Source organism: Cyprinus carpio, chromosome A7, assembly GCF_018340385.1.
Source record: "Cyprinus carpio isolate SPL01 chromosome A7, ASM1834038v1, whole genome shotgun sequence".
Lineage (NCBI taxonomy): Eukaryota > Metazoa > Chordata > Actinopteri > Cypriniformes > Cyprinidae > Cyprinus > Cyprinus carpio.
The window spans coordinates 17610619-17679082 of NC_056578.1; the positions used below are offsets into that span (position 1 = coordinate 17610619).

At 36.4% G+C, this 68464-nt stretch overlaps 4 protein-coding genes across 4 annotated transcripts; 2 read left to right on the plus strand and 2 right to left on the minus strand.

Moving 5' to 3' along the window:
- The first annotated feature begins 31367 nt into the window (after nt 1–31367).
- On the plus strand, nt 31368–38676 carry LOC109056588 (proline-serine-threonine phosphatase-interacting protein 1-like). Its single transcript, XM_042760033.1, has 15 exons — nt 31368–31653; nt 32227–32327; nt 32398–32472; nt 32718–32752; nt 32843–32949; nt 33205–33267; nt 33863–33967; nt 34386–34431; nt 35099–35178; nt 36659–36757; nt 36854–36950; nt 37071–37140; nt 37235–37269; nt 37421–37524; nt 37949–38676. Exons 1-15 carry the CDS (start codon nt 31624–31626, stop codon nt 38138–38140), a joined length of 1239 nt encoding a protein of 412 aa, XP_042615967.1. The 5' UTR covers nt 31368–31623; the 3' UTR covers nt 38141–38676.
- A 4564-nt stretch (nt 38677–43240) lies between these two features.
- On the plus strand, nt 43241–44573 carry LOC122145462 (C-type mannose receptor 2-like). Its single transcript, XM_042759234.1, has one exon. It carries the CDS (start codon nt 43779–43781, stop codon nt 44517–44519), a length of 741 nt encoding a protein of 246 aa, XP_042615168.1. The 5' UTR covers nt 43241–43778; the 3' UTR covers nt 44520–44573.
- Nucleotides 44574–45668: 1095 nt separating this feature from the next.
- Nucleotides 45669–51208, minus strand: LOC109077264 (tetraspanin-3-like). The gene is made up of 7 exons (XM_019092860.2): nt 51022–51208; nt 49625–49816; nt 49452–49526; nt 49255–49356; nt 49015–49167; nt 48663–48746; nt 45669–46829 (listed from the first exon to the last, which is right to left on the minus strand). The coding sequence occupies exons 1-7, from the start codon at nt 51082–51084 to the stop codon at nt 46737–46739; spliced, it is 762 nt and encodes a 253-aa protein (XP_018948405.2). The 5' UTR covers nt 51085–51208; the 3' UTR covers nt 45669–46736.
- A 1426-nt stretch (nt 51209–52634) lies between these two features.
- Nucleotides 52635–53608, minus strand: LOC109077247 (neuromedin-B-like). The gene is made up of 3 exons (XM_019092847.2): nt 53386–53608; nt 53120–53307; nt 52635–52847 (listed from the first exon to the last, which is right to left on the minus strand). The coding sequence occupies exons 1-3, from the start codon at nt 53552–53554 to the stop codon at nt 52791–52793; spliced, it is 414 nt and encodes a 137-aa protein (XP_018948392.1). The 5' UTR covers nt 53555–53608; the 3' UTR covers nt 52635–52790.
- Between the last annotated feature and the right edge of the window lie 14856 nt (nt 53609–68464).

Below are 68464 nucleotides of genomic sequence, written 5' to 3' on the forward strand. Positions count from 1 at the left end.
AGATGGGCACTCGTAAAATCCTCTGTGCTGAACTTCATCCAGGAAAGGAAAACAGAATACTAGCAGTGAGTCAATGCTCTGAAATTAAAAGAATATGTTTTACAAGAAAATAATGTTTCAGTCTTTTTACCTTAATCTAATTATTTCAAAGTAAATCCTACACAATAAAATAAAGGTCTTAGAAACAATTTTCACTCAGAAATTACTAGTAAATTTCACAAACAATTACAAACAGTAAAGTAACACATGACATGAACCATTACATTTCAAAGTAAAAAAACTGCAATATTTTCATACTCTACTGATCTACTAATTTTTTTTTATTTACAACTTTGACATAATAACACACACACACACACACACACACACACACACACACACACACACACACACACACACACACACACACACACACACACACACATATACCGGTATATATACAGTGTAAAATATATATTTAGATTTCCCCATTTGTATTTAAAGGGGTCATATGATGCGATTTCAATTTTTCCTTTCTCTTTGGAGTGTTACAAGCTCTTGGTGCTTAAAGAAGATCTGTAAAGTTGCAAAGACTAAAGTTTCAAATCCAAAGAGATATTCCTTATAAAAGTTAAGACTTGTCCACGCCCTTCTAAAAGGCCTTGTTTAAACACGCCCCCACATCTACGTCACTGTGTGGGAAGATTTGCATAACGCCGCCCAGATGTTCACGCAAAGAAAGAAGGCGTACCTTTTATTCTTGTTGTAGTATTGTTGTTGCTGCCGCCACCGCCATGTCGTATAGACGCTGTGTGTTTCACTGTGAAAGCGAAACTACTTAGTTTGGCCTTCCAAAAGAGGACGATATCTGCTTCATTGCCATGCTGGTCACTGAGGAAATACATCAACTTTGCACTGTGGATCGTCATATCAGCTTTCAACCGTGGACGAAGCGGAGTCCAGCCTGGGGTCGTCACATGTGGTTGCCGCAAGCCCGCTGGCCGCTCCTTCGTTGAATCAACCGGCCACGCCATTCTCAAACCCGCCGGCCTTCGCTCTTTCAACCCTGCTGTGTTTGGCACTGTGTGTTTCTTTGTGAGAGCAAAACTACTTTGTTTTGCCTTCCAAAAGAGGGCACAACTAGAAATCAGTGTTTATGTTGTATTTACAACACTGTTCCAAAACAGTCCAACCCAAATATTTTTCCTTTCTCTTTGGAGTGTTACAAGCTCTTGGTGCTTAAAGAAGATCTGTAAAGTTGCAAAGACTAAAGTTTCAAATCCAAAGAGATATTCTTTATAAAAGTTAAGACTTGTCCACGCCCTTCTAAAAGGCCTTGTTTAAACACGCCCTCACATCTACGTCACTGTGTGGGAAGATTTGCATGACGCCGCCCAGATGTTCACGCAAAGAAAGAAGGCGTACCTTTTATTCTCGTTGTAGTATTGTTGTTGCTGCCGCCACCGCCATGTCGTATAGATGCTGTGTGTTTCACTGTGAAAGCGAAACTACTTAGTTTGGCCTTCCAAAAGAGGACGATATCTGCTTCGTTGCCATGCTGGTCACTGAGGAAATACATCAACTTTGCACTGTGGATCGTCATATCAGCTTTCAACCGTGTAGTGGGCGGAGTGGAGTCTGGGGTGGTGTTGTGTGGTTTGGTTGCCGCAAGCCCGCCGCTCACTTTAGCCCGCTACCGGCCACGCCATTCTCAAACCCGCCGGCCTTCGCTCTTTCAACCCTGCTGTGTTTGGCACTGTGTGTTTCTTTGTGAGAGCAAGACTACTTTGTTTTGCCTTCCAAAAGAGGGCACAACTAGAAATCAGTGTTTATGTTGTATTTACAACACTGTTCCAAAACAGTCCAACCCAAATATTCAGATGTGTGCTGCACATTTTATGGAGGACTATGGGTCTGTGCTCAAAGGCTGTTTCTATAAAGTGGGGCAGTTCCCACTTTGCAAGGACAGTCTGGTGCTTCAGACTCACAGCCTGTAAGTATGTTTTTTATATTCAAAGATTTTGAGGATTTGATGATTATGACGTTAGTTTTGGGGTGTGTTTGGTAGGTGTAGTTTTGTGTTTTTTTTTCGTTTATAAGTTCAGAAATGGTTTTATTTTTTTATGTTTAGGTGTGAAGTGCAATGCATAATTTGACAGTATAGGTCATTATAATCAGTAATTATGTCCCCACTGGATGCAACAAATGCCTCGTTTGTAATGGGTTTTATTGGTTTTGTCTGGTCATGCTGGGAGACGGCCTCACAATATGGTAAGGGGCGTAACATTTCCATCACACAATTGAGGTATTCAGCCAATCACAACACACTGGATAGCTGGCCAATCAGAGCACACCTCGCTTTTCAGACCGATGAGCTTTTAAAAATCGAAGCGTTTCAGAAAGGCGGGGCATGGAGCAACAATAATGTACATTATGTGGAAAATAATGTGTTTTTTGAACCTTAAACTACATAAACACATTGCATTACACCAAATACACAACATCATGTTCTTTTTAGCAACGTTATATGACCCCTTTAATATGAAAATCAGTAAGAATGACTAATATTATATAATTAAATATTTAAATGAGTGAGAAAAGAAAGGAAAGAGCTTGAATGCCATAAGACATCCTGAGAAAACTGGATCTTTACATCCTGAGCAGAAACTGTCATAATCTTAATCAGGGCATAAAACAAAGAGCCATGGAGGTTTTTTTAACAGACCTTCTCTTAAGTCTATTAGATAAGAGACCTTCTTGTTCTCAAATGAAATCTAAACTCACTTCCCAGAGCGCAGAAAATTAGCCCTAATAAAGTCATTAAGTAATTAGTCTCAGCCATTAAAACTCTAAAACCGCCAATAGAGTTTGAGAGTTTGAGTCAGACACTCAGCATACATAAACACAGATGTGTTTATTCAGTGTTTAGAGGATCCAGTCAAGATCATGGCCAATATGCATGGCTTTAATACAAGCCTTTGATTTCAGTTGAGCAAGCTTCCACCGCTAATACCCACTTCCTTTTCTAAATGCCATAGGTATGTGTTACCTAGCCGAGTGCAGTGTCCTGAGGAAAAGACCTAAGTGTTGATACTGTGAGCGAATGGGATGCTGAGAGAGCTTGCTGGTCACACTTCATGCTTTGCTGGACTCACTGAGACTGGCATTAGATAACGTGTCACTGCCAAGTACCTGTCGGTACTGCATGGCTAACGGAGGACAGAGTGCTCTTTATGTAAAGATTAAGAACGTCAGGTTTTGCCTCCTGAAACAGAAACATAAAGATTTTACTTTTAGCAAGAACCCCAGCTTAATAAAATGAATCAGTACACCGTTGTTCAAATATTTTGGGTCAAAATAGTGCTTTTGAAAGAAACTGATAGAATATATATACTTTTATACAGCAAAGATTTAAATTGACCATAAATCACAGTAAAGACATTTACAATGATACAAAATATTTGTTTCAAATTTAAGCAGCACAATGTTTTTCAACATTGATTACAATAAAAAATGTTTCTTAAGCACCAAGTCAGCATATTAGAATTATTTCTGAAGGATCATGTGACACTGAACTAATGGCTGCTAAACATTCAGCTTTAACATCAAATAACAGCTATATTTTATATTGTAATAATAATAATACAAATTCACAATATTACTGTTTTAATGATTTTGATCAAATTAATGCAGCCTTGACGAGTATGCGAGACTTCTTTCAAAAAAGTTTTGAACAGTTGTGTATGTTGAGCATATTTACATATTTTAAAGAAAATGCAAGACAAGTAAAGGCGGTATTTCAATGTGTTTTATAAAGCATCTCAATACTGGAGTTGAAGGACTGTGAGACTTTTACTCCTCACATCAATAAAAAAATATATGTAAAACACAAATATTATGAAAGTTATTAGTAGGGTGAAATCATATTGCTTTTATCATGGTATAAAAAGGTTTGAAAAGAGATTACAACAATTTCAGTCTACTTCTCATTATTGATGGAGGACAGGCAGCCATGCAGCTGCACTACATGACATCACTACAACATGCAGCAGCTGTAGTCAATACACTCAGAAAGCACTTGCACACTTGTACAGCATATCACAAACTTGGATGGGGGAAATAATTTACATAAAAACATTATTTGAAGTGTTCACACACTTTTCATTACAGAGAAGGCAACTTGTGTACAATGAGACTTTCTAAATTCCTTTTGATCATTGTCACTCTATAAATTTGCACTACATTTGAAAGTTTAGATTCTCAGGGCAAGAAATGACCTCCAAAACCTTTACAGAGGAATCCATGGGAATTGTCACCACAATAGAGGAGTCGACATTTGATAGCTTTCTTTTCAGCATAAGCCAACTGCACTAGTGCATCATGGGAGCAACGGTTAATTTGTCTTTGAATGACAGGTCAAGAGAGCTCATTCTCTGTCCACCCACGTCGCAACAAATCACGGCTAATTGGCTTATTAGTAAGTCTTGGACTCTCCCAGGGTCCTGCAACAACTGGATGGAAGTGCTGCATCTACATATCAGAACATTAGTTCCCTCCAACTGAAAAAGGCAGAATAAAAGAGAAAGTATAAAGAGAAAGAGAAAAAAGAAGATGCTAATCTTACATCTTAAACTTAAACAGCAATGTGTTTTACTATACTATTCACTGTCACTATTCACCTTATTTTTAACATAAGAGTAAGCAAAGACATTTGAACTTGCTTTCGGTTTCAGCCACTTCCATTTATTTTAGCTCTACAAAATAGTCAGTAATGCTGCTTGATGTTGCAAATTAGTGTTTGTAATCATTACCATTGTAATCACGAACACACTGTCAAGACACTCTCATTTTTATAGTGCTTTATACAACAGAAAATGTTTCAAAAGCAGCTTCACAGGAAAGGAACAGAATCAATGATGCAAATGATGCAAACTTTAAAAATGAGGCAAATCCAAATTCTGCTATAAAGCAGCAGTAGCAAGACAATAGTGCCATTATTCAGCTCCAGTCAGTTCAATAACTGTGTAATGTTCATTCATCATGAAGCAAGTTCAAGTCAAGCTATAAACAGCTCTACTTAAGACAGTAGTGATGTTATTCAGCTCAAGTCATTACAGTATTGATTCAATTCAGAACATTATACACTATAAAAATAGTATTTCAAACAAGATGCAAACACCCCCTAAATAGACCAATTTACATGACAACATCAAGTTTTTTTCAGCATTAACAACAAAACTTTAGCTACACTTTGGCAAAAAACAGCTTTAAAAAAAGAATAATGTTTGGCACTCCCTTAAGGTCTAAAGGTACAGATTCTGACAACATGACTATAGTGCAGAAAGCTCTGAGCAGCAGAATGGCAACACAGCCTGATGACTGTAATGTAGCCAAACCCATCAAACCACAGCCTGTACCTCAACACCGTTCCTGACCTGACATGTCAGAGCTTTTGAGTAGCAATTTGGGAAAGTGACAGGCTCCTGCTTCTCCTATTACAGGTTAACTATGTGCAGTTGACTTGGTGCAGCTCCAAGACACATGTGTACATATACATACACACACATGCACAAAAACACACATACGCTCACACATTGTTACATTCCTTCAGGCTTGCTGTCAGAGTTCACATCCGATAGTGTTAGGCTGATTCAAGCGGACTTGCCTTAGACTCTCTCTCCATTGGGTGTAGTTCTGATGGCTGGCAGCCACTTACAACGGCCATATTGTTCATCTTCCAGTAATTCTGCCTTATCTTGTAGTGGCGGGATTTAGTTTCACAGTGGCTTCTCACTGAGAAGCTGGGCCTGTGTGTGTTTGTGTGTGTTTGTGTGTGTGTGTGTGTGTGTGTGTGTGTGTGTGTGTGAGAGAGAGAGAGAGAGAGGGGTAGACAGACGGAGAGGAAGCCAGCGTACATATGTATGTGTTAATGGATGAGCCTAATAAGTGTGAAAAGGGGAGTGCTGATTGGAAGCCATCAGCAAACAAGGTGCACCAGCAGCCAATGAAGAAATAAAGTTTCTTTACTCATGCACAGGTATGAGCAAGCCTTGCCTTTCATAGCAAATGGAGCCTGCCTTACCTAGAAAAAATATCAGCCAATAACACTGAGATTACATAATTGGCCTGATTAAATATGGGAGTTAAAAGCAGTGTTGCAGACATTAATTTTTTTTCGCTTATAATTATTAATAATGAAATAATAATGCAACAAATAATTCTTCTACTAATTACAACTGGGTCAATGACAAATGAGTGTAAAGGAAATCTTATAAAAATAATAAAAAAAAGATTTTCCATTTAAATTGGTTTTATATTGAAACATATTTATACCCTTTGCAACAAAAGTTAAATTTTTAAAAAATGAAATGTAAAAAAGTAATTTATTCAATGTATTAATTAATTTAAATTTAATGATTCTAAAAATGTAATGTGATGTAAAAGTACATTCTTGAACACCTTAAAGTTTACATAAAATGAAAATTCATCTGTTTTTTGAATGCACGTTTTAGCTCTTATATTGTGAACAATTTATTTGTGTATATGTTTTAATTAAAAATTTTGACCTTGTAATTTTGAATCAAAATGTCATAACTGGATCATCCAGTGAAAATGACAGACTTCTCTTGGGTAACTTCTCTAATCATTTAGTCCACTTAAACCACATTCAACTGCCTCCGTTTTTCAGTGCAACACCCACATTTTAAAATCCAAACAACCACCCTGCATTTATTATTTTTCTGCATTCCATTATGTCACAATGAAGAAGAAAAGTTATGAAAAGATTCTGTTTCATCACAACTTTAATCATCATTACAAAATATATATATTACAAAAAGCTTGCAATATATGTTTAAGGTAAAAAAGTTTTTCTTTCTACAAATTGCATGAATAAGTAAATCATAAATATTATGTTTGACAACCTCTATTAAATAATTTATACATTGATTTGGTAGACAAATGTTTTTCCAAGCATTTATAATATTTTTAAAACCACTTCACAGATTTTTCTTCTATGAAATTTCATTGGCTTAAGTGTCAATCTAATGCTTTTCTTTTTGATAGATTAAACACACACTGCTGAGGTTTGGTGCCATAAATTCTGTATCTACCTTAGACTGGACAGTTAGAAAAATACAGGCTTACTCTGCTCATCTTCACATTAAAATACATACAAAAATAAATAAAAAATAAATAAATAAAGATACAAACACTTTCAAAAATATTGTAATGTTTGAGCTCAGTTGACATCACCATTACATTTCAGATGCATAGTAATTGAGAAGTGTTCTGTCTTATTACAAGAAAGAGATTTTTGTCTAACTGTACATGTGTGTGTGGATAAGGGACTACCTGTAGACGGGGGGCCCCCTCGAATGAAAGTTAAGCTGACCTGCATTGTTCTGGGAGGGAAGAACAGGAGTTCCAGTCAAAAGCAGCCAAGCAGAGAAGAGGATCACATTGCCTCAACAGAGAGAAGAGATTTACTCCTGGCATCTTTCTTTCACTCCATCACTGGCTTTCTCTGTCTCCCTCTTACTTGTTCTCTCATTTCATCAAGTTTTCGCTTTTCCCTATTTTCAGGATTAAATGAAAAAAAAGAAAAAAAAAAACATTAAAATATTGTCCAGTAAATATGAGAAGTCACACACTGACAATTAAAATGAAAAAAGATCTGCAATCAGTATTTCAGTGAATATGCATTCTGAGATACACATTCAATTACACATCAACAACATTCGTCATAAAAGCTTAAACTGGTCATTATCAGAAAGTGTCAGTGCTATCTGTAGTGTAAATTTTATTGTATTTTAGTGTATTATTTTTTATTTTAGTTCAGTTAAATTATTATTCATTTCAGTTAGGCTATTATTAGTGTTGTTGTTGTTTTAGTTAATTATAATAATCCTGGTGTGTTGCCAAGAGTGCCCAATGAACAGTCAGGATTCTTCTAAGAAAGGAAGAAAGAATGAAAGAAAGAAAGAAAGAAAGAAAGAAAGAAAGAAAGAAAGACTTGTTGACAGCCTGATGGAGGCTTAACACACTCCAGTCATGGGCCAGTTAAACAAAATATTTCATGCGAGAACCCTGATGGTCCAACTATGAAGCACAAAAGATGCATGCAGCAGCACTGACACATGAGGAGATGAACGGTTGTTCCGAAATATTAGAATCGACCGGGTCAGCAGGGAGATGCTCATGTCTCAAAAATGCTTTTTGTTTGGTGAAGGACTCCTTGTATGTGTGTTTATCTGCCAAGATGTCTTAGAGATGGAATATATTGTTGTAGTCTGAGACCACAGAGCCATAGCTGCATGAATGAGCTGTGATGGTGTGTGTGTGTGTGCATTTCTCTCCTTCTCTTACTGTAATATGACACAAAGTAGAAAGTGAAAGTGACATTCAGCCAAGTATGGTGACCCATACTCAGAATTCGTGCTCTGCATTTAACCCATCCGAAGTGCACACACACAGAGCAGTGAACACACACACACACTGTGAACACACACCCGGAGCAGTGGGCAGCCATTTTTTTTATGCTGCGGCGCCCGGGGAGCAGTTGGGGGGTTCGATGCCTTGCTCAAGGTGCACCTAAGTCATGGTATTGAAGGTGGAGAGAGAGAACTGTACATGCACTCCCCCCACCCACAATTCCTGCCGGCCCGAGACTCGAACTCACAACCCTTCGATTGGGAGTCAGACTCTCTAACCATTAGGCCACGACTTCCCCAGGATAAAGGATAAAGGGACATCGTATTGCAGACAATGAATCAATAACATACCACAGTATACTACAATAAAAATCAAATGGCTTTTGGTTTATGGAAGCAAGAGAGCTAATTGTTACAATCACAAGAAACTTACGGAGATAAAGTGAGTAGTATTGGACAGGTCATGTGATTTCAACATGTTGACTTGCTCAATATAAAATAAAACAGCTCCTACTAGGCTACTGATATGTCTGCAGTTTTCATCTCATGTGAGGGAACATGATTTTAAACATTTTCAAAAGCACTATTCATTTATGTATGAAACATGTTGATGAGAAACAAAATGACTGAGTGAACCTTTATGGTGATTGGCTGTAAATATTTACTTTCATTTGAAACTGAATTTTCTCCAGGCTGTTCTGGCAGCTTACCTTCCTGCAATGTTGATTCTGTGAAAGCAAATTCCTGTAACAAACACTACAAAAAATCTCTCTGAACTTGTGAAGCAGTGTCTTCAGCCACTTGAGAGAATAAACAGAAGACTCACAGTGCCGCTGCCACCTAGTGGATTCCAGCTTTACGTCACTTCTTGGCAAGAATCTCTTTGACTCCAGTTCCCTATAAACACATCCTATAACAGTACTGAAGTTTCTCAACTAACAACAAGATACTGTCACACATGTGGGCAAGATTTTAACTTAAATGTGCGGGAGGTGAATAAATAATAGTTTAAACAACATACTAAAGTGAATATTTTGTTTTTTTTAAATTGTGAGGCAAATTTTGTGTTAAGATAAATAGTTCATACAAGCAAAATATCTTGAGGTGTGGGGGTGTATGATTATATTTAAACAGATCTGTAATGATTAATTGAGTTTCTAGGATGAATAATAATTTAGCACAATTTAAAATAAAATAAAAAAATTAAAATATATTAAAACAGAGAACAGTTATTTTAAATTGTAATAATATTTCACATTATTATACTGTATTGTATTTTGATCAAAACAAATTGCAGCCTTGGTGAACATAAAAGTCTTACTTACTGCAAAATCTTACCCCAAAGTTTTGATTTTGATTTTGTAGTGTATGTGCGTATGCATGTGTCCTATATGATACTTTTTACCTTTGACCCTCTCCAACTGGATGACAGCTTGCAGTGCCTCAGTATCCCCCTTTTCTCTTCTCCTATTACATGCATATCCTTCTGCCTGCTCTCGCTCCAATCCTTCCTCCTGCTCCCCCTTTTTATTTTATTCCCGTGTTCCTAAATCACTTTTGTTATCTTCATTCATTCTTATCCCTTATGCTTAGGCCTTCGTCCTTTGTTCTCTTTTCTCCTCCCTTCGTTTTTCCAGTCTCTCTCATCTCTCAGTTTTTTCTGTGTTGCATCTATCAGCACACTAATATCATGAATGTTGTCTGTTGATCACATCTGATCCGATCAATAGACTGTTTCTGCTCTTTCTACCTCTTATTACTGGATGCCAACATGCTCCTTGCTGTCCGATGGCAAGACTCCAGCCTTCTCACTGACTGCATCTGCCAAAGCCAGAGCAGTGATTGATCTGTGTATCTGCCTGTGTGTGTGAGAGAGAAGGAAAGAGAGAAAAGAAAGGAGATAGATGACTTGTCCTCCACCCTCAGTGTCAGAATAAATGGGAGATAAGAGATAAGAAAGGAGGAAGGGTCAGGAGAGGTCAGGTGGGTTATAGGAAAGGTCAAGCTGTGTTGGTCTGTTTATTTTACCCTGTCTCTGATTTCCTGCCTGCTCAGGATTCAGCCCATTCACATCTGTCTGCTAAACAACCTGAAAACATCCTTTGATGTATCTGCCAAAAACATCACAGACGCATCACTTAAAGACTGATCTATCTGAATTCAGCACAATGAAGATCATAATAACAGAGAAGCTATTTGTTTAAATCAGCTTTCCTCTTTACACAGCACACATACTTAATAGAAATAGAGAGAAAAATCTTCTAACCAGTTTTGCTGCTTGCCAGATGTTATTTGTATTATGTTTAGACACTATCTATCTATCTATCTATCTATCTATCTATCTATCTATCTATCTATCTATCTATCTATCTATCTATCTATCTATCTATCCGTCTGTCTGTCTATCCGTCTGTCTGTCTATCTGTCTGTCTAAATGTTCAATTGTAAAAGTATTTTATTGGCATGATTGTTTACAAAAGTTTTATACAGTAAACAAGTTATGGCAAGAAACAGAAATATAAAATATAATAATAACAAATAACAATACAAACAGTATTAAAATAAGGTACTAAGTGATGAATAAGATAAAAAATAACATTTATGATTTTTCTTGGTTTTATCCACCATTTTTCAGATCAGCTTTTTAATGGATTTGAAATAACTAACATAAAATATTATTGTAATAATTTAATTTAAATTAAATTAATTAAATAAATGTCCACTGAAACATAAACTGTAACTGTTTATCCATCCATTTATCTTTTTATTTTTTTAATGGATTAAAAATATACCACTATTTTGTTTTATATATTTAGTTCTGTCTATAGGATTGTGATTCATGAAGGAGAAGAGGAAGGGAAAACCAAAGAGAGGGAGACAGGAAGAGAATAGTTATAATCCAAACAGAGGCGCAGATCCAGAGAAATCTAACAAAAACATATACATCAGAGGAAACACACCGTCATACTCCCAAACATCTCAACCACACGCACAGACAGAAACACACAGCCGTGCCAAACAGCTGGGCTTCCTCTAGTCTCACTCACATATCAGCATTTCTCACACTGTCACAGTGATGTGGGAGCAGATAGTATCTGTGTGTGTGTGTGTATGTGCACGTGTTGAGTGTTTATAAAGCTTTGGCGCCAACACGCTGAACTGCTGCCCACGTAAGACGTTCTTAATCACCCAAGCTGACAACAGTGGGCTAAATTAGAATTATAACACTGCAAAACACTCTTTAAATCACAATTTCAAGAACTACACACAGGAAAATCCTTTCACAGAGAAGAGAAAAACTATGTGCAGCGCTGTGAGGAAACACACTGTATTTACAGGTTCAGTGCCATTAGTTCAATCACACATCCCTGTGTGCCCTATAGAAGAGCACTCATCTCTCTCTCTCTGTCAGCTCAGGTATGGAGCTGCTGACACTGATAAATTGCTCTCCGCTAACAGGAGGCAGACAGACGCCAGGCGACTCCACTGACCCAAGATCAGTCATTCAGCATCCTCAACAGATGAACACAGCTGAACCTGGATCACTGAAACATGACCTTACAGGGAGCAAGAGTGGCTAGAAAATTAACAACCTAGTTAGGCATCTCATGTAGTAATTCTCATCTGTATGTGCTCTCCTTTCAGAAACAAAGTACCTTAAAACCATCTAGGCAGACCTAAGGTGCAAAAAGTTGATAGTCATAGAAATAATCCAATTTTCCCTTTCAAGGCATGGTGATCTAAGCTATACTTGACTTTCTGCACCATGATACAAATATATATATATATATATATATATATATATATATATATATATATATATATATATATATATATATATATATATATATATATATATATATATATATATATATATATACATTATAAAGATTAATTGTTAATATTGATTGAAAGATTTAAGAATCAATATTTCCATGATATACTTCACAAACACCCCTCCTATGTCATAATACGCTTGTTAAAGCCACAGTTTGGGAAGGGATGTTGGCAGCCAATTAGCAGAAAAGCCTTTGAAAGGTGTGAGACAGATGGATCAAATGCAAGCTTTCTGCTTCAATCAAACAGAGTGGCTATGAATCAGACTCATCTGTGCGCGCACACACACACACACACACACGCACCCAACAACAACGGCATTTGATATCTACATAAGACAACTTTTCACTCACATTTCTGTAAATTCAAATGATCTTTTGCATTATAATAAGATGATACAAGACAGTTAAAATGAAATAAACTTGAGTAAAAATTATTTGATTCATAAAGACAACACCTCCAAATGCAGTCTATTATACAATGACTTGTTACAGGAGAGAAGGAAGTAGAAATGTAAAAAGGAAGTAGATTTTTCTCATCTCAAAGTACACAGCCAGCAGAAACAGAACCTTCTTCAAAGCCACAAATAATTCCTTTTGTTTGACCACAAGGTATTTCAATGCATTTTTAACAAGCAAAAATCTATTAGAATATGCAGAATGGGCAAAATGGGGACTTCTCTTTCACATGTTGCCAGGGATGGATTAAGACCCCTCTGGGCCCTGGGGCTATGACTTACTGCATACTTACTATTTATGACTGCATACTTACTATTTATGGGGCTATGACTTACTTACATACTATATCACAATAATTATCTGGGGCTATGAGTTTTAATTTATTGTAAATTTTTAGCCCAAGTAAAACCTCACTTCCTAAACACAAGTAAACAGATACAAATTATAATAGAACAAAGATACATACGAAATCAACCTACTTGAAAAGCTAAAAAAAAATGAATAAGAAATATTATATTGTATAAAGAAAATGTACAAATAGACTGAATAGTCTTCACTGTATAAATTCAATATACATTATTTATTACTTATTTTACAGTGAGTGATTTTCTTTCTGATGTTTGATTTACGTTATTGACACAAATGGCAACAGCATCCATATTTTAAGCTGCTTTAGAGGAATAGTTCACCCAAAAATAAAAATTCTGTTGTTGTTCTAAACCTGTATGAATTTCCCTCTGCTGTTTGCTGAACGCAAAAGAATATATTTGGATACTGGTAACCAAAAATTAAAAAAATAAAAATAAATAAAAAATACACTATTGGAGTCAATGGGGACCAGAAACTGTCTGGTTATAAGCATTCTTCAAAATATCTTCTGTTATGTTGAAGAGAACAACTTGAGGGTGAGTAAATGATGACAGTATTTTCATTTTTGGGTGAAGATCTCATAATGCCAGGATCTCATATAGCCTATACTACACATGCTTTATCTTTAACTACAAACCCAACTCCAAAGAAGTTGGGACACTGTACAAATTGTGAATAAAAACAGAATGCAATGATGTGGAAGTTTCAAATTTCAATATTTTATTCAGAATATAACATAGATGACATATCAAATGTTTAAACTGAGAAAATGTATCATTTTAAGGGAAAAATAAGACTTGATTTTAAATTTCATGGCATCAACACATCTCAAAAAAGTGGGACAAGGCCATTTTTAACCACTATGTCTGGGCATCCTCTCTTCTTTTTTATAACAGTCTGCAGATGTCTGGGGACTGAGGAGACAAGTTCCTCAAGTTTAGGAATAGGAATGTTGTCCTATTCTTGTCTAATACAGGCTTCTAGTTGCTCAACTGTCTTAGGTCTTTGTCGCATCTTCCTCTTTACGATGCGCCAAATGTTTTCTATGGGGCTGAAAGATCTGGACTGCAGGCTGGCTATTTCAGTACCCGGATCCTTCTTCTACGCAGCCATGATGTTGTAAAAGATGCAGTATGTGGTCTGGCATTGTCATGTTGGAAAATGCAAAGTCTTCCCTGAACGAGACGACATCTGGATGGGAGCATATCTTGTTCTAGAACTTGGATATACCTTTCAGTATTGATGGTGCCTTTCCAGATGTGTAAGCTGCCCATGCCACACACACACTCATGCAACCCCATACCATCAGAGATGCAGGCTTCTGAACTGAGCGCTGATAACAACTTGGGTTGTCCTTTATCCTCTTTAGTCCGGATGACATGGCGTCCCAGTTTTCCAAAAAGAACTTCAAATTTTGATTCATCTGACCACAGAACAGTTTTCCATTTTGCCACAGTCCCTTTTTAAATGAGCCCTGGCCCAGAGAAAACGCCTGCACTTCTGAATCATGATTAGATATGGCTTTTTTTTTGACAGTAGCATTCCTGTATGTGATGCAGTGCCGTCTAAGGGTCCGAAGATCACGGGCATCCAGTATGGTTTTCCGGCCTAGACCCTTATGCACAGAGATTGTTCCAGATTCTCTGAATCTTTGGATGATATTATGCACCGTAGATGATGATAACTTCAAACTTTTTGCACATTTTTCTCAGAGAAACTCCTTTCTCATATTGCTTCACTATTTTTCGCCGCAGCATTGGGGGAATTGGAGATCCTCTGCCCATCTAGACTTCTAAGAGACACTGCCACTCTGAGAGGCTCTTTTTATACCCAATCATGTTGCCAATTGACCTAATACGTTGCAAATTGGTCCTCCAGCTGTTACTTATATGTACATTTAACTTTTCCGGCCTCTTATTGCTACCTGTCCCAGCTTTTTTGGACCGTGTAGCTCTCATGAAATCCAAAATGAGCCAATATTTGGCATGACATTTCAAAATGTCTCACTTTCAACATTTGATATGCTATCTATATTCTTTTGTGAATAAAATATAAATTTATGAGATTTCTAAATTATTCCATTCCTTTTTTACTCACAATTTGTACAGTGTCCCAACTTTTTTGGAATCGGGTTTGTATTTATGTTGATATAAGACACAAATGACTGTGTTGACGAGGGCATTTTGACAAATAACTATGTATATTTGAACGTTTAAGCACAAGGCGTGAAAAAGAACTCAAGTTTAGTCAGGCGTTGTAAGAGCAGGTGCGCGCCGCGCGTATCAGGCTAAAAACTGTCTTAACGCGCGCATTTACCAACATGAATTTTGTCCTGATGCTTAATGTCCATGAATAGTTTAAAATCGTTTGTTTTTAAACCACAACGCTTAAAACGCGTTTAACTGATAAGCTTACATCATGACGAGCAAAACGATTGGCATTTTTCTACCGGGCTATTTCCCAACCCTTAAGCGAATATAGAGTTTGTTCAAACACAAAAAGCCAAATACATCCAACAAGTTAATAACTAATAATAACTAACCTAAAAGCTGTGTGGACGATGGGGCTGTGCTTTTATCTGCTCCATGTGCCCTGTCCACTTGCTATTCCACAACTTCTACTTCATCATCTTGATCAAGCTGATGGAGTAGGGAAAAAAAAGAGAGAAAGAAAAACGGAAAAGACAAACAGCAGATAAAATTGACTATGTTTTATCTGATGATTGTCTTTTCCGTTTTTCTTTCTTTCTTTCGTTCTTTTTTTTGAGCCCCCCTCTCACATTTGTTTTAGAATAGCTGACATTTTTACTTATCGAAGATTGTTCTTTGCGTGACCATTTCCAGATTATGCCAGAACGAATTGAAGAGTGGAGATGAATGTGGACATCAGGCGCAGCGATCACTTGATAGATACGCGCACAGTTTGTTCAAAAGTCAAATACAGAATAAATGCATTTTTTTGGTAAACCAAATTCAAACATGACGTTTCAATCTCTAATGGTAATACATGGAATTTACGGCAAAACAAAATATAAATAATAGCGCTAATAAGTGAGGGGAGTGGTTGGCGCTCCAGCAGGGGCGTTTCTAGGATTTTCATTTTTTTCATTTTTCATTTTTTTAATCATACCCCCAATAAGGGTATGATTAAAAAAATATATTATTTGACTATTAGGGTAGGGTTGTATACTACTAACCTTATTGTAAACCACTATTCCATTGTATTCCCTGTATTTCATATATGGGAGTAGAAGTACTGACTGAGCCATATACAACACCGTAAAAAAAAAAAAAAAAAAAAAAAAAAAAAAAATTTAGATGTGACCAGTCACTAGAAAATTTTTTTTGAGTTGGGGAATGTAGAATTTTTTTTTTTTTTTTTTTTTTTAACAATGAAGACTTCCTGATTCATTATTAGGACATTCATGTTTATCCTTTGATGATACCACTGCTTTTTCTCATGAAATGTACGTGGAAATTGGCAGACAATTAAAACAACATAAGGGTTCAATGACTGCAGTGAATCTTGGGAACACAGTGGTATTGTGTGTGAGAGGCTGTCTACGTTCTATTCTCCACTGACTTGCTCATTTGCAGACCTACTCTCGCACGACAAGAAAAAATTTGTATATCCATCTACAATGAAATATAAATTATTATTATTATTATTATTATTGAGCTTTTTAGCCTTTATAATCAACAATACGGTTGGTTATACATCAAGTCACCCCCTGAAAATTTATTTCATTTCAATCATTTAACTAACCAGCTAATATTCATTAAGAATATAGACAAAACATGTATTAATGTAATTGTCTGTTGGCAACAAGTTTAATCTGTTCTATATGTATTTCTATTTATTAAAAATAACAACATGAATTATCAATTTGCCACTTCTATAAATCAGTTACTTAAAAAAAAAAAAAAAATCACAAATCCCTTTACTCGCCTCTTACTCTAATATACAGTATGTATCATGATACACTAATGATTCATTATTACTTAATACAAAATTATATTTAATAATACAAAACAAAATAACTCCACATGTTTCTCTCTCTGTGCCCTTTAGTGCTTTCAGAAAATGATGTGTGTCTTTAATCATTTCTGTGCATGGTTGCATAATGTAATGCCAAAATACACAATAATATGTTTTAAATTTTAAAAAGTAAATTAAAATAAATTATGATCGTTTTCTAAAGTACGTTTTCATGGGGTGTTAATCGCTTCATTTTTGTTGGAAAGAAAAAACAACTATCACACTGTGATGAGGGCTGAAGGTGAACGCAGCGAAGACGTATTGGTATTGGATGAGAAACCGAACTGTGTATTGGTCCAGTAACATTATGTAAACTGCAATTACAAGAACTGCACCAATGCAGATGTCATATCATAGCATCTATCAATAAATGCCACACACACACACACACACACACACACACACACACACACACACACACACACACACACACACACACACACACACACACCTTGTACTCTCTGATGTTCGCTCTGATCGGCGCCCCTGCGGATTGAAAAATGCGCTGAATTCATGCAGACTCAGATCAGGGGAGGAGCCGAAACTTGATGCAGCTTGCGGCCGTTTCAAATGAGTTTTTAAAGGGGACTGAAGCGATTACAAATTAATTAATCAAATTATTTTTTAGGGGGGCTGGGCAGAAGTTTAGGGCCTAGTGACGCCCCTGCGCTCCAGTCAATCTACTCCACAGCCATTCAGGGGCCCTTCCTTGCTTCAGCCCTACCTAGCCCTATTGTTAATCCGGCCCTGCATGTAGCATATATTATTTTCTTATTGTCCACATTCAGTCATGTTTTATGGATTAATTAGGATCTATAAAGATGAGACCACTCAAGTATATGACTACTGCACTCCAGACAGCCTTTGTGTGTAGTTCAAGGGCTATAGTCATGAATTCAGGCCAGTGACTTGATCAGAGACATGTAGGGTGGGAGCAAGGCTTTTGAACTGACTCTTGACCCCAAAACTTCTTGGGCATTCCCTAAGTGAGTTCAGAGCATAGCCATTTAACAAAAATGAACCTGCCCCGATGCTTCTAGGACCACTTGCATTCAATTTAAAACACACACACACACACACACACATAAATATTTGGCTTTATCTGCACACATAATGTCCATGTGATACTTCTCTATCAACAATAACATTTATGTTATGTTAGCTGTTCATCATTTCAAAACACCCTTCCAGCTCTGATTCTGATCATACTGACAAACAGTCAAAACCGATGACTAGATCTCAGACTAATCACAGATGCCCCACATGGACGTGGGTTCATACGTCATTATCTGCAAGAAGAACACTTGTCCTATCCATTTCTCAGAACCATGTGAATCATCATATATGCATCTTCAAAGCTACTTCCACCTCTGACAGAGATATTGCTCAACAAATACACAGTAGAGAATGCACATGGAAGTTTATTCACAAGAAACAGCATCACTTTATCAGCCTTTATTTATGGAAGGGAAGTGAGTTGTGTGTATAGATATGAATCTCAGATTATAGTTGCATTACACTTGGGGAAGAAGTTCATAGCAGAGTGGAGATTCTTATTCTTTTTACTTTAAAAACAATTTATCATTTATCAGAGTTTTTTTTAACCAATTTCTTAATTTATGTAAAAAAGAAAAAAAAGAAAGAAATGTTTGGGTCTTATAGAACCCACAAAATGATAATATGACAAGCAAAATATCAGTAACTCAAATATGAAACATAAAAATATCATATTATAATAAAATATATACATTATGATATACACTACTGTTCAGTCACGTATGCTCACCGAGGCTGCATTTGTTTGATTGAAAATGGTAAAATAGTGAAATATTACAATTTAAAATTGTTTTCTATTTTAATATATTAAAAAAATTATTTTCTTTTTGGTTTACATTTGGAGCTCAAGGAACATTACTTATTATTATCATGCAAAAAATGGTTTTGATCAATTTAATGCATCCCTGCTGAATGAAAGTATTGATTTCTTTCTCCTTGTATACCACTCAGGAATCAAATAAAGACAATGTAATAAATACCAGGATTACATTAGAGGTATGTTCATCATGTAATTTCCACTTTGACCATATCTAATCTGAATATTCCCTACCCTGTAATCTCGCTGACCCTGTGAATTTAGTGTCTTACTCTAAAAACAGATCTGGTTATGGTATACAGTTTGGAAAACCCAAACCTAAAGTGGGGCATGAGTCATAGTTGTTCTTGCGATAGTCCTATAAATCTCAAACATTAATAGAGCTTTTTTTCAGCAGTCACTCTGTCAAGTATGCCTACAGTGCCAGACAGGGGTCAGACTTAGTGCCTGAATCACACTGACAGGAGTCCAGATATACAGTTCATCAAGCGGTACGTTTGTAATTGTTATGGGAGGTGACCAGGAGCCAGCTGTCCCTGACTGCGTCACAACAACTGAGACAGACCACAAGCATGACATGACTCATGTGCAACTATGCTTAAAAGGAAAGCATGTGAGTCTAAGGTCTGGACAGCAGGTTTTATTCTATAGGAGAGAAAAAAAAAATGTGATACACAATTTGGTAACACTTTAGAATAGGGAACACATATTCCCTAATAATTAAGAGTTTTCCCGCAATAATTTCCTAATTTGCTTAATAATATGTATATAATAATATAATAATGCTTTGATTAATAGTAAGGTAGTTGTTAAATTTAGGTATGGGGTAGGATTAAGGGATCTAAAATATGGTCATGGAGTAAAAGGCATTGATATGTGCTTTATAGGTACTAATAAACAGCTAATATGCTAGAAATATGCATGCTAATAAGTAGCTTATTAATGGTGAGAATTCATCCTTAAAATAGTATTACCCACAATTTTATTGCATATTCAAAGTGATCAATTATCAGGAAATTAAAATGGCATGAACCGTTTTTCTACACTATTGCTCTAATAACATTAAGCTTTTGGTCATGTTAGATCCTCCCAACTATGCAAATGTAAAGGGAGGAATAAGGTAATGGTTTCCAATTTAGCAGTTGTCAGTACATGGCTATGGCTTTCAGTACATTGGATAAAATTAGACATGGCACTGTTTAAATGTGTGGGGTCAGTAGGAATTTTTAATGTTTATGAAGCCTCTTAAGATGACCAAAATTGCATTTATTAGATCAAAATATAGCAAAATGGTAATAAAGTCTTTTATCTAAAAGCCTGCCTCTCTAAAATGTCTGCCTCTCTTTCCTATCAAGTGTTATTGTCATTAAATATTTCCCAATACATAAAAACAGTTCTACACTTGAGTAAATGAATCTATAAATAATAAAACCGTATTTGTTAAAAGGCTACAGACTTGTGAAACTGAAAATGGAAAGAGAAACCAAGTGGGAAGCAGAGCAAAAGAGGAAAAAGGAGTAAAAGAACCATGTCTCTCTGAGAGACGCCAGATTATCTGCTTCACTGCTTGAGTGAAACACATTAGCAAGCTGGATTATTCAGCCCAGTGCTTCAGAGAGCAAGTGCTGAAATGAAAGCATGTGTGTGTGTGTGTGTGTGTGTGTGTGTGTGTGTTTGGGGGGGGGGTTTAGTCCTGTCCTGTCTTCTAGACATACCTCTTCATCTGCTGTTTGAAAGGCACCAGAGGTATCTCTCCAAAACTTCAAAAATGTTGTAAAACACACTGTAATACTCACTGTTTAACTCTCTGTATTTCCCTTCCCATCACCAGGATCAGCTGGACATGAAGATTATTTGACTACAAAGTAGAAGTGATTATCTCAGTGAGGAGTAAATGATGACAAGGTGGTTTTAGAAGGTGAAATCTGAATACCTGTGACAGGGAGGGGGAGAGAGACACTGTAGACCACAAGCTGACATTTCGTTAAGTGCCCAAGTCAACAGCATATTACCGCCTCTGAAGAATCATTGAGCCTGCCAGGGTTATGTGAGCTGTCACACAGACTTACATCATGAAAAGGAACATGTTACAAAACCCTACACAAAGAGAGAGAGATGAGAGAGAAGAAAACAGGAATCATTGGGACGCAATGGTTGATTTTCCCAGTGACTTCATGCAGTGAATCATTCTAAATAATGAGCTGTGGGTAGCACTGCTTGACATAGTAAAGTTATAGTTTACCCAAAAATAAAAATTTGCAGAAAATTTACTCGCCCTTCAAGGCCATTCGAGATACAGATGAGTTTGTTTCTTCATCAGAACAGATTTGGAGCAATTTAGCATTACAACACTTGCTCACCAATGGATACTCTGCAGTGAGAGTTTTAACAGGTTATAAAAAAACATCACAATAATCCATAAGCAATCCAATGACTTGAGTCCATCAGTTACCGTCTTGTGAAGTGAAAACCTGCATGCTTGTAATAAACAAATCCATCATTAAGACTTTTTTTTACTTCAAATTGCTTCTGACTTCCTTTATCTGTAATATTGCTTCCTCCAATGAAAAAGCCATCACATCTGAACCAAGAGAGAAATATGTACAGATCAAGCACCATTTACAAGTGAAAACAGTCCAAAAGAGTTCTAAACAAATATGTTGGTGGGTTTTGATACGAGAGGACAACATGGGATGGACTTATTTACTGGAGGAAGCGTTTTTATGGATCATGAACTGGTATTTTGGTCAGAAGTGTGGATTTGAAGTTAAAACAGCATAATGATGCATCTGTTTATTTCAAACACACAGCTTTTCACAGTTTGAACTCTCATTCTGGCAGCACCCATTCACTGCAGAGTATGCATTGGTGAGCAAGTGCTGTAATGCTAAATTTCTTCACATCCATTACAATTAAGAAACAAACTCATCTATGTCCTGGATAGCCTATGGAATGAGTAAGCAAATTTTCATTTTTGGGTGAACTGTCACTTTAAAAGTGGCTGTGCTCACAAAGACAGCATGGGGCCAATAATGTGTAAAATCCATTCCCCCTATTAAACCTTTCCTGTATCTTTCCTGCTTTCCTATAATTGATCAAAACATGAAAAGGAAAATTAACTTTGCAATGACTGGCCTAAAAACCTAATGATATTAAAAAGTGAGGAGAACGGTGGGAAAGGACCACTGAGCTCACATACGCAGTACCCCCAGTGGAGTTATTGATCCAGAGAGCCTTACATCACATGATGGGAAACTCGAGCCAGAGAGGAACAAAAACCTGCTCTTCTAAATGAACCCAGATAAGATTTGCCCATCTGAGACACATACATCCACATTTTCATGGCATGAGGTATATGAACAAATGTACAGTGGGTACGGAAAGTATTCAGACCCCCTTAAATTTTTCACTCTTTGTTATATTGCAGCCATTTGCTAAAATCATTTAAGTTCATTTTTTTCCTCATTAATGTACACACAGCACCCCATATTGACAGATAAACACAGAATTGTTGACATTTTTTTGCACATTTATTAAAAAAGAAAAACCTGAAATATCACATGGTCCTAAGTATTCAGACCCTTTGCTCAGTATTTAGTAGAAGCACCCTTTTGATCTAATACAGCCATGAGTCTTTTTGGGAAAGATGCAACAAGTTTTTCACACCTGGATTTGGGGATCCTCTGCCATTCCTCCTTGCAGATCCTCTCCAGTTCTGTCAGGTTGGATGGTAAACATTGGTGGACAGCCATTTTCAGGTCTCTCCAGAGATGCTCAATTGGGTTTAAGTCAGGGCTCTGGCTGGGCCATTCAAGAACAGTCACGGAGTTGTTGTGAAGCCACTCCTTCGTTATTTTAGCTGTGTGATTAGGGTCATTGTCTTGTTGGAAGGTGAACCTTCGGCCCAGTCTGAGGTCCTGAGCACTCTGGAGAAGGTTTTCGTCCAGGATATCCCTGTACTTGGCCGAATTTATCTTTCCCTCGATTGCAACCAGTCGTCCTGTCCCCGCAGCTGGAAAAAAACACCCCCACAGCGTGATGCTGCCACCACCATGCTTCACTGTTGGGACTGTATTGGACAGTGCCTGGTTTTCTCCACACATACTGTTTAGAATTAAGGCCAAAAAGTTCTATATTGGTCTCATCAGACCAGAGAATCTTATTTCTCAGTTTTTTAGCAAACTCCATGCGGGCTTTCATGTGTCTTGCACTGAGGAGAGGCTTCCGTTGGGCCACTCTGCCATAAAGCCCCGATTGGTGGAGGGCTGCAGTGATGGTTGACTTTCTACAACTTTCTCCAATCTCCCGACTGCATCTCTGGAGCTCAGCCACAGTGATCTTTGGGTTCTTCTTTACCTCTCTCACCAAGGCTCTTCTCCTCCGATATCTCAGTTTTTCCGGACGGCCAGCTCTAGGAAGGGTTCTGGTCGTCTCAAACGTCTTCCATTTAAGGATTATGGAGGCCACTGTGCTCTTAGGAACCTTAAGTGATGCAGAAATTTTTTTGTAACCTTGGCCAGATCTGTGCCTTGCCACAATTCTGTCTCTGAGCTCTTCAGGCAGTTCCTTTGACCTCATGATTCTCATTTGCTCTGACATGCACTGTGAGCTGGAAGGTCTTATATAGACAGGTGTGTGGCTTTCCTAATCAAGTCCAATCAGTATAATCAAAAACAGCTGGACTCAAATGAAGGTGTAGAACCATCTCAAGGATGATCAGAAGAAATGGACAGCAAATGAGTTAAATATATGAGTGTCACAGCAAAGTGTCTGAATACTTAGGACCATGTGATATTTCAGTTTTTCTTTTTTAATAAATCTGCAAAAATGTCAACAATTCTGTGTTTTTCTGTCAGTATGGGGTGCTGTGTGTACATTAATGAGGGAAAAAATGAAGTTAAATGATTTTAGCAAATGGCTGCAATATAACAAAGAGTAAAAAATTTAAGGGGGTCTGAATACTTTCTGTACCCACTGTAAATGATAAAGAGCTGCCAGTGTTTTTAAGTAAAGATAGGCCTCATGTATGGCCTAAATATGCAAGAAAGTATGTGCAGAAGAGTTATTTGCTTCCAAACAACTAAAAAAGAGACTCAAAGACAAGCAAATAAAGACAAAAGCATGCAAAATACACACACTTGTTGAGAGGTGAGGTAATCTTATGCCTTCTAACAGAGCGATCAATGATCACACAGCCCTCAGGATATCACTCAAACTGATCCATCTATCATCAACTGAATTATTCATACACCACCAACAGTGAGTGTGTGTTTGTGAGAGTGTATCCTTAATATGGCAGTTTTGGAGGATTTGTAGTTTAATTTATTTGTTTATCTTTAGCACAAATTACCGACCAACGAAACTGTTATTTTTCTATCATATCACAGCCTATTGTTATCTTACTATCTTATATCACATATCACAGGAAAAATTCTGAAAGCAATCCTTCTAAATAAAACACACGTTAACCACACATTTACAGTAAATACACAAATCAAAACAGTTCACACACAGATCCCAGCTGGCAATCGTGGTACAATCGAGTACAAGGATAATCCTGATCAATATCTATACTTCCTGAGGGATCGGTTTTCATAAGGATATCAATATAGAACATGAGTTTCAGCACTAAGACTACATGTTTATACAATAAAACGTGCCTTTGACTGTAAAATAACAAAGTGTATTTTGTTTAGAGAGGGTTCATCACAACAATCCTGATGGAAAATATATCAAATATATGTTATATGTTATATTACACACACACACACACACACACACACACACACACACACACACACACACACACACACACACAAAAATTGTTTCCAAATTTCTAGGACCATTACTGCAAAATGTTTCTATTTTGCAATTTTTCTAATTCAATAAAATGTTTTTAATCAAGAAACAGAGAAGAATATAATTATAGTGTTCTTGGGAGCAAACGTGTGGATTTTTTTCTCATTTTTTTTTTTTTTCATTTTTTAATAATTGAGAAATTAAATTATAATGGTACTACATCCGAAAATCGACTTTTCATCTTAGAAGGTGAAATCTGAATACCTAATCAATAATTATTCTTTATTATTCTAATCAATAATTAACTAAATCAGTTTTGTTGTTTCATATCTTAGACAAACATCCTTACTGTACTAACACACAAGTGCACACACACACACACACACACACACACACACACACACACACACACACACACACACACACACACACACACACACACATTTACTTAGCCATCTAAATGGGGACATTACATACACTTCTATTGTTTTTATATACAGATAGTTATACAGTTTTTAACCTAAAACCCACACCTACCCCTCACAGAAAACTTTCTGCATTTTTACAATTTCAAACAAACTTTGTTTACTTTATTTTTATACCAGTTTTACAAATGAGGATGTCCTCAAATGGATGTTTTTGGCAATTTTGTCAGGTTTTGCTCACTTTTGGGTACAAATTTGTCCCCAAAATATGGTTAAGTAGGCACACACACACACACACACACACACACACACACACACACATTACTGACAGTCCGGAACACACTCATCAGTCTCATTCACACATTGAGAGCTATTCTGGTCGACTTCCTGGTGTGACTGAGGCATAAGATATCTCAAGCCCCTTGTCTGCAGTAGGGCACATCCACACTGGCAGCAAAGGTCAAAGCACACCGCTGCTTACCTCCATCATTTAGCAACACACGTCAATTCTTGTGAACATGTCTCACCACATCTATGGCTTAGTACATGCATTAGGACAAAGTAGCATGAATATATGAATATGTATGGCCTGAAGTTTATGTTAAGGACTGTATCTGGATAAGTGGAAAGCCCCACATGCTTTTTTCCATATTAAGGAGAAACAGCAAGTATCTGACTTATTAGTTACTGCATGCTCTTCCTTTAAGTAAACATTGCTTCCTCATAGGTGGAGCCAGAGAATACACTATATTGATACTATGTAATGAGAGCTGATACACTGTTAAAAGAAAGTGCTGTTTCAATAAGTATCCATGCTACATTTTAAGTTTAGTCAACTTGAAGTCTTAATTGACAACTTTAAGATTTAAATTTTTTAATAAAGTGATAGCTAACTGCAACAATATTTTTAATGTCATGTTGTTATCTATTCTTATGTTAGTTCACTAAACCTGTGAAAACTAAAAAATGTGCTAGTTCTCTCTAATTCCGGTAATGACCCTAATAAACCACAGTATGCCACATGCATCTAAAGAATCACAAGCATTAAATGCATCACAAGCATCAAAGATATTAAAACAAATTAAGGTGCTTATCATTTTTCATTAATGGGGCCTTAAAGAGAAACCCCTTTTAAAAGAATTTAACAAAAATGGAAAATTCTGTATCAAACCTATATGACTTTTTCTTTTTGCAGAACTCAAAACAAAGAAGATATTCTGAAGAAGGCTTCATCTGTTTTTGTTCTTTTAATGATGGATGAGAAACACTGGGACATTTTTCAAAATACCTTCTTTTGTGTTCTACAGAAGAAAGATAGTCATACAGGTTTGGAATGACAATAGGGTGAGTAACTGATGACTAGACTGTCCCTTGAAAAAAAATAGTTTTTTATATAAATAAATATAAATATAAAAATATATAAATATATATATATATATAATATGGATTATAATCTTTTGAAATAAAACAAATGATTATTTCCAAATCTCACATGAACAGAGGTAGCCAAAGCTAAGTTTTGGAGAGGATGAAGCTAATTCTGTATCCACTGAATCACCTGTTCAACTACCACCAAGACTACTATGTTTGTCTGTGTGTTAGCCCCTCACAAACTCTCACTGAGGTGGTCTCTACAGCTTGTGTAACATGATCCTTTCAACAGAAAATGCACAGACGGAGAGGGGGAGAGAGAGACCGGACAAAAGCCCCTAACAGCAGTGCTGTCCAGTAGGTAAAAGTGGAGTTATCCCGAATGGCTGTGTTCGATTGGTGTGTAATGCATTCTGGGAGCTGGTGGTGGGAGCAGGACGGATGGCGCCACACTGCTGGCCCACTGATACACTACACCAGCAAACACAGCCCAAGGGAAGCAGGCACGTCAATACACACACACACACACACACACACACACACACACACACACACACACACATAGAACACCTGCAGGCCAGCTGGAAACCCAAAAGAATCTGCAAAGGTGATGCTGATAAACACTGCAAGAGAATGTGTATGATTGTGACAGGATAAGGAATAAGAAGGGTGTGTGCATGCTGCTATTTGTGTGTGTACTAGTGTTTCGAGGGTAGCAGGAAACAGTTCATTCACCTCAGAGCTGGCACCAAACCTGTATGTATTTGTGAACCTCCTACTCTGAAGGTCATCCCTGATGTCTTGGGAGGGAGGAAAGCCAGATCGATTATGATAAAAATACACCTGCGAGAGACGTAGACACACCCCAATATAGATACTACTATCTCATTGAAACACTTTATCATCTGTAAGAACACTACTATCTAGGAATAAAGCCCCATCTAACATATTATGTAAATAATGGCTGGGTAGACATAGCAGTGGTGAGGATTATGAGTTCCTGTTTCTGGAGATTTCAATATCAAGTCCATGTTAAAGTGAAGAAGGTGGACTCAGTATATCTTTACAATGACCAACACTGAAAAATCTTTATTACTAGCCCTGCAAAGACAATTGTAACCAGGAGAGTTACTAGTGCTGTAAAATATATTTTATTATTGTAATATTTGTGCATTTTTAGAATATTTTTGTGTAATATTTTACATTAATTTCTGATTTTATATCATCTTAGTTGTGATTTTCATCATGCGACTTTTACTTTGTAAAAAATACAAATACATAGTCTGCAAACTCAGTTATGAAAGGTACATTTAATATTTTAATTTTAACAATATTTTATAATATTGTGTATTTTTATATTTGTACTAATATTTCTGATTTTTTTAATTTATTTTTTTGTACTGTGCATCTTACTATTACTCTGTAAAAAGTCAAATGACAAACCACCAAAAATGCACGTCTTACATAACACCTAAACAAGCTGATTTTTTTATGCAAACAAAGTAGACATATTTTAATAACTATGAACAAATCAACCTGACTATATTAGGTTACACCAACATTACAGAACAAAAAGTCATTTTAGAGATAGACAAGGTAGAAATAGGGTAACAAATGCATTTTCACATCATGCTCTAACTTAACACATCCTTCTAATTTAATTACCATTTTCAATATCACATTCTCTCATTTTCAACATAACTGCATACATGTGGTACAAGACACAAGAAGTCCATGGTACCAGAAAGGTACTTAGTCTTCCCCTCATCCAAGGAGTGCATAACTAGAAAGGGGACGTTCAACAAACACACACACACACACACTACGTCAGTCTGTCTGCAGCCTAACCACAATCCTCTGGCCTGCTGTGGCGACCGCAAGTAGTCAACAATGCCACACTCAGCATCATACTGCATAACAGAACAATCAATACACGCACACACACAAACCACCACCACACTGTTCATCACATCAATCGATAATTATGTACACCACCACATAGCTCAACAGCAGTTATGCATACTTCTTAAATGTCTATAAATACATAAATACATATCTATGTAAATATTCACAAGTACATACTGCCTGCACCCACAATCTCTTCGACATACAAGGACAAACACAAAGGATATTGCCAAGTGCATGGCCATAACAAGATACCAATAAGCTGGCTAGCTGAGAGTCTTATATGCCCATTTTATAAGATGTGTGTGTAAAAAATGTTAATAAAATCTAACCCTTAAAAAAATCTTATTTCAAATCATATTTTATTTTTATTATATTATATATATTTGTTTAATTGATACAAATAAATAAATAAACAATTCATTTTTATGTTATCACATGAAGCACATTTTTTGGTTACCTGACAAAACCTTTTTTTTTTTTTTTTTTGGATGATAATTGTGAAATGCTGAACTGGTTGCATTGATGGTTTAGTTAAATACAGTTAAAGTGTGATAGGTTTTTTTTAATCCTGTCCTTGTACTAAAGTCTGCCATCCCCCATGCAAAATCTAAAATCATCCAGCCGGTTTAACTCATTAGCTGTGCTTCAGAGAATAAAACTACAAATCTGTCAGCCAGTGAACAGGTTTCATTAACATATCTATGCTAACTGGTCCACACATCAGCCAAGCTGTTTGTTTTTTTGTCATGGTGGGGACTTTCCATGGACTTCTAATTGGTTTAATGGTATTTTCTATTGCCTAAAGCTGACCATCACCTCAACATTTTAGCACTTCAGAATTTTTTTTAAGACATTAATTGGTATAATAAATAAAAACCAATTGCTTACTATTAGGCTACATCTCTATTATAGATTTGTTCATTTATTAACAGATCCACAATGCTAAGGTAATAATTTCCATCTCCCAAACCTGGCAATCACATAGGCCTAGACATTTTTTACATTTTTAAGATTTTATTTAGTATATTTAATAAGTTATTTGCTTACTATTAAATCTCTATTATTAGATTTGTTGATTTGTTCACAAAATCTATTTGAAAAAAGCTGTAATCGTAACCTTCATTATTATTACCATTAGCTTCCACACATGTTGGACGTGCACCCACACACAGGACATGCTTTTAGGACCTCTTCTTTGCAAAGAGGCTTGTTAGCCTTTCACACGGTATATTGATCCCAAAGTGAGATAAGTGCTTAAGCAGACACTTGCTCGGTTTCTCTGTTGACCCAGATCAAGTGTGATAACCCAGCTTTATCTGAGGCAGCGGAAATTCTCCACACTTAGCGCACTCTTTGAGATTAGGAGGGTTATGTCTCCCTCTTTTGGCTGAATTGTGTTACTGACATAAGCTTCCAGTACACAGAGAAAACAACACACAGAATATGTATGTGTATATATATATATATATATATATATATATATATATATATATATATATATATATATATATATATATATATATATATATATATATATAAGATCCGTTCTCTGTAGTCTTCTGATGTCTGATTTTGTAGCTGAACCAAACCAGACAGTTAATGAAGTATACAGTACAGACTGTTTGATGGCTGAGTAGAACTGCTTCAGCACCTCCTGTGGCAGGTAAAACTTCCTCAGCTGGCGAAGGAAGTACAACCTTTGTTGGGCCTTTTTCACAATGGAGTCAATGTGATTGTTCCACTTCAGGTCCTGAGAGATGGTGGTTCCCAGGAATCTGAATGACTCCACTGCAGTCACAGTGCTTTCCATGATGGTGAGTGGGGGTCCACTATCATCTCCACTGTTTTGACCATGTTCAGCTCCAGGTTGTTGAGACTGCACCAGACAACCAGCTGCTCAACCTCTTGTCTGTAAGCAGACTCATCACCATCCTGGATGAGACTGATGACTGTAGTGTCGTCTGCAGACTTCAGGAGCTTGACAGAGGGGTCTTTAGGGGTGCAGTCATTGGTGTACAGCGAGAAGAGCAGTGGGGAGAGGACGCCGCCCTGAGGGGCACCAGTGTTGGTGGAGCAGCTGTTGGACATGAATTGGATCCAACCACGCCCCCGTATCTTGTGTTCTGTCTGCAGTGAGGACCATTTCCATATTACCGACCTTCAGCGTTGAAATACGGAAGGTTGAAATAATGAAATAATGAAACAACATTTAATGCTGAATGGTTGAAAATGAACCCACCCATTAGCTGGGTTAAATAAACAACCCAGTTTGCGGAGTAAAATTAACCCAAAATGTGTTCTGTCCTATATTTACCCAGGCCTTGGGTTAAAATAACCCAAATTGGGTTGTTTTTAAATCTGTGTTTTTAGAGTGCATGAAAAGTAAACATTGCAAATAGTAAACAGATCAAAATAGGATTTTAATAAAATTATGACTTTACAAATACACATTAATAATAAAAACAACAAAAATGAGACCGATAAATATGTTCTCTGCTCTCTGTTCTCGTCCAAGTTCTGTAAGTTCTACAGTAGCGGCGCGCGACTAGTAATCAATATATCTCGCAGCGCCCTCTGCTGGTGAAAGTATTCGTTGTTTTGAACGTGCTGGAAAACGGAGACATCTCGCCACCCTAAATTATAAACCAATAGAATCCCCATTATAACCAGTAAAACCATCACAAATTCTGTGATTCTGTTTTTTTTTTTTTTTTTTTTTCAAGCAGGGTATGTATTGACATGTTCGTTATTGCCCTAAAAAAATAAGTGAAATATCGACAGAAATCACTTTTCCTCAATGGTGCAGTGTTACAACAAAATTGTAAAACGTTTGCTCTCTTTTAATCTTAGTTCGTTTGGCGTTCTCTGGCAAATTTCATTGACACCTCTGAAGAAACTGCGGCTGACACTGACATATGCAGCAATACTCTTCCTCTTTTAAAGAGCATATGAAGACGTCAAGAGATCAAAGTTGACCACTACGCAGTTTCTTCCTTATTTCAAACACTTCACCTCACAGTGTAGCTTGTCTTTCTTTACCCTTGACAGCAACTTTAATGTAGTCAAGTCTGTCTCAGCGGGGGTTTAGCTGTTACAGAGACACTTCTGAGTAATAACTTTACATAGTAAAGAAGATGGCTTTACTGTTTTGCGATGCCTTTTGGGTAAGTTCTTGTTTATAAGCCTTAAGTTAGACTTCTCACGATGTATGCCACGGGAAATACAATTTCCTATATTTCTATTTTGTATTGTGTGTGTGTGTGTGTGTAGGAAACCTTAAGTGTCTACTCTTGTACTGTCTTGTCACTTTGTTTTGATGGTCCCCCAACACACATTGTACTGACTATAAGTAACTTTGCAAGTACATGTCAACTTATTCTACTTATCTACTACCCCTATCCCTAACGTAATAGTACACTAATGAGAGTTAGTTAGAAGACATGTAGTTGCAAAGTTGCTTATAGTTAGTAGAATGTCTAAAATGGACTATAAAAAATAAAGTGTAGCTTGGTTTTAAATGACAGATTTCCTTGTAATAACATTACATTTTGAGAGCAGTTAAATTTAAAACTACAATCTTCAAAATCTTATTCAAGACCATTTTCATATTTAATTACTCATTTTTAATGGTTCCCCAAAGAATAGTGTGCTTAGTGCTCAGAAAATATACATATCCGAATGACTACTATATATGTGTCTCATGTATCTCATATGTTGCATGTTTGGTATCTTTTCAGGGTACTGACTTTACTGACCAGTCAGGATATGAGGCGATATTGCAGAGGCTACAGGATGGCAGACACATGTGCAAAGATGTAGAAGAACTGTTGAAAATGAGGTGTGGAGTAGTTATTTATAGCGGTGTATCTCTGTGAATGTCTGTTTGTGACTTCTGCTCTCCTTCACAGAGCACTAGCGGAGGAGAAGTATGGACGCGATCTGGTGACAATTGCTCGGAAGGCAGAAGGTCAAACCGAGATTGGGTAAGTTGGTTTATAAATATTACACAAAAATTCCATTTTAAAACACACCCCCTTCTCTGGATTCAAATGACATGTTGATTTTAGGAAATGCCACTTCTGAATAAATCAAATCACACACAACTATTCCAAGTAACTGCCTCATATTTATTTAAAACTTTCTTAGCTTCAGTATGCAGTATATGTGTCCAAAAGTGTGTGAAATAAGTGTTTATGTTTTCATCACATTATTTGTTTTCCATACGCAGAACATTAAAGGCATCGTTTGACAAGTTAAAAGCAGGTATGTGAGGTGATGCAATTCCCTTTTGCCCCCTTCCTAGAAAAATGCTTTGAATGCTATGTTCTCAACCTGATTTGCATTGTTTTCAAGAAATTGAGAAGACTGGAAACATGCACATCCATCTATCTGAAAGCATAAAGGAGGAAGTTCAGAAAATAGAGGCATTTCGAGAGCACCAGAGGGAACAGAGAAAAAAGGTAGCAAAAAAATCAAATGATCCAGGATGTTATGCACACAGCCCAGCACTTTGGTGATGTTTCCATGGTCAGTGTGAAAGAGGAAGAAAACTGCCATTTTGGTTTGTAAGCACATAAGCATTGTACCGTAAATGGTCATTAATACAGACATCATTTGTTGTATTTTGTAAAGAGTGAAGGGCAATGAATAATCATTCATTAATTTAATAATGCAAGTGATAGACGATCAAAGCTAATGTCTATTTTCCTAATTAGCTCGAAGAGATTATTGAAAAACTTCAGAAGCCTAAAATGCTGCAGCACAAGAAGACCATCGAGGTAAGTACAGTAAACCTGATTAAAACAAGTATATATTTATCAATGCTAAGTCCTCAAGTTTGCCCTTTCATTAGTTGTTTATGGAGTAAATGACACATCATTCTCAGGGTCCACCCAAATTCAGTATCAGCCAAATGAGGAAGAGAAAGAAGTAGAAACTGAAAGAAGAAACAGAAGCTTCTAGCCATGTAGTGACTGTAGGCTACTTGTAGAATGAATTTGGGCATGATTAGACAGTACACATAAGATAAATGCAGGCTTTTGTTTATTGGCTTTGGGTTTGAAGCCTTAAACATTTATTTTTACCACCAGGAAATGTGAAGAGAGAGATAGGAAAGTAAAAGAGAATAGAAGCAGATGGTTACAGTGAATGAGAGAAAATAAGAATAGGTTGGTTGGTTTGTAGGTATGCATGCTGTCTCTGGATATAATAAGACTTGAACTTCCTGTGTTGTACAACCACAGAAACACCACAGAACGTGTGATATGTTTTTAGACACAGTTGTATAACGAGCTCTATACTCTCCTTCCCTTTCACTTTTGACTTGCACTTTTACTCCCTTTGAAACTATTTTCTTCACTATATGCCCTACAGTCAAAAAAGTTATATGAGCAGAGGTGTAAGGAGGCTGAAGAAGCTGAGCAATTAGTGGGGAAGAAGACAAATGTGACCACCTCCACCCACCGGCAATCAGAAAAGGTGTGAGGGCCTGAACTGAAAAAATAAATAAATAAATAAAACATTTAACATGTACAGTTACTTTTTATACACTAAATACTTAAGTAAGATAAATGTTTCTATATTTTCATAAAGAAAAGTGCTCACTTTAATTCTGGAATTTTGGACAGTTGTGAAAAATTACGTATAGCAGGTTTGTGGTCATAGTAAGGCCAAAATGAGGATTCATTCCACCTCAGTGTTGTTAGAAACTGTACTACCATCAGTCAGTATAACACTTACATTTCTTTAGAATAGAGACTTTGTGACAATTTTGTCAATATGTATACCAGTTACGTTCCAGATTATTTGTACAACATATGTTACACTGCTCTTCAAATAAGTCAGGTTCAGACATTGAGTGTGGCTATTTATCAGTCTATGTTGTACTGTGTTGCAGGTGATGAACAGGGCCCGATTATGCAGGCAGGCAGCCAACCTGGCAGGTTTGTGCTTACAGACTTAACTGTTGTTATGATCCTGTTGGCAGTAAGAGGATAGATGCATTGTAATGTCTCTCTTGGAAGAAGTCAAAACAAGTCAAGCATTTAATCAGTCATTGTGTGTATGTGTATGAATCAGTAAAAATACAGAAAAATTATATTGTGAATATTTGTTATAATATTATAATATATTATAATTTGTTTTTGTGATTAGAAAGCTAAAGTTTAAGCTGCCAGTTTTCAGTATCACATGAGAAATCATTCTAGTATGCTGATTTGGTGCTCAAGAAACATTTCTTACTATTATCAGTGAATACCATTGTGCTGCTTAATATATTTGTGGAAAACATGCAACATTTTTCAGAATTTTTTGATGAATATAAAGTAAAAAAAAAAGGATATATTTGAAGTCTTTTGTAACATTATAAGTGTTTTTACTGTCACTTTTGGCCAATTTAATGCATCCTTGCTAAATGAAAGTATAAATTTCTTCTTCAAAAAAAAAAAAAAAACCTTACTAACCCCAAACTTCTGAATGGTTGTGTAGACACGAGTGCTTAAAATATGTCTGGAAATTTCCAAGCTTTCTTTTATTTACATGTTATTTACATTTTCTGCCAGCTCATGATTGGAGAGCTGACTCTCTGTTTTATTTTCTTTGCTGGTTTAGAAAAGCAGTACAAATGGAATGTTGATCAATTAGAGAAAACTCGCCATGACTGGGAGAGCACATACAGGAGTGCATGTGAGGTAAAGAACATGTACAAAAACATGCATAGACTGCGAAAAAAGTCATGTTTACAGAAGAAGGCATGTATAAAGAATTAAGCAGAGCTTCGTGTTTTCTTAACAAGTAGTGAGTCACTGTCTTACATTTGCACTCATATGCAAGCTGAGATCAGTGGGAGATATCAGCCAGCGTGTCAGTGATATTGTCAGGTGTGCTTAGTGTGAATGAAAGGTGCTTTATTCAAACATAGACCTTTTATTCTGTCATTTATTTTAGTTATTGGTTGTGGAAATATTAGAGCACACATTTCAGGCATTTTATAGCCTGTTCAGGCCTATTATTATGGCCTAACAAAATGATTTTGGTGGCATCTTCGAAATACTATTTCTCACACTCGATTAAATGAACTATTCAATTCAATTCAAGTTTATTTTTTTTTACGATACAAATCATTGCAAAGCAACTTTACAGAAAATTAAGTTTATACAATATTTAGTAGTATAAATAATTGTTTTGATTCATGTTCCTCAATAGTGTATAATTATAGAGGCCAGAACAGATGTGCCCGAGACTTTCTCACAACTTTATATGCTGTGCACAGCCTCAGTTATTACAGTCTCTAATTTCTACATCATTTTAACACTCTCTCACATTAAATAACAAATACAGAGCTAAATTTATAGTTGTAAGTGGAAATATAGACAATGCGTGTTTCAGAGGGAAACCAGCTGGAGTGAAGTTTTTCTTTTGGAAAGAAATTAAAAATTATGGCTATTAAAAATTATATATTATTCTGAGCAGCTGAGTCCTTAGTCATCTTCAAGAATGGGCTAAAAACAAATTTCTTCCATCTTTATTTGATCCTCTAGCTCTAGCACTCTCTATTCTAATTCTATTTTTTTTTAAACTTGCCCCTTTTAGACTTGCACTCTATTAATTTACTTACTGCTTGTTTTCTTTATAAAAAAAACCTAACACTAGCTTCTCTATTTTTTTTATTCTATTTTGTTTTGTTTTTATTTATTATAAAATTAATAAATAGCAAAAAATAGTCCTCTAACACTAGCTTGCTCTATTCTTTTTCTTGTCATTGTACTTGCATATCATTACTCTTTTGTTGATTTTGATTGCTTCTATTTTACCTAATTTGTAAGTCATTTGGATAAAAATGTAAATGTAAATGTAAATGTAAATGTAAATGTAAATGTAAATGTAAAATGTAATTTTAATGTTGATTTAATTGTAGAATGTAGTCTATTTTGTGTTTGTTTATTTGTTATGTCATTCTGTCCTAGAGCTGGAAAATATTTACTGATGTGGTACAAAGATTTAGATGAGTCAAGAAAACGTTATTACCAAAAATAGTAAAAAAAAAAAAAAAAAAAAAAAGACCGAAAACAGAAAAAAAGGAATATGGTTCTTAATTTACTGGCTGCATTTTACAAGGAAGTGACATGATTTATTTTATTTTATTTTTTGTACTTGTGTGTCGCCTTCTAGGTGTTTCAGCAGCAGGAGTCTGAACGCATTAATATCTTGCGCTGTGTGTTATGGGATCATTGCAACCTGCTGTCCATGCAGTGTGTCCAGAATGATGACGTACATGTCCACATTTCTCCATCTTTATATACCAAAGTCTATCCAAATGCTGTTTATAACTTACAATTATAACAACTGTTTTCTTTTGTTTTGTAGTGCTATGAGGAAGTAAGAAAGCTTTTAGAGCAGTGTGACATCATCACTGACAACAACTGCTTCATTAACATGAAAAAGACGGCCTGTCGTCCTCCAGGTATATTCACCATCATCATGATTTACTTCAGAAATCTAACAGTTAAAGAGCGGACATAAGATGATGTGATGCTGTTAAGAAATTCGACATAAATTGACAGTCACTCCCCAATGTCTCTTGCTCCCATTGAGTTTCAGAGTTACTCTGACTTGGACGCTAATGGAGGAGTCAGGAGTGTTGAAACGAAGAGGTGAATGTCTGAACTATATAAACTTAATTATGAATGACTTCTATTTTATGTTTTTTGTAACTTGATTGTGAAACTCTATCTTTTATATCTGCAGATTATCTGTCGTTCTTCCAGAGATGTCTTTCAGTGGTCAGTATTACTTCTGTGAAGTCTTAAACTTACAGTTAAGTCAGTATGTAAAAAGCATTAAACTAATAAACTCACAATAAATTTCAGTGAAATCTAGCACTTTAATAAACAATATTGAACTGAACACTGCTGTCCTTACTGTACATCACAGGGTACCCTGAAGCAGGCAGTAATTCGGCTGGATCATACACATCAGCTCAACAAGCAGTAGGAGTAACTGAGAAGTACATGGTGTTATATGATTTTAAAGCTCAGGTAAATAAATACAGTAACTATTTATAGTTATTATTTTTATCCCAGAGGTACAGACAAACTTGCATTTGTCATGTATTTGTCATTAGTAAAACTGATTATTGTAACGGACTCCACGGTTGTGAACAATTCAGAATTGAATTTAGCGTGCTTTTTAAAGTTTCTGTTTAGTTTCAGAATTGGAATTGAGGTAGCAATCGGGAACTACAATTGGAAGTAGACATAAAATTCATTATAATTCAAAGAAATTCATATAAACCTTTTAAGTGTCATTTTTAACATATAGACCTATATATATATATATATATATATATATATATATATATATATATATATCTATATATATATATATATATATATATATCATATGTATAGTCTTTTCAATCGGATTGTAAGAGTTGTATACTCAACTCCCTGCCCTTTCTAGGAAGATGATGAACTGTCTGTCAGTAAAGGACAAGTTGTCACAATCACTGAGCAAGGCGAAGATGGGTGGTGGAAAGCGTGGAGGGATGGAATATCCGGGCTGGTTCCTGGAACGTACTTGACCAAACTTTCACCGCAGAGTTGCAGTACAAGTCTTGCTGCTGCTCAACCTGAACATAATCCCATCAAATAGAATTTAGTAGTCATTACACTAAGTCTGTGAATTAGTTCAGCATGCAAACTGATGTAGAGTGATTATATCAGTGTACTAGCAGTACATCATATTAGCTGTATGAAAGATATTAGCTTTGTCGACAGGCATCTTTAGAATTATTCTTAAACAATCTATAAGTGACTATAAATTATTCTGCAGCTGTCTGTCTAATAGTTCTGATTATGATAAGGTTTAGTCCAGTTCTTACCATGGTGTATAGTTAGGATTTATACAAAAATATTATATTACTTGTATTAGAATTGTGAATCATGAATTTCATACACCTCTTTTTAAATGTATACTGTAATATGTATTAATATACTATAATGTACATATTTATTATTAATTTTGTAATATTGCTATAATTTATCATAGCTTATTGTCTGGTAGATGTTGTAATCTGCATGCAAGTTCCCTCAAAAAAGTACGTCAAACCCATATGCCTCAATGCATTCAGAAATGTCACATTCATCTAAAGACAGGCATAACTTTAATAAAATCATAAGTAACCTTGAGTAAGTTCTTATTACGTTTTGATTCAATTCAAATGCACACCAAATAAATGCATAGAAATTTGCAAACATCCGTTCTGTCTAAGGAAATAAAAAAGGTACAAAGCTGTCACTGGGGCGGAACTCTTAAGGTACAGAAGCTAAAAAGCATCCATCCATCTAGCCTGAAATAAAATGTATATAATAAATGTGCATCAAAAATATATAATAAAGCACAAGATTAAGTTGTTATAAAATTAATTGATATTAAGTTGATTTAACAATAAAATTAATGGAATTAAAAAAGCCCTGTAGTGGGGGCATCCAAAGTGGTTCTCTGCCTATTTCAAATGCACACCAAGTAAATGCACAGAGATATGCAAACGTCTGATCTCTCTCTCTCTCTCAAAAAAAAGGGGGTACAAAGCTGTCACTGGGGCTGTTCCTTAAGGTAGAAAAGCCTTATGTACCCCTAAATTGTACATATTTGTACCATAAAAAGGGTACCAACCCAGTAACAGTTTGGTACATTTTTTTGTGAGAGTTTTGGGTCACTTTGTTGGTAGTTTTTGTTACCTAACAACTGGGGGATAATTCTATATATGATTAAAATAAGTGGTTTGGAGAATAGATGGATGGATGGATACTATGACTAAATTATGTGAAAATAAATAAAAACATTCAATTTGATCTTGTATTTAATTATGTATTTTTATTTGTGCAAGTTTGGTGCTGAGTAGACATATTCATGTAAAGATTGTATGATGAAAAATGAGTGCAGTAGACATGCAAATGTGCATACAGTACATTTAACAGTAAAATATCTGACATGTCATTATCCTAATTGTTTAACCCTTCAATTTCTATACTTTTGCTATGTGGGTCGCTATGTGGAACAGTATACCCGCTCCACCATGCTGAGTGGAGTGCAGGCCGGAACCATGGTGGGTACTAAGTACCAACTCTACCATTTCCATCGGAGTTGCCCCTGGGACATTAGACGGCTGTCCATGACATTATCCCTTACAGCTAAAGGCCTCGGCTGCATACCCAAACTGACCTGTTAGTGCCAGACTCCTGGGCCCGGGGTAGAGCTCAAGGCTTGGAATCAAGATTAATTCCCTGTTAGGGCCAGACTCCTGGGCTTAGCAATACACTAAGGCTTGGTCTGTCACACAGGGGCTACCGCTTGCTCTTTTTTGCATAAGCTTGCTGAAGGAACTGTCTCAACACCCTATTAGCAACACCCTATTTAAATAGGTATCCTGAGGATACATAGGTGGAGTGGCGCCAAAGATGAACAGGGCTTACCAGCTCAAGAAAGGGCGTGAAGCAACTGTGTGAAGCCCTCACCATATAGGATTTTAGAAAGAACGCAGAGAACTAGCTTGTGAACCTACCACAATGTGGATTTTAGAAAGTGCACAAAGACTTCATGTGCACACTTACCATAACATGGATTAAAAGACAATGTACTAAGGGGCTCTCATGGCACTCTGAAAGAGCAGCTCATAGATGGAATGGTGCATCCCAAAAACAATATGTTTGAGAGTCATCAACTTGATCTATGGTAATAATGCCGGAGCGGCTAGCAGTAAATATCTAGCTGAGGGGAAGGGCAAACACCCAACTCTCAACGAGAGGGGAGCTCGACCTACCGCATGTTCCAAAGCTGGAACAGCTAGCAATAATTTACTTAGCTGAGTAAATTTACAACCCAGCTCTCACGAGAGAGGGGGCTCAGCCTGCAGCATGTTCCAATGCTGGAATGCTGGAATGTTCCAATGCTGGAACGGCCAGCAGTAGGCTACCTCGCTGAGGGAGCACAAACCCAACTCTCAAAGGGGGGGGGGGGGGTCGACCTACAAACTGACCTCAGCGCATCATAGAGGCGAAGGAATTGCCCAGTTAACCAGATGCTGCTGGTTGCCAGGTGCTCTAGGGGAAAACAGAGAGCTCAATTCTTACATGAGAGGAAAACTCTGAATTCAGAAAGAGAGTATCACGCTCATAGGCGACCCTTTTTGGTAAAGGGGAGTGCTGCTAAACTACCACGAGAACAGCCCACGGAGCAAGGAATTCAGTTCCTCAGAAGGGGAGAGAACTCGGGCGCTTAAGGGGAAGCGGCATGCCCACAATAGCCCTTCATGTTGAGGGAAGTGATGCTTGAAGTGTATTAATAAAAGACACACTGGTTGAGTGGAGCCCAAGGAACCAAGGTCTAACCAACTCGAAGAAAGGGAATGAAGCTGAGCGCGTAACCCTTAATGTACAGGATTTCAGAAAGTGCGCGGAATCTTGCGTGCACACTTACCACTTATGTGGATTTTAGAAAGTGCGCAAAGTGCTAGCGTGCACACTTACCATTTACGTGGATTTTAGTAAAGTGTGCAAAGTGTTCAATGTGCACACCTACCACCATGTGGATTTCAGAAAGTACACAGAGCTTAGCATGTGTACTTAAAGCTTCCTAAGCATCGCACAGGTGCCCAACCACACAGGAGAGGCAAGCTCAAATTTACAATCCTCTGGAGAGGGGAGCACTGCCTGAGACAGCATTATACAAGCAGATTATCGCAAATGCCACCTATATTTTCCACTCGATATGTCAGCAAGAAGGGATATCCAGGTGACCAGGAAGCCCCTCAGGGTGACCTAAGTGGACATCCAGGAAATTTTTTTGCAGTGCCGTGCCGGGGCCTGATGATCAAGAAGGCTCCCGCAAAAGCCTATGACCTGGCCTATCTCTGATCCTCAGACCAAGACGGACCAGGACCCCTATGTTGTTCAGGTTCAGACCTGGACCTTCGTGGAATGAAGGATTTGAAGGCCACTGAGCGTGCCTTCGCCTCCCTGAACTTCTCGACCACCGTCTCAACGGTGGTACCGAAAAGTTTGGAAGACGAAACCAGAGCATCGAGAAGAAAGCCCCTTTCTTTCTTCCTGATATCTGCCAGGTTCACCCACAGATGTCTCTCCGTTACCACCATGGCCACAATAGACCTGCCCATGGCGGAGGCGGCCTGCTTGGTAGCACAGAGAGAGAGATCTGTGGTGCAGCGCAGCTCAGCTACCTGATCAGGAGAAAGGCCCTCGCCATTATCCAGGTCTTTCAGCAGATCAGCCTGATATGCTTGAAGCACCACCATCGTGTGCAATAAAGCCACAGCCTGACCTGCTGCTGCGTATGCCTTGCCATTTAAGTGAGATGTATCCTAAAGGGGCTTAGATGGGAAGGAGGGAGATTTAAGAGAGGACGTCTCCCCCACAGAGAGATAGCTAGCCAGCGTCTCTTCTACAGGGGGCATCCTCTCATAGCTGCTTTCGCGCATCGCCTCGATGTTGGCATAACTCGTATGCTGAAACCGATGGAATGCGAGAAGAAAATGGCCTCTTCCATTCCTTATCAATCTCTGTATGGAGATCAGGCAGAAATTGAAGGCTCACCTGAGATGGAGGGCTATGGTCAGAAAAATAACGCTCGTCGAGATGACCTCGTGGCATCACCTTGCTAGCATGCTTCCTGGGCCGAACCCAGCAGAGCACTAGCCTCTGGATCGGAAAGTGTTAAGGAAATAACATCATACTCCAGCGGCTCTCTCTCCTCCTCCGCCGACAAGCGCGAAAGGGAAAGTCCCTTTTTAAACTCCGCAGCCAGATCCACCTGTGATCCCCATGAGCTCATTCTCCTCCGTGCCTCAGCAGTGGTGGGTCCTGAACCACGGGAAGCAGGTGGCTGCCACTCCTTCCTTGAAAAGAGAGACAAACGAGAAAAAGCACGGAGCTTTTTCATTGAAAAATGCTCACAATGCACGCAGTTTGCTCCCTCAAGGACATCGCGTGCGTGCTCTTCCCACAAACAAGCAACGCAAAGATTGTGTGTGTCATCAGGTGTCAAATAATGATGACACGGATGCACACACTGTTTAACCGCTTTGCTAGTACTCGCCATGATTGATAAAAAAGATCGCTCTTACCACGTTTTAAATGCACGCTTCAAATAGAACAGTTAGTGAAGATGAAGAAGAGTATGACGTGTTCTCCCGGTGCCTATTTATTCTATAGTCGCACCGGTAGTGACGTCAGGGGCTGTCTCCAGTGTTGGTGTTTTTCCATTGTATGCTTCAGACATGGGTCACGACGAGGCATTCCCCATAGCGACCCCTAGAGGACGCAGTTCGAAGTTCCCTTGAAAGGGAACTAGATACTTGTTTTCAGAAAATGTCTTTACATTAACTATAATAATTGAAAATCTATGTATAATACATACTATTTATACATATATTATTTCTTATAGTCTTAATAGCATTTTCTGAAGAGAAAGAGTAGGACATTGAAGTCAGATATTTTCCATTTGTCCCTGTACTTTTCCATGTGTTTTGCATAAGGTTTGTATTTGGGGTGTTGTCGTTGTTGTTATTGTTGTTTTATATATATATATATATATATATATATATATATATATATATACACACACATATATATATATATACACACATACATACATATATATATATATATATATATATATATATATATATATATATATATATATATATATATATATTATGATAATCTTTGCATGTGACCTATAAACTTAAGCATATAAAATTTTATAAATGTGCATTAAGTGAACTATCACAATTTAAACCCAGGCTATAGTAAAATAGTAAAATGTAAATAAATGATCACTCTTAATAAGTTTCTTTCTTTTACATGTTTTTAACAATCGCAGGACATTATGACACTAAACTTCAGTTTCTGTCATTCTTAATACTTATTTTTTCTGTTTGTTTTATGTGATATTTTAAGCAAGGGGAATTTTGGAGAGAAGGAGAAAACATCAGTATGAAAATGTTTGCATTATTGTCAATCAAGTGTCTTTCTTTCTTTCTTTCTTTCTTTCTTAATTTCTGAGTTATTAATTAAATTTCTGAATTAAGGAATCACAATAAAGATCTCAATGTGAGACTAGTCATTACAGTCTTTGTTATGTGTTCATGACATCTGGCCTCTAAGTGAATTTTTGCATATTCTGCTGACTAACAAATTGCAAATTTGCGTTTCTATATATTTAAGGAGTCTGCCTTACGACTGTACTTACTGACTTGCTTCCCACAGAAGAGATGAAGATTTTCTGGGTTGCTCTTTTCCTGTCAGCTCATTGTGAGCTGACTTTAACTTTGAACAGGAAACACATTTTTATTAATAATGCCAAGACTTGGAGCGATGCTCAGAAGTTTTGCAGAGAGAATTATGCCGACCTGTCCATCATAGACAGCCAAGTGGAACTTCTAAGGTTCAAAAACGATTCAAAAAATCAGAGAGCTGATAGCACACAAAGCTGGATTGGACTGAGCAAGCCCTCTGCTAATGGCACATGGGTGTGGAATGATGGAAGCGATGAAATTTCTATGACATGGCGGATTGGTCAGCCGGACAGCCCAAATACTGCCTTTTGTGGTAAGAGTTTAGGTGGTGAATTGTATGATTACGATTGTGCTATTTTCTGCTATAAGTGGGTGCCTGAACTGATCCTGGTAATGGAGAAGAAGAGCTGGGAGGAGGCTTTAGAACACTGCAGGACTCAATACTCTGGCTTGGCCTCTCTGTCAACCAGTTTGCTTCACTTCCGAGCCAATAATGAGACTGTAGACTTGCAAACCCCCAGTGTGTGGACAGGTGTGCGCTTCCTGGCAGGCTCCTGGTTCTGGGTCAATGGGGAGTCTCTGGGAAATTTGGACCAGCTGCCAGAATGCCCTGCCAGGCCCCTTTACTGTGGATCTCAAAACCTGGCAGCTAAAAGTTGGGAGAACAGAGACTGTTCAGAGAAACTGAATTTTGTATGTTATAAAAGATCAGGGTAAGAACAAAAGCATATATATATGTATATGTTTCAGTCAATTGTGTCTGATTGTTTAAAACAAAACAAATGTTGTTCATAAAATTAAAATGTGCATTTAAATTATAATTATATATATATATATGAATATATATATATATATATATATATATATATATATAGACACAGACACACACACACACACACACACACACACACACACACACACACAAACACACACACACACATATCCATATACACACATATGTTACTATAAATATATATAGCTCACTTGTTAACTTTATATTCTAAAATATGTTAAAGTAGCCCTTTATTTCACTTAAAAATAGTGAATTAGCATAATGTCTACAGTTTATGTAACAGTAGTAGCTTACTGTATATCTCTATATGCTATAAGTTGTTTAAAGTTAAGTTGGTCAACATTTATGTGAATATGCAGCTTGAAAAATGCCGGATGATGCATGACTTTGCACTGTGAAACACAAACTATACATTTAGTGAGCTTGTATTGATGTCCTAGATTTACAGCACTTTTAGAAGCTATATTGATATTATTTTCATCACTCTTTCACACTTTGAAGCATTTGAAAACAATGTTTATGTTGTCTGTGAGTTTCACAAAGAACAATATACAAGTTCATCATCGGAAACGAAGATCTTTTGAAGATCAATAAACTGTTTTGGCAAATATATTCAACAGTATATGGAAACACTGAAAAATAAATTGCAATAAAAAGTTTGTTTCATTTAAATGGTCAAAATAAAATAGTTCTTGTTTCCTCTTTATTTTCACACCACACGCCTTAAGCACGTGATCAAAATGTTATTTTGTTTGGGGGGGTTTGGTTGTATAGGAAATGACATTTTGATCACTGCTTTTAGTGTCCTCCTGCAGAGTTTATATAAATACACTGTTCAAAGCCATTTTAATGAAATGTTTAAAAACAATTTTCTTAAGTCATGCTCAAAAGTGTTTTCAGACAGCTTGTGTTTGTTTTGTCAGTTGATATTTATAGGAATTATAATTAATGAAAATTAAAAGTCTAAATATTTTTTATTTATTTTTAGATTTTCTGAGTAAAAATGTCTGAATGAACAGAGCCTTACAGAGTCTTAATGTGCAATATGATATATAAAAAAAACACTTCATGGATCATTTTAAGTTCTTCGATTTATTTACCCTGATCAACATATATTACAGTACTCTGCATAAGTCATTGTTATACTTCTGCTGGGAGAAATAAAAAGCATGAATCTATTAAATAATGTTTAAATATGTGTGAAAACATGAGTGTTTTCATGCTACAGTGAACATTTTGAGTATTACTGAGCATTCACGTCAGTGACCTTTTAAGAGTAACTCTTCCGTTAGAGTGACATTCAAAGACACTTAAAAGGTTAATTTGAAAAGGAAATGCACCGGTTTTAGGTAATTTGTTTTAAGTAAATATTTTACTGGCCCCAGGCATTGCACAACCATTTTAAGAAATAAAAGTTTCCAGGGGGGAAAAAAAAGCCTTTTTATCATAAACTGAAATTACAGAGATTTTAGTGATTTGTGTTTTTGATTGTTTTACTGCCAAATACCTGACTGATAGTGTAATTCATGCTTTATGTTATGTATCCTTGTTTTTAATTGCAAGTTTAATGCTGCTGCTAGATTTAAGAGAAATTATTTAATTTAAACCCTTTGTATCAGAATATTTCTCTAAAGACAAGCTCTAAATGAGAAGAAAGGAAAGTTGTCAGAAAATAATTTAAATTAACACAACAATCTTTCTTTTTCATTATAACTCAAAGGCATTACTTCTACAACATGTACTGTAAATAAGGGAAAATATCTGAACTATGTCAACCAGTGACTTCAGTCTTTGGCCTAACAATCACTTAATAACACATTATATCACATTACCATGACACATGGAATCAATTAGTGTAAAAAGTTTACAATATAACAAACAACTGAATGATGATTTGTCTGTTCATCACACTCTAGCAAATATCAGTAGTGCTTTGAATAAAGAAACAATTCAATACTTCTTTGAGGAACTAAAGCGGTGTGAGGCTATTCAAGCTGTCAAAGCTTTGATTTTATGTCAAACAAAGGTATTGAAACTGGTTTTAATACTAGTGTAGAAAAGTGGTAGCCTGATTCAGTTGAAATATGTACAGTACACTGGCTGGGAGGACCAGCCATTCCCATGATGCCATGCGGTACCACTCAGGCATCTATACCCGTGCTGACAAGCAGTTCATAGGCAGGGTCATGACCTCTGTGGCAAAGGACCACACACGCACACAGCAGCCCAAGCATCTGTGCGGAGAAAAGGAAACAATGGTCAAAACATACAATTACAATGAGGATGTTGACAGGAAAAATTATGAGAACATACTTCAAATATTCTGCTGTATTATCTGTTAACATCAAGCAGGCAATATGGTTCATATTATTTATCAACAACAGCAGGATCTCGTTTTTTTTTTTTGTAGAGTATGTTCACTACTGTCTAACGATGTGTTTATGGTGGAATTCAATTAAATCACGGTTTGTCTTTTCAAAACTTCTATCCCTTGTTATGATGTGTGTTGAGATGCATCGTGTAATGTATGTTTCGCGCTTTTTAAAATGTATATAATGTAAATATATTTCTGATTAAGGACCATAGTGAGCATAGATTCTCCCAGGTTTTTGCACTGCATTGTGGGTTTTTTTTTAGACAGCGAACATTCCAGTGTATTGGAAGGATTTTGTGATTGAGACTAGGAAACTGATTGAGACGCACCCTCTCTTTTCCCACCTCCTACTTGAAGATAATTACTGGATTGGTGAGAAGGGTCATTTGACATCATTTCCGAGATACTAATGAGCATAGCGCTGATTGCAGTTTTTAAATATACATATCAAAGAGATTACAAGGAGAGACATGTAAAAAGAATGGTTTTAGGTGGTAGAAAACTCTGGGATTCTTTTGTGCTGCAATACCCTGCCTTGTCAAATTTTTAAATAAAACTAAACTAAAGATAGATTAACTGAAGATTAACTGAAGTTAATATATTATTTAAAATATAGTATTCATTGTAATATTACATGTTATTTTTATCTGTAAAATATAGTATATTGTTTTTTTTTAACCTCTATATTAGAAAGATCATTTAATCATGATTATCCTTATCTTTTTTTTCTATAAACTTTGGTTGGATATAAATACATATGTAACTCCTAATTAAGTGCAGGTCAAGAAACTCATTTTAACATAAAAAATTGATATTATCCATGTAATGAATTTGAAAGAAGATGGATGGTTTTCTACTGATTTAAAGATCTTTTATGATTTGTTAATCTCAATACAGAATAATTGTAAAGCTCAGACATCTCTGCTGTTGAAAAGGGTATTTGATGTATTAGATCTAAGACTGATTGTTGATATGACTAAAAGTTTTGATTTTATTGTTTTATAGATTGATATGTTTTAAAGACTCTATATTCCCCTATTGTCAATTAAAAAAAAAAAAGAGCGCCACACACTAAGATACATTGAGTAATATCGCCATCTTGTGTTGTATATCTGTGAATGAACTTGTAATTAGACAAGTGGTGCTCACTGCAGATTCAAATGGGTCAAATGGGTGGACCTCTGTAGATTTAACGGGTGGAGCTTGACCTCGTTATGGTTAGGATGTGGTTGGACCTTCAAGCTCCACCAATAACGTCCAGAGAAGTTTCAACGGTTTCAGTTCTCTGTTATATTTTTTTTTACTTTCATGTCTCACAAAGTAAATGGGTCTCATACAAAACGCAAGTGGCGCCATCTAGCATCTCTATTACCTATATGTTGTTAGGCCGATTGTTACATATTGTAATTGACTATTTATGTCTCAGCAGAAACTTAAATCTAATATCCAGGTAAGATTAGAAAATAATTTAAGCTCAGATCAATCTTTCATGTCCAAATATTTATTATTTATTGAGTAGTCAAGTAATTACTATGATTAGCTTATTTAGAAGTAAAACATTTTATGTGGTGTTTCCATTATTTTACACTTCCTGTATTTACAGTTAAAATCAGATAGACCACTGCTTAAGTGACAAATGACCACTTCATTTGAGTGTATGACTGTGGTTGACCTCCACCGCAAAGCTTTTTACCTGTATGGCAGCGAATGTTAATGCAGCCAGTATGACGTACAGCATAATGTCCTTGAGTTTCTTTACTACAAGAACTTCACAGCCCTGTAACAAGAAGTTCAGTTAGTGTTGTTATATTCCACTTTTATTTTTTGTTCCTATGTTTGTATGTATTATCTTTTATGTTTTGAATGTTTGCGTATTTTTTTTTGTGCTGTGGGTTCTTGTGTTGTAGTGTTATTTCTTGTGTGTGTAAACATACTAGGTAATAAAGCTCTTTCTGACTTCTGACCTCTGACTTCAGTTAGACTAAATTAGTTATCATTTAATAGTTTTGGACTGAAGGTCTGTAGAAAGTGTGTGAGGGTGTTACCTCTGGGTAAAGGTCCTCTGGTCGCATTAACGTCCCAGTGCAATTACTGATGGTGGGTTTGCAGCAGCTCACTGGCACACTGTTATTTTTGGACTCAATAAACCAGTAAGTGTTCATCCAATCAGAGTAGTTATGAATGCCACAACAGTGAAGCTAAAAGTGAAAGATTGTAAGAAAAGAAGTTTAGAGAGAAGTTGAAAAATGGTGGGAAAAAAGAGACCAAGAAACGTATGGTCTTACCTGTCTCTGGACATAGTCAATGGCCCTGCTGGGAGCGTCTGTGTTGGTCCCTTTATATTCATTATACACTTTCTGAATAGAGTGATTCACCACAGCCTCGACCTTTCAGAGAAAAAGAAAAGACGTTTCAATGTTTTAACAATGACACTTACAAACTACTTATATGCACATGTACATATCATTTAATTATTTCCCACCTTGGCTCTGTAAATATAGCCTAGCACCACTACAACCACCTCTGTGGCAAATACCAGCAGCAGCACTGCCGAGAACTGCAGAACAATCAGACAAGTACAATCAGGAAAGATTCTGCATGAAAAATCATCAGAGCTATGTATGTGAAAATGAGGGGTATCAGACTGTAGTTTACCGTGACCAGGCCACAGCGGCTTTCTCGAATGGTGGCACAGCATCCAATGAAACCAATGACAAAAAGAAGCGTGCCCACAGCAATTATCACCATGGCAGGGATGAAAGTGTAGATATCCTCAAAAAAATGATCATAGTCATCATACGTGACGAAAACATAGGCCCCAATGTAGCACAGTATACCTGCAGCAGCCTGGGAAAGGTGCAACAGAAAAATTGTTAGGTTTTTTTATTTTTTATTATTAAATCTATCAAATCAGACATCATTTTTAAGCAGTTTTATTTCTCACAAAATTTAAATGTGGAATAAGTTAGATTTTAAAATGTATTTCATAGACGTTCTTTCCAAGTGTATCTTTAGTGTTTTATTAAAATTGTTACAGTTAAACTGTGTATTATGATATTAAAATATGTAGTGTTTTAGGTTTGTCACGGTTGAGTACTGTGTAGGAGCAAAAAAACATGGAGAAGCAGGAGATTCACAAATAATAGTCTTTAATAGACAAACCAAGCAGGGGACACACATAGCACCATCAGGAGACAAACAATACCAGACAAGGAAACATGGAGCAGACAACACTAAAATACAGGGCTTAACTTAATTACAAGACACAGGCGATCAAATGACAAATTAATGAGAGGGAAAAAAATGGGTCATGGGGAGCTCATGCATGGGAGAAAACATAACAAAACATGTCCATATTCCTGACAAGGTTGTGTATTGACAAACATTAACATTTTATTATTCATCACAAGCCACATTACAATTATTTAGGTATTTTGGAGGTAACAATCATATTCTTCCAGTTTCATTATCAAAATCAACATAGATATAAATTTAACTGACATGACTGATAACTGTTAATATCTTGACGTTGTTTGAGGTAATTTTTTAGAATAAATGAAACAAAAACCAGAACAATTGTTTACATTATTCCTGCAAAATCCCCGTTCAACGAAACTGAAAGGTGTAGTCTTGGTTCTCTTTGCTATTACAGACGATATTGTAATTCCTATTTCATGGATAGATTTGATTATATATGGATCTTTTATTGTGTGTATGCTAAGCCTATGTAACGCTAAAAGCTGGGTTTTCATTTTATAATTTGTGTATTATGTGATTTGACATTCGTTCCATCAACCAATATAGTAGTGCTCAGACAGACGTGACACATGGGGACAAAATAGACAAAACCAATGTGCAATACTGCGCTTGGATTCATTCAGTGATGCTTTCAGTCAAAATCATAACGAATTTCTGTCTATTAAAAGCCTTTCGAGTATGCATGTAAACAACAGCTCATTCACTGTAGCTTGTGAATCCCTGCAGAGCTATGCCATAGTGCCCGCTAACCACTGCATTCATTCAAACTATTATAGCTACTGTAGGCAACTTACCCAAAAAAACAGATTTAGGAAGACTAAAACCGTCTTCGAAGAAATAACGCCACATTGTCCCATGATCACGCCGAGGCCAGGCTATATATTTTAAGCGAAGGAGAGAAATTCACGTTAATAGCAGATGCATATCGTGCGATTGTCAGGCTCCGCAAGTCAACAGAGCATCCAACTGGACAGCGCCAGTCACGTGTCCCACTGACCTCAATATCTCGACCTGCACTGTTTGTTCTCTCGGCGACAACCCAATGCGTAACTCTCCTGCTGGCATTAAGAAACTGTACCAGCCCGTGTTCCTTAGGTCAAATTTGATCCACCTTTATAACCATTAGGGATGCATCAAAATCATGAACAGCAAATCTAAGGAAATTATATATAGGGGCAGACTTTGCACATCCATCTCAACAATTTCTCCCCTCTTATGCAAAACGTTATGGTAGTATAGCTTGATCAAAGTTATGTATTAGTCCTTAAAACTGCTAATATTTTTTGTCACCATTAAAAAAAAAAAAGAAAAAAGGCTTGAATAAAATTGAATACAATAATTAATCCAGGCTTCTTACACAACATTTACAATTATAACCTCTCCTCAGTTCAAAGGTCAAAGAAAACATTTCTTTGGTTACCTGATCATACATTAAAAAGGAAAGACAAATGTGCTGTGATGTGTTGTGTTGACTAAATGGAGAACAAGACCAGGTCAAAGACCTAGAAATGTTGTTAACATTTGTATTGTCTATATAGCTAAAGCTTATGTAATTGATTTATGTCAGAGAACATTATGGTCAGCTGATATTCAAATTGACAAACACAGACTTCTATTTGGCAAAGGTACAAGTATTATACATATTTAGAGCACCAGTAGGTATTTGGCAGCCTAATTAATCTTCAGGTACTCTTTGCACACAATGTTTGTACAAGAATTATATTCAGTTCTCAGGGAAAGACAATAATCTGCTAATGAACAATGTATCAGTTTTTAATTTGTGTTATTCATATTATGTATAGTCTTTTAATGTTTCAGAACATTTATAACTTAACATTTATTTTGTCATTTATTTTAGTTCTTAGAAATTTTGCATTTTGATGGGTTGTCATTATAACTGTTAGAACTTGAGATTTGTTATTTGTTCAGGTTAAATAATCTTCCACTCAGATGAGTGTGTTGCTGAGTTTTGTCTTAGATTTGCATTACATAAGACATAACAGATTATACTGTTGTGCTTTGGTCCACTTTGCAGTTTGTTGTTTTGCTTTGCTCACCCATGTCTTGAATTTCTTGCTGATGTTTTCTTATAAATACAATATATTATTGTGTGTAAAGTTTTAAGTTTTCATATAAAAAAACTTTTGGTTACCATCGGAATACCTAATTCTACAATGAAATCCCACTGAAAGCACCAAGAGTAACCATTCTCTAAATCCTAACCATCCACTCACCTGCTATTAAGGTTAATAAATAAATAAATACTTCCACTAAGTGTAGAAATTTAGATAACAAAAATTTACACTTTTAACATTGTAGTTTCATGCAGGAGCAACAGACTTGACTAATTAATTCTTTATTAAATACAAATTATTGAAAACAACAACAACAAAAAACATTTCTGGACATCCTCTAAAAATAAATATACAAGTATAACTTGTTGCATTTCTTGTGACATGGAGGTGGTTAATAGTTTTAGTTAAGAAAAAAAATAGTTGATGAAAAAGCAATTACAAATTCCATGTGAATCAAACACTTTGAAGATCTCAGCCGATGGCAGTCATCATTTTTTATTGTCTTGGATGTAGCTGTCTAATATCTTCATTAATATTGCAGTCCCCTAGAACGACCAGAAACAGTTTATGAAAATCAATTGTCGATTATATTTAATCATTGATTGTTATTGATAACATTATATTGATTACGTTAGATTATATACGGTTGATAATGCAGAATTGCGTTAATTACATTTTAAGACAAACAAACACATAAATTTAAATAACACTTTTAATGAAAACTATTTACAACAGAAGAATATTCTCAGTCATATTCAATTCAGACCAGAGTAGAAACTACTTCAATATTAACAGAAAATCCAGACTCGGTTCTTACCGGAACTTTAGGGCGGATCTCCTGAGTGTCGAGGTGAGCTTGAAGCGCGAGCCTCAGCATCTCCTGATAGAGGTCCGCGCGCTCGACCTGCTGGCGATTCAGTGCAGCCTCGATGGCTCTCATCGTGGAGTCATCCTCGGTCGGCAAGCGTTCGCTGTCCACAACACTTTTCTTCCCCATAAAATGACCTAAGTGCCAAATCACATTTCTGTTCTTGGTAAAAGTCACGTTATGTAGCACAATAATAAGTCGTGTATGCATCTCACCTGTTGCCCATAAATTTCCTCTTGGGTTAACTTTGATCTTTGCAACTTTGTTTCTTAGTTCAGTCAAGTCAAGGCTCACTGAGGACGCTACAGAAATGTAAAAAGAGAACAGCACAAGGCATGTGAGGAATCCACAGTGACAAAAACTGGCTACACTTAAACTGGACATTTCTAAACGCTGTTGGTGGCTCTCTCTCTCTCTCTCTCTCTGTGTGTGTGTCAGCGCGCGTACGTCTATTACGACTGGAGGTGTCGGATGTTGGTTTTATATCGCGCGGATGGGAGGGCTGGATCTGGATGGGGTGTCGTGTAGTAATGGTCCAGCGAAAAGTAAGAGTCATGTGCGACGTTGTCGATCACTGCAAATAAGGCGCGTGTTGGGATTATGAGGGAACCTATGGAAAACTAATTATCACTTGCCAACACGTGCCAACATTTTGCAGAGTCAAATTTTCCTGAACTGCAGCGCTCACTTCAGCACCATGGACAACACTCACATCACATGCTGTGACATTTGGCTTCCTAAAGGAGTTCACATGATTTAAACAGCCTTGTAGGTTTTTCCCCCCTAACTCTTCATTCTCAGTCTGTTTAATGTCCAAAACAATGCCACATATAAATCATATTTTAATACATGAGTAATTAATTAATAATATTGTACATGCTATTTTTGATTGAGTTCCTGTGATACTAACAATATAAATTATTTCATTGCTGTTTGTAATCAATACAGATGATCTGTTCTTTTATGATCCACACTGAAAAAATTATGTAAAAACTATTTTCACTCAGAAATAGTAAATTTCACAATTAATTACAAAGAAACAGCAAGAATTTAACAGGAAATTTTTAAATTAGAAAGACTTATTTTACAGTGTCTTGTTGCATGTTACATTACATGCAACTAACCCTAAACCAAACCCTAGCCCCATTAAGTACATGTTGTTAATTCATGTTAGTCATTACTTTGCGTGTGTAATTACACTGTAACAGGGACACCTTAAAATAAAGTGTAACCAAAGACTGAAATAGTATTTTCCTGTAAAACATTCACTAACTACCTTTTTTTATTATTCACAACTTCAAAAAATAAAATAAAAAATAAAAATCATTGTTTACTGTGCATTGATATGTTTGGTAAATACAAAAAGGTCAGGTTCAAAGGTCCTGTTTTATGAGTCAAATCACACAATATTTGTAAATTGCCAGTACTTGCAGTTATGACATTATGAAATGGACTCTAAAGCCTTCTAAACACCCCAATGCTCTAAATCATATTATGCTTTGCATTCTTTATTTTTTATGCTTTGCATTCATTTTTAGATTCATGCTCATTTAGAGTCACTGGCATGCCTTACTCTTAGAATAATTCTTGCTTAAACATTATACAAGTAGGGAAATCATCTTTGAGAAAAGAAAGTTTTGTATCAGCTGCTCCTCATCTTGTTTTTTTTTTGTGTGTGTGTGTGTGTGTGTGTGTGTGTGTGTGTGTGTGTTGTTTTTTCTCTCAAGGAAATCAATGGGTCTCCCTGGGAAGGGTAGGGTGAAGATGCGGAGTAAACTTACAAAAGGCTGAAGGTGAAAACGCAATCCATTACCACTAGTGACACCTCTTTTCCCTATGGCCTGACATCCTGAGACCCTAATGATGTGACTCCAGTGAACAAGCATTTGACTCGACTCTGTGGTCTGAAACAAATGGGCCAGTGACTCACAAGGGACATGGCATGCCATAAAACTCAGATGTGTGGAAGCAGATGATGGCTGATTAATGCTGAGAATTTAAAGGTGCTAACATTCCTCACAATTTTCTTTATGAATACCCACATAAGAACTAAGCTGCATGTAGTAAGTAGAGAGCAGAGAGAGTGTAAACCTCAAACTTTCACCCCTGTCATTTTAACTTTTAAACACCTTTTACAGTGTGAACTCAAAATGCAGAATGATTCATGTTTTGTGACGCTAAATGTGATAAACACAATCTAATTATCACTTTGCATTAGTGCTTGTACTTTTCTTAATAAGATGCAAGGGGGAGAATATGAAGGCTATCTAGTGTTTTGACATGATAAATTGAAGTAAAATAGGCAAATCAAATCATTTTCAGAGAAATTATTTTAAACAGCTAAATGGCAAAAAAAAATGTTATTGAGAAGAATGTGAGACCAATAACAAGAAAGGTTCTTTCAGACATGTTACACAATACACTTATCACCTCAGAAAAATGCATCATTTAAATGTAATTGATAACTCAACCTTTTAACTATGGAGAGAAGCTATTATTATCATCACATCATTGATATTCTATTAGTACACTGGAATAATAGCCATTTATGGGTGGCATGGTGGCTCAGTGAGTAGCACCTCACACCTCCCAGGGGTCAAGTCCTGGATATTACAGGAACCTTTCTGTGTAACCTGCACTTTTTCCCTGTGTCAGAGTGGTTTGCTTCCAGGTGTTTCGGTCTCCCCCAAATCCAAAGGCATGCATCACTCATAGGTGAATTGGTCTATGGCCTGAGATGCTGGGATCGGCTACAGCATCCCTGTGACCATACATAGGAAAAGCAATTGGACTATTTAGTAGTGTTTACCAACTGCTATAAAATATTACGTTACTTTGCCATCACAATACACAGATTTAAAAACCCCATTCATTCATTTAAAAAAATCCCTCATATTTACATTAAATTAAATAATGACATTTAATTAAATAAAGGGCTATGCTTATATCATACTTAATTGCATGATAAATTGTTGTTTCTAAGGGGTTTTTTTTTTTTTTATGTGGTCACCATTTAGAAACTTGACTTGTGCTACCATTGACTTTAAAAATTGTGTCTTCTGCTTTATGATTTAATTGTCACTAGGTGGGTCTTTTAACCCATTCAGCCATAGATAACGTGAAATAAAAGCAAATCAGCTTCTGCACTGGATTACTCTCTGTGAGCATGATGTATATAGAAAATGACATTCCCTAGTGAAGCAAGAGGTGCACTTCACACTTTTATTAATAGATTCTTAATTGTGCTGACATTTTCTCACTTTTATTATTGTGAGAATGTAGGTTCAAAATTTGGATTTGAATTGTGTTAGAGAGGGGGACAAAAAAGAAATGTATTAAATGATTTTGTACAAATGCAAAAAAAAAAATAAATAAATGTTTTGTGTGAGGAATTCTTTTACTGCTCATCATAGTTGCGAATAAGCCTGCCCTGTTTTTGTTAGCGTTTCACATATTACAGTTTAATAGAGTGTTTTCATAGGTTGTCCATGAAAGTACCAAAATGTGAAATGTGAAGGAAAGAAAAGCTTTAAATCAGTATCTCTTTATACCAAGTAGATCCTATACCACCTGTGAAAACATAACATACCTCTTCCATGTGTTAAAATGTTTTTAAGCCTCATCTCAAAAGTGAATGTTTTTAACAGTGCCCAAAAATGGAGACACACACCCATTTCTCTTTTTTATTACATTTAAACATGTTCACAATAGTGTTGTTACTTACACTCAATGAAGCAAGAAAACTGTTGTAAATGGCTTTTTTATTTAATAATGAAGACAACCTTTCCTGTTGTATTATGCCACAAATTAATACCACTGCCTGTTTCAAAATGTGATTCAGAAAAGTTATCATTCCACCATTATGGAGTAATTTTGAGCCATATTATTTTTCTCATGCTTGTTTTAATTTTTGAGTAAGCGAAATTCAAACAATAATTAATAACAATATTTCCATCTTTATCAGACTGTGCTCACCCTGACAATGCTAAGTACATATTGCCAAACTCAAAATATTTCTCTTTATTATCATGAAATGCTGTTCTAATTTCCTGTAGAGATGTTATACTATGAAGGAAATTATTATGATTGTCAAGCACAAACAATTAGGTGAGGCTGATAAATTATGAGTAGGTAATTAGTCTTAGTGAGTAGTGTGAGTAATCTCTGGAACAACGGACCAGTTTTTTTTTTTTTTACATCTGTCATTGTTTACTGGTGATTGAAAGTTATTGGTTACATTATTGTCTTTACAAAGATACTGTTGTCAGTTTCAGTTTCACAACAACATCAACTGATCTAACAAGAACACTGCATAGTGTAGGTTTGCTCTAAAGAAACACCTTGATGAACGTTTGATAAATATTTATCACTTTAATTGCTTGGCTGGTTCCCATGACAGCATGGGAACATCTGAGAGGCCCATTAATCTTATCAAAATAATATTTGACACTCCATATGTTACACTAATTGATAACAACTAAGGAACATGAGGGTTCATGCAATTGTCAGTGTATATTGTTTAACTAGCGGTCATATTGCCTCTCACATTATCACAAAAAAGGATCAACTTAAAAAAATAACTTAAAAAAACAAGAAAAAAAGAACACACTTCACTCCAGTTATTATCCATCCTGATTCCTGAAACAGTTTTTTATACCCTCTTCTGAATCAGGCAGTCTTCAGAGAAATATGATGGCATGCTGCCTACTCCTTAGGACTGAATCAGTTCTCTTTATAACTGAGGTTGGCCTCATGCAAGCAGAACTAAATGTTTCTTTTTTTCAAATATGAAGACTTGGTGAAGCATATCAATCTTTGTATTATGTACATCTGACTACAGAATATGCAGCTGGATTTATTACCCACACCCAGATGAGTCTAAGTAGGAGTTTCCACCTCACACCATGGAGAATGCACACCTCTATTGCACTGTTTGCATCTCTTGCCACATCATTAAACCCTTTGACAACACACACCTGCTCTGGGGCATTGTGACTCACTTTCAGCCAGACAGAAGGACAACTTTGACTGCGTCATTCACTGATCTATCATTCTCTGAATGTCAATTGATGGGATATTGCCGGTCACTTATTAATGGCAGGGAAACACATTATAGCTGCTCAACCCCCATGTTTTGAACAAATTACAAATCATTTATATGATTAAATAAATCAAATGTGATGACCCCATTTTATTTCTTTACATTTTAAATAACTCCCTCACACAAGTGAACATTTGGCATGTTAAATTCATGAGATTAAATATGCATTTCACTGTCAGGAAAAATTAGTTTTCCTCTGTGTGGATGTAGCCTACTGTTGTTATAATGTATTGACCGCAGATGGTAGAAATACAACAATGGAGGCTGATTTGAGAAGTGTGCGTTGGTTGTATTGATTGTGTATCGATTATGTAAGTGATAATGTACAGCCAGTAGGTCTTTATCGCAAAATAAACATTGAATACTCACCCTTAATGGGTTTATTTTACGATAATGACCTCCTGACTGTAGCCTACATTATCCTGCTTATTACAGGGCTATATGAAATATAATAGTGCTGTATATACAGTTGCCTTTTCTGTTGCTAGTGTTGTTGTTTGTATTTTATATTGATAATTGAGAATATACAGTAGGTTACAATTAACTAAACCAGTTATAAATAATGTTCATCGCGGAAACTTGAATTATTAAACATGATCACAGAAACTTTGATCTAATCTGTAATCTTTCAAAAAGCATTATCATATAATTAGCCAGTCGTGATTTCATTCAAGAATGTTTAGCCTTTTCTCTTGTTGAGATGCACAGCGCGAAGCCTGCAAGATTGCTATCTGAATGTCAGAGCAACACACAGATCACACACGGTCTGCAGTGCCAGATTATAGCCTACAAGTGACAGTTACCACAAGTGACGGCATAGACACACTGGCTGCCTCCAACTTTTTGTAGAAAAGAGATAAAAGTTGTTAAAATGCCAGCGCTTTTGTGACATTTCAGAAGCTTCGGATGCTTCAAATACAATTCCCTATTTAGTACAAAAATTACATCCTGTGAGTCATCATGATTATCACCATGAACGCGATGACAGCATAATATTCTAGCATATGGGTTTTCCTTGAATATTTCAACCTGACATTTTAATAATATTTTATGGTTGAAGGTGTGGCCTACTTTGCTCTGATCTTTTAAAAGCACGTTGTTTACACATTAAAATGGAACCACAGAATACATCTCTCTATCATTCTCTGCGTTTGCATTTTAATTAATGAGTCACATTGCCCATTTATACCCTTAATCTCAGAGTCGGCCCCACCTAACAATCGATAAAAGCGGTTGCATAGGGCCCCATGTCAGGGTTCAGACAATAATGCTCGGTAATAATAACTTTGATAAAGTTTCAGTCACGTGTGTTAATGTTTGAAAATGAAGATGCAGCACTATAAAACTGGTGCAGACTGCAGAGAAGTGGGAAAAGAGAAAAGAAAGTGAGTAAGGAAGGATATTGAACATTTTTGTTGAAATGTTGCTGCATTGTGCTGCTCCTGCTTTGAAGACGCGCTGTGCCAACGTAACAGTAATGAACATGAATGGTAAGCCTATTGTTGTCTTGGGCACTTCAAAATACGCGAATAATTAGGCTATTGTCAGTGTTGTGGACTTGTGTTTCCTTGTTTTACCCCTGTCTTAGTTCCTATTTTCCTTTTTTGGTCATGTTTCCTGTTCCTGTCCTCATTATGTTTATTTGATTCACCTGTGTTTCCCTTGTGTCCTCGTTAAGTTGATTAATTCCCTTGTTTCCTCCCTTGTTACTTAAGCTCTGTGTTTTGAAGACTCGAGCATCCGGGGTTTTATGTCTTCATGTCCTCCTGCATTCCTAAGCTGTGTCCTGTTTTATTTCATGTCATTAAAGTCTATTGGTTTTGAGCAATGTCCGCATCTCCTCGTTTCCTCGTTCCCTTGCTCCCCGTGAGAGCATGACAGCTATCTTGTTATCCGAATGGTTTAGATTTTTAGAACGCACATTATCTTATTTTACATCGACCAGTTAAGTTTTACAACACTGTGCTTTTGCTGTGTAAAAGGTCGGTCAGATTTTCTCATTAATCTGAACAAAAGCAGAAGATGGGCTGAATTAGAATGCAAGTTCACTCTCTGACAGGAGGTGGTGCTTTAGGAACAGCAGAAATACACCATTACCATTGTTACCCCTTTACGGAAAGCAGTGGGCAGTTAACACCTGTTTGTGACGGAGGTCAAAGGAAGTCAAACAATATTTACATGTTTTCAAACAACCATTCAAATAATTTATTCACTTTGGTGTTTAGCAAATAACACCAGCTATTTAGATATGCCATTTCTTTATTCAAACATTTGTTTACACTTATACAGTTTTGCATTTTAATCAGGAATAAAACATGCTAGGCCAGAAAATAGATTATCCTGTATTATTATTGATAATAATAATAATTATTATATTCTAATAATAATATATTATTCTTGTTAAATTTCATAATCCAGGTGTTCTTGCTTTATTAAAGCATTAATATCACAATTTTCATAAATTTTTCTGAAAGCAGTTAAACTTTTAAATAGTTGTAAAAGTTTTAAAGAACTTAAAAAGAAAATATATCTTCATATTTATGCATTGAAAGATAAATATTGAGTAGAAACTGATTAAGACAGTTTGATAATTTTTTACAACAGGGTTATTATAGTTAATAAATAAACACATTAAAAAAACGTTTTTGTTAATTGAAATAAAATACATTTTAACTGAAATAAAATACTTAAACTATTTTATTTTAGTTAGTTGACAAGGCAGCATTTCCCATTTTCATTTAGTTTATCTTGATATTCTAAAAAAAAGAAAAAAAAACACACTAACTTAAAATGTAATACCTATAAAGGTTATACATTTAAAATCAACAAAACTAATAAAAACAACAAAACAAACAATAAAATTACTAAAACTTTAGCTAAAATGAAAATTACAGCAGAGCATATAAAAATAATTCAAAATATTAACAAAATATCAACAAAAACTATAACAGTAGCTGGATAATATTAAAATATCACTGCTTTGGTGGATGCATTGAGGGTTGGGGGTGGTTATGAAAATCTGTGGGCCCCCAAAATGCTAGGGCTGGCCCTGCTCATTCTGGATTCATTCTGAACTAACACTCCACTTTGTATCTTATCCCATGTACCTCATCATGACGTGAGCAGGCAATTATGCATAAGTTCATGCTAGGGTGCTATAATTAGGCTCCTTCATAGGCATTTGCAGAACTTCAAGCTAGAATATATATTCATTCATTCGACTAATTTATCACAATCAAAGGATATGGCAATGTCTTATCACCAATATGTGAGACTACATTAATGCATTCATTACTTGGCACACTCTTTTCAGATCCTGTCTAGGTTTTGGAATGTTTCATTTCGTATTCATAATGTTTTCTTCATATGTGTCAGTGTTTGCCCACGCAGACCAAGAGACACTTAGAAAATAGATCTAGTTTGATTATCTGGATTAATATCTCTTACTATATGTTCATTCACCACCCCCATATTACCAAGAGCAGAAGCAAAACAGACCGGAGACCATAATCGTGTAATTTAAAAAAAAATTTATGAAATTAATGTACTTCATTTTAATATTTTTTCCTCACTTTATTTAAATTTTCCATATAAACAAAATATAACATACAATTACAAAACATATACATATACTTAAATAACCTTCATATATATATATTTTGTTAATAAAAGTATCCACACAACAAATGACAAAAGAATAAAAATTAATACTAGAAAAAAAAACAGAAATTTTAAGATTTTTTTCTATAATATTTGGTAGTTTGAGGTGGATTTTGTTTCATGTTACTAAACAATATTTGCATTTAAATTATGGATAATTTCAATGTGAAATGTAATAAATAAATAAAATAAATTAACACATTTAATACTATTTTTCAATGAATGCAGTACTTGTGGAAATGGGGCAAAAGTACTTAAAGTTTTGCCTCTTGCCATCTCTGTTTAAAACCTGCAGTTGCAGTTATTTGTGGAATTATCTTCTTTACATGGCTTGTGCATCGGCACGGCTCCTCAGCGCGGATTAATCTAATGTTTTTAGGAGTATGGCTGTCAGTAAACGGACCAGAATGTTCAGTGTGAATATTCACCGTAGGCTACTTCGGAATTACAGATACTACAGCTTCTATGTCCAAAATAAGAAGTTTCACCCGAAAATGCAACAAGTAAGTAACATGCCAGTTTTGTTTTGTTGTTTTGACCACCTGAGAAAAAAAAAGGTTTTAAAATAAACCGTGCTACCAGTGTTGATTAAATCCAATAGCATTTAACGAGCGCAAAGTTAATTCAGATCACGTCAAACAGTGCAAATTATTATTATTGTTATACTTTGTTTTCAAATTGTTAATGTGTACAACATCGACATTGCGTGACTATGTGTATTTAGTGTGTATTAGCATTATCTGTAGATTTCAATCAGAGCTGGGTATAACATGTTACACAGTAATGTAACTGTAATCGAATTACTTTTTCTGGTAACGCAGTAATGTAACGCATTACATTTTAAATTTGTGTAAATTGATTACAGTTACTAAAGTCAATAGAATTACGTTACTTATGTTACAAATGTAGTGTTAAATATTTACATGCCTTTTAAAATCACGTTTTGCTCAGGGTCAACGGAGGCGCCGGCGCGATCACTTTTTTTTCCTGATAACAGCAAAAAGAACTTAAAATGCTCCGCCATTATTAAGTTTTGCATTTGGATATATAATTACAGATTATCAAAGACTAGTTTTTGCCTAAGTTTAGAGCTTTTTAAAAATTATTTTAAAGGGGTCATCCCCTTTCTGAAATCAGGCTGTTCTGAGACTCCTGTCAGAATAACGTAGTTCTGCACAGGCCGCTCCCATGATAGTTAATTGACAAGGACGTCTTACCTTAGACATGCCCTGAGTGAGCTGAGAGCTGTCCGCCATTATGTTGACTTCGGTGCAGAGGAAGACAAGAATGTCTCTGACTAAGCGATTGAGCTCTTTTGTTGTTGTATGTAATAATGAACATAGCTGAGCCACTGAAGACGCAGAGGATTAACGTTAGTTTTGAAGGGAATGCACCGATCCCTGATCTGCCTAAATGTGTTTATGTTCACGCGAATCACTCCTGACTGAGCTTCATCTACAGAAGAAGTGAGTATAAGGTTTTTTTATGAATCTTTGCAAATCGCCTTTTCTAATATGTGCTAGTAAGCAAGTTTCGCAGCTAAAGTAAACAGTACTTCTGGTCACCCCACAGAAGAGAGGGGCGGGGTCAGCAGAGCTCATTAGCATTTAAAGCAAAATGGACTAGAATGGATTGCTAAAATCAGAGCTCATTTTGACAGGGTGAAAAAGGTGTTTTTCTGCCTAAAATGACTGAACAACACAAGAGGAATTAGGTAGTTAAAATCAGGTTCTGAGGTTGGCATCAATAGCCTCGTGGTTTAGTGCGTTGACATATAGTGTAACTGTGCTCACAGTGACCAGAGTTCGATTCCTGTCTCGAGGTCCTTTGCCAATCCCACTACCTTCTCTCCTCCAAGTAATTTCCTGTTGTCTCTCTACTGTCTCCTGTCTGAATAAAAAGGGCATTAAAAAAAAAAATCAGGTTCTGGGGCCTATTGTGATGTAGGCTTACATCATGATGTCATGGTGATAAAACCTGTTAAAACAATATACTATAGCTGTAAACAAGCTTGTCTCATAAAGGTGAAATAGAGCAGATTAATTCAGTTAATCTGGCGTGATTACTTTATTGTCTTAATTCCATTCTGTGACAACCAGTGTTAATACATGAGATGTAACATATGACATCAAATTAGCACATTTTCTGTTTAGCACATTTTCCTTTTAAGTATAAGCCTTACTATGTATTCTCTGGATGGCTTCCTTTACCTATTCATCTAAACCAAAGGCAAACTGATCACCTGCATGTTAGTTCAAATGATCCAATAATGCAATGTGAGATAAGATATCTGAGATAAGATTGGAAGACACAACAGACAAAATTAAAATTTCAAATTTCAACTCAACATTTAAGTCATGTCATTATTTAAATAATGTCATCATCAGTTTCTGCGTTTCCATTATGTGTCTCGTGTCAAGCTCAGGTAAATCATAGATAGTCTCTCATTTTTCTCCCCCTCTTGTTGTGCAAAACCCATATAACTTTCTTCTGTGGAACACAAATTATTTGAGAATATGTAGAATTTTAATGGACAACATTCAATAGCTTATAGCTTACATTGTTACAAAGATTATAATTCAAATTACATTTTCCATTTTCAGGATATGTATTATGTATGTTAATCCACAACCACATGGAAATAACATGCTCTCGTACAATAAAAGGTCATTTATAACAAACTAAATTCATACTTTTTTTAAATACTGATTACAAACAGCTAGTCAGCCAACAGCACTGTACATCCTTTAGAAATAAACAAAGAGGTAATACAAAGTTTGTAGTGCTACAGCTCCACTTGACATTTTCACACACAATTAGACAATGCCCTTTCAAAAACCTCTGAGGATTACAGAACGGATTCTGTAAAAAGCACTGCAACAGAAGATTAGGTAATGATTCTGGATTTACATATTTCATTTGAAATGTTGCATTCATCAATATAATAATTATTTTTTCCTTACATTCGGGTAGTAAGTGCAGCTGCATCTTAACTGCAGATCAGTAAGCTACCTGTTCAAAAACAGACAGACCTCTCTTTTTCCTTTAGTTTTCCCTATGTATAGGGTCTACTTTATTTTGAGTTAGGTGGGTGTCTTTGGGCTCAGCTTGCGGGATACTTTGGGGCTCTTTATGGCCTTGTATAGGGTCTGGGGACTGGAGGAGCTGGGTGCTGTTTTTCATTGTAGTAGCGGGTTGCTTGAGCCCTTTGGTCTAGTTGAAGTCTGCAGTATTTCTGGGGCTTTGAGAGGTTTGGGGTTTAAGAGACCACAGAAGTAATTACACTGATGCTGAACTTGAAACTGCTCGAAAACCTTTGGATTAGCCTTGCAAGGAAACCCCTGATACCTGCATCAGAAAAAAAAATAAAAAATTAACAGCATAATATTACAGCACTTTAAATATTCTTTAGTGTTTAAATCAGGGAACTACAACCCTGCTCCTGGAGAGCTGCCATCCTGCAGACTTCAGTTCCAACCCTAATCCAACACACCTGTCTGTAATTATCAAGTAGCCCTGAACACCTATATTAGACAGTTCAGGTCTGCAGGACGGTATAGCTCTCCAGAAGCAGGGTTGAAGACCAATAACATATAATACCATTCAGTTTGGGTTTGGTCTCTAATGAAAAAAGTCTCTTTGTGCTCACCAAGATTGCATGTATTTGATTGAAATTACCATAAAACAGCAATACTTTAAAATAATATTAAAACATAAAATAACTTTTTTAATATATTTTAAAATGTAATGTATTCTTGTGATGGCAAAGCTGTATTTTCAGCAGCCATTACTCCGTGTCTTTAGTGTCACATGATCCTTCAGAAATCATTATAATGAGCTGACTAGGTGTTCAAGAAACATTTCATATTATTATTACAGTTGACAATGGTTGTGCTGCTTAATATGTTTGTAGAGCCATGATACATACACCTTTCAGCCTTCTTTAATAAATAGAACTTTCAAAAGAACAGCATTTACGTGAAATATAATTTTTACTTAAAAAAAAATCTTACTTACCCCAAACTTTTGAACAGTGTAATTTACATGTGTAAGCATTCGATGCAGTAGAAAGAAGGAAGTACTCTCTGGCCATGTTCTGAATTCTTCAGTCCTATAAATTAGAAATGTGTTGAGAAGAAATTATAAACATTGTATAGCAATGTATAAAAGTATAGCAACTTAACTTTGAGAAATGTTACAAATTTACCCAGATAAATGTGATTTTTAGATTCCTTTCAGCCAAAACAGTCTCCACTCTGCTTTCATATGCTATAGGGCTTCACACTTTCATAGCTGTCTGACTCAAACACAGGATCTAACCCATAGACCACTTTTAGCCATCTGGATTTGTGCTCACATCCCAGTCCCACCTGAGCTTCTTCAGTTGTGATAAGGCCGTGGAACTTTGAACCCCAGCAGCCTACATCAGCAAGACCTTGAAAAATCAGAAGAGTCACCTCAATCTCCTTCCCAACTGCATTTAAGAGAGAGAGAGAAATTGTAAAAGGCATAGAGATATACATGTAGGTATTAAGGGGTAGAAAAAGACTGAAAGCGCTATACAGCTGCTATTCTGCCTTCCTGGAGCTCTTCACATATTGCACAGAACTTTCAACAGATGCAACATACAACACAAAATGCTGTCACAATTAGAACAAATTCTCTAGAACAAATTGTTGGGTAAATCACACAAAAGAACATATTAGAAAGATAACACTGAAAACGGGGGGAAAAAAAGATTTACACTCTGCACTGAGAAGACACTCTGTGGAATCTATACCATATTCATTGGTAATGGTGCATCTGTAAACACCACAGTCTCTTTTGGACATCTGTATAATAGCCAAGCACACTTGAGTCTCATCTCCTGCACTAGAACAGAGAACAAAACAAAATACCAGCAGCAGGTACACTCAGCTTATAATAATACAGATAACAATATTGCACGCTTGCTATATGACATAACGACCAGTCAGTAATGTTACATTTCATGAAAAGTTTCATGAATCTAAAAAAAAAAGTGCTTAATTTCTAGACTGAATGTAACACTGAATGTAATAATATGATGCAGTTTAGTATGTGAGTCATATTGATTGAGTAATCGCTCTAACGGATTCAGTGACTTATCAAGCAAGGGATTAGTCAGATCCAAACTGGCCACAAGTTATACTACAGGTGACTCGTTTTCTTTCCTTTCATCTTTCTTTTGCATCCTAATAGCGAGGAGACCCGAGGATGCACAAATAACAATTCAGGCTTTGCCCTTCTGAACAATTCATTGAAAGAACAGTCTTAAGGCTAATTTGTTCGTGAAACCAGAATGCCCCTTGGGTGTGCAAATTGTCTGAAGCCTGTTTGGAATCACGCCAGTTCATTGGCTGTTCAGGAGCTGACTCCAAAGGCTCAAACAGTGACTCCAATAAGCCCTCCAGGATGACAAACAAGTCCCAAGAAGGAACACTCACAGTGCATACCGGCCTCAAACACCTAACCCCACACATAAATGAAGAGACCAAATGATGTCTACCTAGGGGGACTTTGTCTGCATACCTGCAAGCAGTGATAGCTGCAACAAACTCTCAAGGAGGTAGCAGCCTATCTAGCCACAATCTTCTCCTGCAGAAACTCCAGCATTGAACCAATTGGGAAGTTGACTGGGTCTGGGACAGCCAGAACAGGGCTATCAAAAGGAGGCAGACTCTGAGCTCCCTCACTCTGCACAAGACAGCCAGAATGATTGGTGGAAATGCTTACAGCCTAAGATCCAGCCATGGGTGGTAAGCAAAAGCATCTATCCCCAGAGGTGCCAGGTGACATAGGGAGAACCAAAGGAGACATTGGGTCTATTCCTGTAACGCCAAGAGATCTACCTCCGTGCTGCCGAAAAGATCCTAGATCTGAGCCATCATCTGGCAATTCATCATCCAGTCCCCAGACCTGAGTTTCTGCCTTGATAGGAAGTCAGCTGCAAGGTTCAGAGTCCCGGGAACATGAGGCACTCTCAGCGAAAGAAGCCTGTCCTCAGCCCAAAGAAGGAGGCAGCGTGCATGCCTGTACCTGGTGGTTTATGTGAGACACTACCACCATGTTGTCCATTCTGACAAAAGAGAGGGTCCCGCCATTTCGAAAGGGCGCGAAAACAACTGCGTGACACTCTTAGTAGGCGGATGGCCAGTCACGAGTACTACATCCACCACAGAAATGGCCTCATATGAAGCAGCCCCAGGGGCAAAACAGAAGAGGCTGGTGCCATAAGACCCAGGAGTCTGCAACATGTGTTCACCGAAACATGATGGCCTAGCTTGAAGCAGGCCAAACACATTTTGATACTAGAAAACCGAGCAGGAGCCAAATGGGCCTGCATCGAAACAGAATCGAGCTGGACTCCCAAGGTTGGCTGAGAAGGGGTGAGAACATTCTTCTGAGGGGTGAGAATAGTCTCTGCACAGTGGCTGGCAGCGACAAAACTACATAGCACTTCAATGCAAAGAGAAACGAGGTTCCACTGAATGCAGTCGCTGAAGTGCAAAAGA

Excerpts from the sequence above, each read along its gene's own strand:
- LOC109077247 (XM_019092847.2), bottom strand. The coding sequence starts at position 53,554 with ATGTCCAGTTTAAGTGTAGCCAGTTTTTGTCACTGTGGATTCCTCACA. Across the intron at positions 53,308-53,385 it reads AGGAAATTTATGGGCAACAG|GTCATTTTATGGGGAAGAAA; the intron begins GTGAGATGCATA and ends TTTGGCACTTAG. Across the intron at positions 52,848-53,119 it reads AGATCCGCCCTAAAGTTCCG|GGGACTGCAATATTAATGAA; the intron begins GTAAGAACCGAG and ends TGGTCGTTCTAG.
- LOC109056588 (XM_042760033.1), top strand. The coding sequence starts at position 31,624 with ATGGCTTTACTGTTTTGCGATGCCTTTTGG. Across the intron at positions 32,473-32,717 it reads GAAGGTCAAACCGAGATTGG|AACATTAAAGGCATCGTTTG; the intron begins GTAAGTTGGTTT and ends TTCCATACGCAG. Across the intron at positions 37,525-37,948 it reads TATATGATTTTAAAGCTCAG|GAAGATGATGAACTGTCTGT; the intron begins GTAAATAAATAC and ends TGCCCTTTCTAG.
- LOC109077264 (XM_019092860.2), bottom strand. The coding sequence starts at position 51,084 with ATGGGACAATGTGGCGTTATTTCTTCGAAGACGGTTTTAGTCTTCCTA. Across the intron at positions 49,527-49,624 it reads GCCGCTGTGGCCTGGTCACG|TTCTCGGCAGTGCTGCTGCT; the intron begins GTAAACTACAGT and ends ATTGTTCTGCAG. Across the intron at positions 46,830-48,662 it reads TAACATTCGCTGCCATACAG|ATGCTTGGGCTGCTGTGTGC; the intron begins GTAAAAAGCTTT and ends TTCTCCGCACAG.
- LOC122145462 (XM_042759234.1), top strand. The coding sequence starts at position 43,779 with ATGAAGATTTTCTGGGTTGCTCTTTTCCTGTCAGCTCATTGTGAGCTG.